The following is a 64268-nucleotide window of genomic DNA, read 5'->3' on the forward strand; positions in this document are numbered from 1 at the left end:
CGAGTTGGCCATGCCATCCCTCAGCCTTACCCACTTCTCCCACAGTAAGAGGGGCCTTTAGGCCCTGAATGTTTGGGGTGCCTTGGGGCGGCATACCCACACAGCTTGTTGTCCCATCCACAATGCCCTGGTCTCCACTCATCTATGTGCCACCATTAAAAGGTGAAATACCAGTCCTGGTGCCCCTCAGGATAGGGAGCAGCATCACAGCTCTGAGCCCTGCAGCTCAGGGAAGGGGCTCAAACCAGGGCCGTGGCACTAAGGCTGCTTTTAGCCCTCCTCTACCAGCTGCCACAAACCTGCCCTGCCAAACTGGGTATATGGAGCTCCGCAGTCCCTCTGCCAAGGCTCTGGCTGGCAGAGAACACAGGCTATTCTAGGTCACCTGGAGTTTGCTCAACTCGGACAAGCTTTGCAAACAAAGCAAGGGCAAGCCAACCACCCAAAGCCCCAAAGCAACCCCCCTCCTCGGCCCTCCTGCTCTCCAAAGCACCGTGCCTGTTTTTAAGGAGGCACAACACTAACCTTCCCAGCCACATCCACCACATGCGGTGCACATGGGCTGGATGCTCGCCACAGGAGGAGGCCTCCCAGCAGACCTGGGAAGCTGGGTGCTCGTGCAGGCAGGAGTCCCTGATGGCCGGGCAGAGCCACATGCCAGCCCCAGGTCACCCATCCCTGCCTCAGCAAGGGGTGTTGGGACATAGCAATGCCTTGCAGGAGTCCAGTGACCCAAGGCTACCACAAGCAAAGCCCCTCTCTGTCCCTGGCAGCCTCAGCACCTGCTGTCTATCTTGGCCACCAGCATTTGACTGCCTCCATGCAGTGAGGAGAAAGGGCCCGGGCCACCTGGGGACCTGCTGCACATCACAAACATCGCTGCCCCCTCCACAGAGCCTCCCCTTCACACCGGGGCTCTGCCCAAATCTCCTCTCTCCTCACTCAAGACTGGGCCCTGAGCCATCACAGATCTTCCTCTCCTCTCTCTCTCCAGAGGGCACGAGGCCAGGCCTTGGCTCCACGCCTGCCTCCCTCCACGTACATCCTGGAGCGGCCGCATGCTCAGCATTCCTGCTCAGCATCGGAGCAGCACAGCAAGTGCAGCCCGCGGACTGGCCCGCTGGGCTGCTGGCCCCAAGCCGTGCGCCAGGACTACGCGTTGCCACACGTGCTGAGCGCTCTCGCCGATCAGTCCCAGCCATCCACACAAGTGCCCAGAGCACCTCGTCTCAGCAAGGGCTGCTGATGTCCCTGGCAGAGCCTGCCACTCGGCAAGCCTGGCGCAGGGCTCCCTGACCCCTCTCGGTGTGCGCTGCCGGAAGGAGTTAACCGAGCTGAGACAGCACTGGTGCAGAGTGAGCAATGAGACCCGCAGCTCAAGCTGACTCACCGAGGCCCAGGCTGCTCTCCGAGCTGGCCTGAAGCAGCAGAAGGCTGTGCCAGCAGGTCCTCCAAGCCATGCTGGACACCCTTCCCCAGGGTGCCCAGGCCCAGCTCGCATGAGCAGAGGTCTGGGGCGCAGCCCCAGCAGCTCCTTCCTCCTTGGCCATCCGCAGTCCTCTCCGTAGGATGCTCAGGGCTGCCTGCCCCTGTGGCATGCCCGATAAGCCAGAAGAATGGAGGCAACGAGACCTCTCGTCCCTGCCTGCTCTCCATCACAGGTTGCTTGCTCTCCTTTTTCCTCTTCAAGCCAGTACAATCCCCTAGCAAAGACCAGAGATGCGAGCTCTTCTCCTCCCGGCCTTCATAGGGCCTCCCGGCCTCTCCCCGTCACTGCAGCTGCCAACTCTGCTTGCAGACAGGCAGACAGCTGCCCAAGAGCACTTGCAAGGCCCCACATACCCCTATCTCCTCACAAACACAAGATCTTTTTCTGCTCCTGACACCACGCTCTGCAAGCGCACAGGCCCCGGTGGCCCAGCCAGGCCACCACTGCTCTTGCCCCTGCTTTGCAGCTAAAGCCACAAAGCCCAGAGCTGCCAGATTGCAACAGCAACAGAGTCATCCCCCAGAGTGGGCCAAGGGGGGCAAGGAGCTGCAGAGGGACACTGTGTACTAGCCTGGGCCCCCCCGCTGCAGGCAGCTATGCGGATCTCCCTACGTTCCCCTCTCATACCTATCTCTTCCACCCTGGGAACTCAGCCTTCTGCACCGCTGCCCCAGCAGCTCCCAGGAGGACAAGCACGGAACTGACCATATCTTAGGACTACGTTGCCTCCTGCAACCAGGCACCCTCCTCCAGCACAGTAGGAAACATCTCATGCACGCCCTGGAGTAATCACTCCAAAAGTATTCATGATTCACAGGATTCCTGCAGCCCCTCCGGGGCTGTCTGACACACTAAGCAGGGAAGCTGAGGTCATGAACAAGCCCGGCAATTAGTTCAGAGCTCCAAAACACAACCAGCACCAGTGATGGGCAAGCTAGTGGAGACGGGCACCAGGGTAGGCTCGCTCTCCTAGGTTTGTAGTGCACAGGCCGCACTGCAAGGTGTGGGACTCAGCATTGTGCTGGGTAAGACTCAACCCACTGCATCAGCTGCTGCAGGAACACCTTGTCCCAAGGCTGGCCAAGGACAGACGCGCCAGTGCCACGGGAAATGGAGGAGGAACAGCCAGTTCAGAGCACAGAGCGCTTTGGAAGGATGGAGGTTTTTGCCCTGAAGAGGAAAGCCACAGGGGCAAACGTGGTGAGGGGGCAGCGAGATGGCTTCCCCAGCCTCCCTGGGAGCAGACCTGTTCCACCAAAAGCCACAGAGCTTTTCTGTGCCGTGGCAGCCAGCGGGCACCTAAACTGCTCTCCCAGAGCCCACAGCTATGCATGAAAATGCTCTTTGCAGCAATCCTCAGTCTTCAGCAACCAAGCCCTCCCCTCTAAATAAAATAACAAAGAAAATGCTGGGATGCAGATTAAGGAAACGAAAACGGACAAGCGGGTTCAGCAAGCTGCAGAGTAATAGGAAGCGGCTGTAATCATCTCCTGGCCCTGCTGGACCCCAGCTCTCCCAGTCTGGAGTCCGCAACAAGGCACGAGAAAACCGAGGGGGGAATCGCATGCTCAGGAATGTGCACAAGACAAAGAGGTTCCCAAGCGATCCCAAGTGCCTGGGGCAGTGGGTGCACAGACCTGATCACATCCAAGCTCACCCCAACTCTCTGGAAAGCCAAGAAGTGGGAAGGCCCCTCTTGATCCCACAAGCTGCCCCATAGCAAGCTGTCCCTTTCTCCCTGAACCTGGAGCCACTGGAATCATCTGGTAGCTCAGGAGCTCTGCCTTTTCTGTGTGAAGGAGACAGACACGACGGCTGCTACAGCACAGACTGGCATCCCAGTGACCAGGGGTTTTCCACGCCCCCCACTCCAGCACACGGCAGCTGCTCCAAGTCTTTGGTTACACACTGCCCTGCCTGCTCCTCGTTGCAGGGAGCTTTCCTCATCAGCGCAGCGTGGACAAGGGGCTACCAGCTCGGAGCGAGGCCCTGCTGCGTGCTCGTGTCTGCACCGGCCTGCCGCCATTCCAGCTGCGCAGGTTCTCTCCCCTTTGACCCTGCCCACCAGAGCTCCCACCCGTGAACAGGTTCCTGACCACAGCAGAGGGACAGAGAAGTGCATGGAGAAGAGGTCACAGCATCGCCCGTGCCTAGGGCTGCTGGAGGGAGCATCCCAGCACTCTCTTGTCCACTGGGACATGACAGGGACAGGGACCAGAGCGAATGGAGGGTGATGGTTTCACACCATCATCCCTCACGGTGCAGTGGTTGGTGCCCTGGCCGGGTGCTGGAGCAGAGCCAATGCAGGCGGCTTCACTGGGCTCACTGGCTACTGCCGGGACTGTCCAGAAACACAGCCCCAGGCACCAAATTCCCCAGGTGCTTCTCTCGCAGGCTATTTATACACCCAGGAGGAAGGAGGGTGACCGCCGCCTGGCTCCACACGGGCTCCAGCCCCCTGGGCAGACTAGCCCCCTTCAGGAGGGGCGAGCAGAGCCCGGGGCCGGGTCCCGGCTGCTGCCGCCCGCTCCGAGGCCCGTGCGGCCGAGAGCCCGGCACCCCGGCGCGCCTGGCTGCGGGCCCAGCGCCACACGCGGCGTGGAGCCACGCGGGGGCCCAGGGACCCCCCTCCGCCGCGCTGCCCACCCCGCGGGCCCGCAGCCGGGCGGGTCGCCTCGACGCCGGGCTCGGCGGGGCGAGCGGGTGGCCTGGGCAAACGCCGGGGCTCGCCCGGCCTCCGCTGCTCGCCCGCCCGCTCCAAGGGGAGCTCCAAGGGAACCCCCCTCCCCGCCGCCGCCCGCACTCACATGGTCCCACCGCAGCGTCCCGCCGCCGCCGCCCGCACCGGCCGCGCTCGCGCAGCCGGCGCGGAGCTCAGGGGGAGGCGGCAGCCGCCGCCCGCCCCGGGGAGGGGCCCTGCCCGCCTCGCCCGGCCCCCGGCCCGGCCCCCGGCCCAGCGACAGGCCAGGGCCCCGCGGCCTCTGCCCGGCTGCGGGCGCGAGGGGGGAGATTCAGGGGCGCGGGTAGAGGCATCTCCGGCTCGCGCGCTCGCGCTGTAACGAGTAGCTCATCCCCATCCTGGCTCCTGAGCCTCCGCTGCGCTAGATGTGCGCACAAGCGCACACTTAGGTGCGCACAGGAGCTGTCGTGATTCCCACCGGCCTACGAGCGCAGAAACAACCCTGACCACTCACAGCACCCTGTAGGGCTGGAGCCGGCCCGTGTCGCCCACGCCAATGGCCTGCAACCCCATCTAGCCAGAACATGTCACTGCTCAGTTCTCCCTGCTGTCCACTATCACCATCCTTCTCCCCTATTTACTTCCTTCACTGCATCTTTTTGCCTCCAGATGAACCTCCCAGCTCCTCTCAGCCCTAATCCTTGAAGTGTTTTTAGGACAATTCAGTTTGGAAGGGACTTCCTGCTCAACAAACGGTCTGCTCTGAGATCAGCCTGGATTCCTCCAGGCTATATCCAGTCTGTTCTTGAAAACATCCAAACAACAAAACAGCCCAGCCTCCCTGGGCAACCTGTCTTGTTGCTTGACCATCCTACTGACACAGCAAACTGTCCCGCTCCGTGGCACGTGGCCCAAGGCCTCAGGGCCCAGAGAGTTGCCCCGTGACTCTCCCCTGAGCTGATATGACACGGAAGCACCTGGTGATGTGCCCTGCTGGGCTCCGGTGGTTCCCACTGGGAAGGGCTTCCCTGGAGGAAAGCGGCATCAGCCACGTACACACAGACCAGAGTTAGAAACAACTGGTAGAACAGGGGGTAGTACAGGGGACAGGTGCCTACAGCACAGATCCGATCCCCATATTCTCCCCTCAGCCTGCTGCTCCCCTGCTCCCTAGAGTGGGCTGGGAACAGGCTCATTCTCTCTCTCCACAGTTCTAGGAGGTTCTGTCCCCTCTTACATTCCTGTGACACATGTGTCAGTGCTACCAGGCCAGGGCTGCGGCTCCAGCTGGTCCCCTCTATCTGTCACATGCTCTGGTGTGCTGGAGTCAGCTCTCTGTTTACATGTGTAATTATAATATTCAGATGCCAGGGATGACTCATGCTTCCCCGTCACCCCGCTGGGGTTTAAGCATCAGGGGACCGGTGCTCTGTAGCCAGCTGGCATTTTCCTTCCAGAGCTGCCAGGTGGCCTAGGCCAGCACATGACGGGTGGACGTGGGCTGAGGGAATTCGCATCGTGGCAGCTGTAAAGGGCTTGCACGGGCCTCTCTTTTCCATCCTGCTTGGAGACATCTGCCGCAGCACAAAAGGCCCTGGAGCTCAGAGCTCCCTGACAGGAAGCTTTCCCTGGCTGGGCTCCACTGGGCCGGCTTCCTTCCCCTCCACCCTGTGGACACGTCATTCCCGAGCAGAGAGGTGTCAAGCCCTGAGCGAGCGCTGCAAACCCTCATCCCTTTTTGGAGGCTCCCGAGCCGCCAGGGTTGCCTGGGCGCTGCTGAGGAATTCCTGTGTCTGCTCAGCCCAAGGAGGGCAAAGCGTTTCCCTGCGGCATCGAGCAGGTCAGGGATCACTGACACCAGCGGAGCTCTGAGCCAGCACGGAGCATTCCTGCTAACCACATGTAAAGCGATCTTGCTGGCGGGCCGGCGGGGTGCCCGGAGCCGGCTGCTGCCAGCACGCCAACCCGTGGAAAAGCTTCCGCTTTCCGGAGAGCAGGGAGGCTGAGACCCTGTCAGGTCACTGTGAAAGGAGGTCGCCTGGAGCTGGGGCCGCCAAGGATGGGGACTCCAGCTCTAAAGGGGAGTCCCTCTTTTTGGCCTCACATTGAAAGGAGATGCTCTGGCTGTGTGTCCCAAAGCTAGAGGAGCTCTTCTCCAAATGGGGGTTTTCTGCGTCTGGTTCCAGCTTTTCCAGGACAGGGAGAAAGCCTCTAAGCACCATTTTGGATCCCCCCCACCCCAATCAGTGTCCCCCTTGCTCTGCCAAGGACGGGGAGTGCAAGAGCATTGAGGAAGCACAGTAACAAGGAGCGTGTTGGAGCTGTTGGGAACAAGCGATGTTCCCGGATGGTATGCAGTCCTGACAGCACTGGCTCCACTTTAAAGGGTAACTTTATCCTGTAATAACAAACAGGCGAAGCCAAATTCTTCCCCAGCGTCACTTCACTGGCTCCAAGCAGGGTGACACTGGAGAGAAAGCCGATCTCAGCTCGTGCAATGCTGTGCTGCTAGTGGGAATGAAAACCCGGCCAAGAAAACCCTTCCTAAACTCGAGGAAGGGCCAGGACACCCCTGCTGCGGGGCAGAGGGGTCAGCTCAGGGCCTCAAGCAGCCTTGTGCCGAGAGGGCTGAACCCCATGAGGACAAGGCAGAGAGGATGTCCTTGTGCCAGCACCCCCAATCTGCGGGGGATGGGAGATGCTGACCTGGGTGAAGTGACAGCAGGACATCCTGGATTGCTCACGCTGACCCTTGCATACCTCTCCTTGCCACCATCGGGTCTTTTCCTGGATGCCATCAAGCCAAGAAGGTGGGCACAAACACTCTTGGGGAGCAGGGCCAAACACAGAGTGGGGCACAAGGGGAATGCACAGCGGGGGGACAACCACCCTGACATGATGGGCCACGTCCTGCTGTGGGATGCAAGACAACTGGAGGACACCCCAGCCTGTCTCATGCTCTGGACAGTGTAACCCCGGCCCCTGTCCATGCAGCCCCCCTGCACACACAGGGCTCAGGACAGGCGCCCTGGCACAGCACCTGCTCAGGGAGCAGCTGCCTGGAAACTTGCTCTGCAGCAGCAGGAATTTCAGGCCTGGCTGGTGCTGGGGGGATAAGCAGCACTGGGGATCACAGGGGAGGGCTGCACCACTGTGCCTTGCATGGGCCTCTGCCCCCGAGCTGCCCCAGCCCCAGGCTTTCCTTGCATCCCAGCTCAGCTAAGGGCTCCTCACCGCAGGATCTGGGCTGGCTCAGCCGTGTGGACCCGCAAGGGGCATGAGGCCTGAGCTGGCAGGTCTCAGTCCTGGAGCCTGGCGATTTCTCCGCCTTGGCAGAGAGCAGTGCTGGGAGCAGCAGCCCGTGGCGGTGCCAGCAGTGACTCAGCCAGCCTGTCTGCCTGCGCTTCCCGTGGTGCCGCCAGGGCGACAAGGGGCTGCCAAGGACCCGCTCTAGCAGCATCATCCCCTCTGCGGCACTGCGGGCTGTGCTAGCTGCTGGCAAAGACACAATCTTCCCAGCCCTGAAAGGGGGCTGAGGGAGGACAAACACCCTGCTGCAACTCACATAAGCTAGCTACACAGTTCAGCTGCAGTGATGCTGCCTCCGTCATAACTAGGCTTCAGAGTTAACGCCCACATTGAGCTGTGTGTGGAGGCTGGCCATTCTCATGGCTTGCAATTCAGCTGCATGTGGACTCAGACAAGCTGCCCCACATGGGCTTCCCATACTCCCTGAAAGCCTTGGCCTTTAGAGCACAAGAACTAGGGGAAAAAAAGGATATACCCACAGTGAGGCCATCTGGAGGAGTCAAAACCAGGGGACTCCTGCTCATGGTACCTCTGCCTGGAGCTGCCAGCCCCTGTCAACACAGTGCAGTCTCCATCGCTCTCGCTACCTGGTTGCCATCTCCTTGTGCCTTTCCAGCACTGCCCAGGGCATGTGCATCCGCCCTGCATCCCTGGACCCATGAAGTCCAAGAATCCTATGTATGCTGGGGTGCCAGCACCCCTCTGAGATGCTCATGACCTGGTGACCAAAGCTGGGCTCTGTAGACCTTTTGCTTCAGTTTGAAATCATCTCAACGCAATATCATCTGGGGAACATCTCCCAGCACTAACTGGGCTGTGGAGAAAAGGGACAGGGTCAAGTGTGGCTGGACGATCCAGGCACATCCATGGGGTGCAGTGGGACAGCTCCATGACAATCCTCACGGTCCCAGTGGCTGGGTGACCTACCTCTGTTCCTGCCTGGCCTCTGCCACACGGACACTGAAGCTTAAGAAACGCAGCTCCGCAGTAGCCACCATGCAGAGAGAAAAGCTGTGCTGATGTGGGGGTTGAGTCCTTATCCCCACCTGACGAGAAAGGGGAACAAATCTGGCACTGTTCAGTCGCAGGAGGATGAGGTGGCTCAGAGAAAGTTCCTCAAATGGTATCTGATCTTTGTTTATCCAAGAAGCGGAAGGTAGCAAAGCTGCCTCTGGAGACTGGAATCCTGGCTCTGTGAGTGAAGCAGGTGAAATGTTGCAGTTTTATTCTTTCAAAGAGCTTTTATCCAGACGGTATAGGAAGCATTTGAATTAATTCAGTGCAAAGCTAGGAGTGCACAAGGTAAAGGTGTCGCTTGTGTGGTGCCTGCCACCAGGCAGGATTGAACTGGCTGCAATGGGGGAAAGAGCAAGAAAGGAAACACGCACAAGTAAATTCTTGAGGAACCCCTCTCCCCATGGAAAGACAACAGTGCAAACACCCTTCTTGTCAAGGGTACCTGGGGTTAGGGAGTGGCAAATCCCCCCTTGGTAGACTTGGGGAAGACCTGTCAGGGAGGTAAGGTCCAAAATGAGCTTCTGCTGCTGACCCAGCAGCAGCCTTTGCAGCGTCCTGCCAGGGAGCCTTCCCAGCTCCAGGCAGATGGAGCAGAGAGCAGCATGTTGGGCAACAGCGGGTTAAACTCGAGGGGGATTTGGCGAGCTGCTTCCTCCCAGCTAACAATAATAACACCGTGAGGGGGAGAGGGGATGCACAAGGGCCCTGCAGGGCTTGATAGAGGCTGAGCAACCCTGGCCCGGCAGCTGCAGCAGCGCAAGAGGAAGCCTCGGCGTGTTATCTGCTGGCCCCACTCAGCCTCTTTGGCAGCCCTTTCACCGCGGGGACCGAGAGGTGCTTCCTCCTGTGCCGCACGCAGCGTGCGCTGGGGCAGGTCCTAGCGTGCAGCCCTGTGCACCAGCACCCTCCTCTGTTTCTCCCAGCATCACCACCACGTCGGGAACCCTCAGACAGCACCGGACCCCTGGACAATCCTCCTTTCCAGCAATGGAAAACCTGCTATCCCAACCCCAAGGGCATTTGTGACCCCAGGATTGTGGTTCTGGGCATAATCTCCTGGGGCTCTGAGCCACAGGGGCACAGAGATGTCCGCAAGATGCCCATCCTGCTAGCCCGTGCTATGGAGAGTGCCCACACCTTGGCGGAATGAAGAGCCGTCCCAGCTGGAAGCCGGCGCAGCCTCATGCAAGAGGGAATCCAGGTCCTGGCTGAGGTTCCTGCAGCTCTGTCTGCCTGTGCTTCTTGTCCTTCACCTGCTGGCTGAGGTCTGCTGAATCCAGAGCTTCCAAGACCAAATGTCCTGGCTACACTGGCTGTTGCTCCTCTTGCTGCTGGGCTGCATCTCCCAGCGCTTCCTCATGTGCTGGCTGTTTCTGACCTTCCTCCCATGTGCTGCTCCACCTCCCACAGATTCGTGGCAGTCAGATCCATGTCACAGGAGCAGCCCTTTTCCCTTTCCAGTCTCTTCTTTCACCTGTTCCTTCCTGTAGCTGGTTTTGCTTTTACAAGGTTCTTAACAGCCATGTGCTGTTGTCCCCTTTAATGCATGGGCGGCCACCTCTCTAAGACAGTCTTGCCCTGGTTAAGAGCCCTGGATGGTTCCTCTGGGGCTCCCTGTTTCATTCTCACATTAGTCCCAAGCCCCATGGACATTTCTGACTCCAGCTCCTGTGGCAACAAGTCTTTGCCAGTGGCTCTTGGGCTGAAGCTGGTGGATGACCAGGAAAACGGGTTTTTCTCAATGATCCTGATGTTCCCTGAAGTCAGTCCCCGGGCCTTGGATCAGCTCACCAGAGCACAGACACATGACTTCTCCTGGATATTCCTGTTGCCCTCAGGGCCTGTCAGGGCAGCCAGAGCTGCTCTTCCTTGTGGGGGGTGATAGAGGGGCTGGCTCAGTTCAGGATATCCATGGGGCTTGGGGAGGCAGGTCCCCTACAACCTCCATATGAAGGACTCCCTCTTTGTAGCATCTTGCCTTTCTTTCTTATTTCTGCACTGCAGGTGCAACTACCAGCTGGCAGGGCAAATTCTTTGATTACTTTGGAGCTGGGTCCTCTGTGCAGATGTGCATGTTAGAGGATGGGCAAAATTCTGGCCCAACCTGTGCCCATCCCACAGCTTCAAGTAGACCCTGTTTTTAGGTGCTAAAAACAGATGGATCTTGAATCATTCTTGCTCTCTCCCAGCTTGTCCTTGAGTCTAGTGGCCTGATAGAGCTAGTCTTCATGTACCTATTCTGAGTCCTGTGAAAGGATGATGCATGGGGCTGCACATGGCAGCAAGCTCTACAAGGATGCTCAGCCACAGCCCTTGCTGTGTCTCACTGCCACTAAAATACTGTCATTGCCCGTCATCTTTCCACAACACAACAGGGTCCGGAAAGAGCAGACATGGGTATAGGAGGAAACTGTGGGCATGCTGAGCAAGAAATCTGTTGCTATCCTGGAAAGGGAGCACAGCTGACTGGAGAGGCCATGACCAGTATGTGACCAGTTTCAGTGTCCCTTGCCCATCACTGCCAGGGGAGCACTGATATCTGACACTGCCCAGAGCTGGGAGATAACCCAACACAAAGGGAAAAGCCAACAAAAGGGAGAAAAGGGAGTGAGCAAGGCAGGAAACATCAGTCAGAAGAGGAAATGGGGAGATAATCAGCTGCATAAAACACAAACATCCGGAACATGAGCAAAGGAAAAGCCAACATCACTTGGCAAGTGTTCGAGTGAGAAGATCGGCCCATCCTGGCCTCTTTCTGAGCCTTCTTGGGGAACATGCATCCCAGAGCAAGGTCTTTGGCCACCCCCGGCCTCTGAGATACCCTGGCTGGCATAGCCTCTGGAAACTCAGTTCTGCATGAGATCATATTCCTTGGGAAGAACCTAACATAGGGCTTGGGGAACGGCTAGCTTAGTTTGGGATGATAAAGCACCCAGTGGTGACTCTCAGTTGGCAGAAAAGCTTTCTTCCCTAGAAGACATGATGAGAGGCAGTCTGGGTAGTGCTGCCCCAGTCCGGTGTTTGCTTGAAAACTGGGACCAACACTGCTGGATCTGCTGCCCCCGCATGGCAGATAACCTGCTGCACGTGGGATGTCCAAGTGCTGGAATGGAAAACTCTGCTGGGCTTCTTCTGCGCCACTGCTCATGGTGCTTCAACACCGCCCCCCCCCCCGCCCTTGAGGCTTGTTTTCATTTCCAGTGGGGCACACAGATTTGCCAGCACCTGGCCCGAGCTCAGCCAAAACCCACTGCCAGGGCACAGGGGCAGCCACGTTGTGCCCCAGCACTGATCATCAGCACTGCAGTCCTGGCAGTGCACTCATGGAGCCTGTCCCACCTTGCAACAACCCCGTTTTTCTGAATATTTGCAGGAGAGCAGCTGCATCTGTCTCCTGGGGCTAGCAATGATGCTGAGGAGCAGAGAAGGGGTCGCAGGTGATAAACTGCCTTTAAGCAGTGGCGGGATCCCTGCCATGACACATGGCACGAGGCAGAAGGGAGAAAACTCAGGGCGAGATAAACATGGGAAAGATGATCATGGAGCTGGCCCACAGGGCATGGCTGGGCCCCAGCTAGGACAGGAGAGCAAGAGGGGCACTTGTTGGAGGCTTAGCCACATCTCTCAGCCAGTGCTGGGCAAGGGCTGAGGGCAACCGTATCTCTAATCTTTAGCGTGGGATAAGCAAGCATCTGTTTGAGGAGCCAGGAGGCTGTGAAGCACCCATCAATCTGTGCCTTGTGCTTTGTGTGCTTGTGAGGGCAAAGTCTGGGTGAGGGGAACCTGCAGCATCCACACTCATGGTTGGGAAATGGGGGACTCCTGTGTAGAGAAGCACAAGGCCTCAAACCTGTGACATCAGCCAGTGCTTCCCAGCAAGTCTCATCCCTCCTGTAGAGAGGTATGGCCCCAGAGGAGCCCAGGACCAGAGAGAGGGCAATGCATCAGCCAGCCCTCAAGATTAGCACCCTTCAAGAGATTAGCCAGGAGATGTGGTAGACTGTAAGAAGCAGCAGTGGAGAACTCTGGCCTTTCTTCTCCTGTAAACCAGGTGTACCTGAGACTTGGCCTGGTTTTGAAGGAGCCCCCACTTCCTTCTCCCAGGATCTCCCCACAACAAGCAAAAGCTCTTCCCAGAAGATGGAGGCAGGAGCAGAGACCTCTAGCTTTCTGAAGCTGGGAAAATTAAGTACTGCCCCCAAATTCTTCTCTTTGGAGATGCTACCACCTCCTGGGCAAATTCATGTAGTCCAGGGCTGCGCAACTCATACAGAAGCCCTATCTACTACAGGTGGTCAGTTGTTAAGGTATCTTACCTTACTAGCTTCCCCATTGGCAGAAGAACCATTCGCTTTGGGTGGAGACATGGAGAAACTAGGCTGAGCCATGTGCACTCAGGGGAAGATAACAGGCCTTTGTGCTAGTTAAATAGCCTGTGGGGCCTTCCTTGCACTCAGAGCTGCCCCAGGTAAGGCAGGCAGACTGCTATAATGCCAGGTTATTTTTTGCAGAGGCCAGCTCCAGGCCAGGGCAGAGAGAGCCTTGCAGAGACACTGCAGCTGGGAGAAGGCACAGGTACTATTGGTTGCTTTATGTTTATTAGTAACTCTGACCTAGGGATCACAGACTGTCCCACATGGACTGGGGCCATCCCAGGCAGCTCTCCTGAAGGCCATAGAGGGATGAGCAGATGATTCAGTACACCTGGAGCCCCCTGTCACGACGTGGTCTCCTACAGGGGTGGGCAGTACGTGCTGTGCTGTCTCTCACCACGGAATAGCTTTGCCTTCCCAGTTGAGCAGGCTCCCGCTGTGCTTCTCCGACAGAATCGGCAGTACGGAGAGCAGCCCCCGCACACTCGTGTCCACTGTCAGGTCAGCCTGCAAGGATCCAACAAAGGGCGTGGGTGAGGAGCAGGACCGAGACGACACAGCCATTGCTGACCATCTACCTGCATGCACCCAGCGGGTGCACATCCACAGCAAGTTTCCTTCTGCCCAGATTCTGAGTGAGAGCCACAGGAGGAGGGACAGGTTCGTTTTGTGAGTGGGTAGCAGGTACCACATGGAGGTACCTGCCTCAGATGGAGGCAGCTTGGGCCAGGAGGCCAGCTGAGCAGGGACAGTAAACAGACACATTGACTTTGCCAAGCAGGCCATGCAAAATATCCTGCTGCAAGTGTGATGCTACATGCAGGCTTCTCAAACCTCCAGGGCTGCAGGGATAGCACTCCTCAGAACAGGGATCCTGCTGTGTGAACAGGAAACCTGTAGACTTCCTTGACCTGCAGCTCTCTTGAGGAAGAGAGTGCAGGGTAGAAGGAAAGGGCTGCTCTGTTCACCCCTGTTCCATTGAATCCAAGTTCTCTGCCCCTCTCTGGGCCTGTCCAAAGTCTTTGCCCTTCTGAAGAGGCCTCCTACTACTCCTGGGTGCGCTGCTCTGGTACAGGATATGTGCTGATGCGCTTTCACAGAATGCCCTTGCATTGAAGTATTTATCAGCACACACAGGCTCCGCAGGGGCCCAGCACAGACCCAGACAACTCATGCCCTAGCAGGCAGCTCCTTCCCACACACCTCCCTCCTTTGGAGGGCAGTCTTGGCTACCTGAGGCACCTCATGCATGGGTGTGAGTTTGCTGGGTGGACTCTCTATGTGAGACCCCCTCATTCCTGCCCAGAACTCACCTCCTGGGTGCCCATGTCGGTTTTCACCCAGCCAGGGTGAAGCGCCACGCAGAGGATTCCAGTCTCTCCATAGGTCAGAGCCTGGCACTTGGTGAGCATGTTCAGGGCAGCCTGGAAAAGGAAGGGAGCATAAGCAGCAGGCAGCACTTAGCAGCAGAAAGTACCACACAACAGACTACCCTCCAATGTCTCCATGTATCCCCTCCAATGCTGTTGAAGGCAAAGGAGAAAAAAACACCACCAAGTCTCCAGGAGCCTACACAGAGCATGTGTCTTTCTTCAGTGAGCAGGGGCATGGAGATGCCCAGAGAGATCAGGCTGCGATTGCTATAGTTAAGTGCCTCTACTTGGCAAGCTCAGGTGCTACCCTGAGACCAGGCCTGCCAAGGCCCTTGCTCCTGCTGAGCTTGCAAGGGAAGGCAGGACCCTGGTCTCCATACCTTGCTGCAGCGATAGGAGATGACAGGCTTGAAGAAGGACTCAGAAGTTTTCCCAATGGACCCCAGAACGGTGGAGATGTTGATGATGGCAGCCTTGCTGCAACTCAGTCCCTTGTCTGTGCTCTCCTGGGCAGCCTTCTTCAGCAGTGGAAGGAACGCCTGCAGAGAAGTAGCATCATGTGTTGTCTGTGCCTTGGGCAAGATCCATTTCTGGCAAGTGCAGCTTAGCCTCTCTGGGCAGGGAGGATGAAGAAGAACAGTGGGAATCTGGGTGTTTTGCTGCAGTAGCCTTGTCCCGTCCCCCCCAGGGCTCTTTGCAAAGTAATCCCGGATCTCTGTTGGCCATCAACAACAAAGAGGTGTGTGGCCAAAGATATAGAAAACTCCCTGCCAAATGGATCCAATACAAAGGGGAAGCTGCTATGCCAAGGAAGCTGCTATCAGGGTAAAGCACAGACCAGCTAGGCCAAATTCCCCCTCTGTGGTGACTTCTGTCCCCAGGGTTACCTGGGCCATCAGCAGTGGCCCCACTGCGTTGGTCTTGTATGCCCTTATCATCTCTTCAGAGTCCACTGTGTCCAGCGTCACAGGGGCATAAATGCCAGCGTTGTTTATCAGCAGATTCAGGCCTGTGCCACTCAGCTTCCCCTCCACAATCTTCACAGCATCAGTAATGTCTGCAGGATTTGCAACATCTGCAGAGATGGAAGACAAGTTTTGAGCCGTCTCTGACCCAACAACCCCCTGGCAGAGGTGGCTCCATTTCCTTGTAGAGTCTGAACAGCCTTGAGGCTGCTTGGAGACTGACCATGCTCATGATGGATGCTCCTATGGAAATCTCAGACTGGAGTCTGTTTTGCACAGAGGAAGTACCATGGCCCTGGCCGAAGTCGAGACGTATGGCCGGACTATGGCACACTCAGAGTGCCCTGGGTCTCTGTACAAGATGCAATCAGAAAGCAGTGTCAATTCTACAACAGCACTTGCTCTTCTGGGAGAGCCATTCACATAGGCTACAGATGCCTGCTGGCCTGTCCAGTGCTGGCTGGATCCTTCATTATAGAGGAGGGCTCTAAACTGGACCCCTGATGCATAAAAATGAACCCCAGGACAGCCCATTCTCCCACTGGCACCACTTGCAGTTGGCCATCAACAAGTCTGTCTTGATGGGACTTAACAGGAGTGCTTGAGAAAAATGCCTGACCTTGGTTAGCAGCACCCCTGCCAGGGGAATGTTTGATATTTGAACGCTAAGCATTTTTGGAACCTCTGCATCCAGAGCCCACACTCATGGGGCCTAGGTGGAGATGACGCAGAACATCATCTCTGTCTGCCATCCGTGGACAGCAGATGGAGCTGTGCAGCCACCTCAGAGCTGAAACCCATGGACTCTTAAGGCTGTCTCCTCACAGAAAAGAGTTCAGGGTGTCCCACTACCATCAGTCCAAGTGTTTCCCCCAGGGGAACCCTGGAATCACCCCGGCAGTGACACAGTGTTGTAGTGCCTTCCCTGCTGTGTCAGTATGGTCAGCAGCAGTCCTGGCCTCCCCTCAATGGGCAAAGTTCCCTCCTTAAGCAATTCTGAAGAGCCATGAGGCAAAATGAAGTGTGGAAGAAGTCTCTACATGGGCTGTGCTGGGTCCTACTCTACCAGCAAGAGTTGGAGATGCCCAGGATTGTCTCAAGTGCCTCCCAGTCCTGTGGCCACACGACATGGGGGCTGCAATGAGCAGGGTACTAGGGACAAGGGGACACAGGGGTTGAGGTAAGTCCAGAGAAACTGGTACTTAAAACCTAAGTGTTGGGCAGCCCTTAAGAACTGAAGCCCAATACAGAGGCTGTACATGGGGAGGGAGAAATGGAGACCCTGTTGGTAGCAGGGTCCATTCAGAGGCAGAGTACACCTACCCAGTTTCACAAGAACCAGGTTTGGGTGCCTGGATGCCAGATCTCTCAGCTCCTACAAAAAGAAACACAGAAATAATCAAGGCACTAGCCATGGCCCACCCTAAGGGAAACATCTTCCAGAGGGCCTTGCCTTCACCCCAGGCCAGAGAGACAAGACTAGTCAACACTTAAGAGTGGCTGCACATGGGGCCTCCTTAGATGCTCAGGTATTCCTGGGCTCCATGAGGCAACAGCCACATAAACAGCGCAAAATGCAGTCACGAATGCAAGATGTTACTCTTTCAAAACTGCTTGAGCTTCATGCACAACACAGCCAGGTCCTCATCAATGGATGGAGACAAATAAGTAAGGATCAGCTTATCTGGGAAATGATGCAAACTACCGGGGAATAAGGCCAGAAGATTCTCTCAAAGGTAGCTGGGAATGACTAGGAGTTAATTCCTGCCAATCCTGATACTGTGCATCATTCTTGCTGCCGCAGGTGACTAGCCCCTGTACAGCTCTGTACTTGACTTTCGTATTTGTTCAACATTTCTCACCACAAGGATCATAGTCACCTCTAGCAACTCACTGGCCCTGCATTTTCATCCAGGTATCTTTAACTAAAGAGCAGGGCACTGTGCGGATCCAGGCCTGTTCCAGTTTCCACAGGGTCCTGCTGAACAGCCAGGCCAGGGTCCTGCTGAACAGCCAGGCAAAACACATTTTTGGGGCCTGCATCTAAGGCATCTTCATACACATGCCAGACACAGCCCTGCATGAAAATAGAGAAATGAAAATAGAGCCCTGCATGAAAATAGAATACAAAAACTACACAGACAGCAGCATTACTTCCCCCCACAAGATCCTGGAGATTTGCCCCTTCTTTTTCTTGTAATTGCCTTAAAATGACTAAGTGATTTAACATTTGGTAGACAAGTTTGGGAAAATCTTGTGAAAACCTGTGAAAACCCTGATAAAATAGAATAAATAATGAGCTTCAGGACTCGGCAAGATCTCACACACCTTTCCCTGGACCAAGAGTGGTTTATGTGCTCATCAGCCCCTGAATTTTGCTGTGTTTGACAGCACTGACCAAAGAGGGTTGGAGCACTGTCCTATGTGCAGTCTTGAAGGCTGGGGAAGTCTTAACTGGAACCAAATAGCACAATCTCAGGTCTCACCCTGCTCTGTACACTACATATCAGCCAATCGAATGAAATGAAGCACCTTGCCGATTTTTTATGGATTACTTTTGCCCAAAGATAAAGGGTTCAGAAAACTTTTTTATAAAGGATAAAATCCAAAATGAAACTTTCAGCTTTGCAGTTTTTAACTTTGTTTTCTTCTACTGCAGCAAGTTTGAAATATCTCAAAACAAACCACCACATTCGATCTGGCCAAATGTTTATCTTTTACAGCTAATTAACATTTCTAACAGGAAATGAACATCAGTGAGGTCTCGTGGGCTGCTGCAATCCCTTGGGCTCATCCTATCAGCGCAGAGTGGGAGAGTCACGGGTCTGGTTCCAAGCTCAGTTGTCCTCTGGGGCTCTGTGCTTTATCATCAGATTCTGCATTCCCACATTCCCTCTAGACTCAAGAAGTCATGGAAAATACTTCTAAAGGGTTTTGCAGTGATCAGAATTCATTTTTCCTCTCATGACGTGTTTTGTCCAGCTGCTGGCCTTGAGAACATCACATCTCCCTCGAGTAAATCCAGTCCAGCTCACCCCCGAATACCTGACCCAGCCATGAAGGGGCAGGAGGAGTGAGGATGGCTCTGCCCTGGCTGAGGGTCACCTCACACTCTGTCCCTCATGGTCCCTGACTTTAGCAGCACCTTGAAAATGCTGCCCTCACCCTGCCTCAGCTGAACAAGGCTTATAGAAGTATCCTGTGCCTGACAGCAGTGACCCGCTTGGAGAACTTGGCTCCAGTCCCGCCCTGCAAACAAGCCCTTTGATCCCATCAGTAAACACCCAAGCCCAGCACCTATGGGCGGAGAACAGGGCAAAAAATTAGGGACCTCTCCAGGACTCTTTAAGCTGTGCTTCCCACATTGCCCTTGCACATGGGCAAGCTGCAAGAAGATGCATCACTGACTCTGCATGCCCAACTTTGTGCAAGCTGAAGCAACAGTCACGAGACGTGTGGAGAAGGAGAGGGTGGGTTGCAGCACTGCCTGCGTAATCTCAATTAGCTCATTGGGGGAGTTCAGTAACAGGGATTTAGTAACACTTCTTTCTCCTCTGCCAGCTTCATAAGAGATTTTCGGAATAACTTTCATACCAAACATGCACTACAAAAAGCACTTGGTGCAAGCATGAGAGACATGAAGCTCAAAACATGATTTTTCTTTTTGCCCAAGTTATCTGAACACATTACTAATTACAGCTACCTGTGCCCAGAGGCAGGGCCAGTGCTAGCAGCAGTCACTGCAAGGGGGAAGCAGTGGTTGAGCTCAAAGCGCAGTGCAGCTCCAAGCTGCTGAACGGAGAGGCTTCCGGGAGCCTGGGAGAGGCAGCACCCAGCGTAGCCCCAGGGGCAATGCAGCACCTTACACCTGCCCCACGCAGACCCAGGACGCCAAGTCCTGCAGCTGCTCCCGTGCACGAGCGACCTGCAGCTGGGGAATAGCCTGTGCCTGTGTCTGGCCACAGGCAGGGGCTGAATGCCACCAGTGTGGCCTGCAGCTGGGGTCTGACCCGCAGCAGAGCTGCCCCCTAGCCAGGGCCACAGCACACAGAGCTGCCCCCGGGCCCGGGGCAGCCACGCACCGCCTGCCCCTGGGCATGTGGCCTGTCCCAGACCGGGCCGCAGGGGCAGCCGCACACTGACCTGGGCCCGCGGCCCCTCGGGGTCCCGGCACGTCGCGAAGATCCAGGCTGGGGGCCGAGGCCCACCCAGCAGCTGCTTCACCAGCTCCAGCCCGAGGCCGCGGTTGGAGCCGGTGAGCAGCACCGTGCGAGCCCGCAGAGCCGCCATGGCCGCCCTTGGCCGGGCACTGCGGGGCGGTGCGGCCTCCCTGGGGCCGGCCAGGGACAGGGACGGGCCGGCCTGGTACAGCCCTCCGGGGCCGCCCTGCGCCGCCGCCGGGCCTGGGGCCCGGCGCCGCAAGCCCCGCTCCTTTGCTGCCAGGCAGACGTAAAAAGACACGCAGGAAAAGAGGAGGGCAGCATAGGGAGAAAATCTCTCTGCGAACAGCCACAAGAAGTTTTCTTTTTTTTTTTTTTTTTTTTTAGCGGCTTGAGTGTTGTGGCCACAGCCCTTTAGCCAGCTCTCTGTAGGCAGGAAATAGGGGATTATAAACGTTTTGCAAGCCTCATTAGTTACATGTTGTGAGCCTGCGTGAAGATGACAGAAAAATGCACACCAAAAAAAAAACAAAAAACAAAAAACAAAAAACCCACTGCCAACAAAAAGTATAAATTCACACACATATATTAGCTTACCTGAGTGCTTTATTTTCTCAGCAACATAGAGACCTTGGTGACCTCCTCCTCGTACTGTATATGACATGGGACCTGTCTCGTACTGCATAGTGAGACCTGTTTCTGATCTTGCCTAGCTTTGCAGTCCTACAGTGTTTTACTGTAAACATTTTTTCAAGCATTTTTCTCCATAACTTCTACCCACTTTGCAGTCTGTAGCTTGCGTATTTTATGCAGATGGTCGTAATGCACTTGACTGAAGCTTTTTGTACACTGAAGCTATGGGAAAAAAATAGATAAGAAATTTAAAGAAAGGTTGCTGTAAACAAGATGGTGTGAAGTGTATTAGAAGGATTCTTAAAGTCCAGAGAGTTCCTTGCTTTTAAGTGGCAATTAGTATGGGATAGCAGTAATGCTGTTGGTGTTACAACTTAGGTGACTGTCCTTATTATATATTTACTTATATGAAGACACATTTCTTGGTTCTTTTTTGGCAAGTTTGATTAAAAACACTGCAGGGGTACCCTTCCCCCAAATGCCAAGTCTCCCAAAGCCAAAGCAAATATGGGATTATCACGTGCACCTTTGTATGACCCACTTGAGTAAAGGAATTTTGCAAAATAGTTACCAGGAGCACAAGTGTTTTGTACTAATTAAACATTTGCATTCTGCCAGAATTGTTGATTACTTGCTGTGTGTACGTTTTGCAGTAGTTCAGAGAGATCCTGGTTCCTCTTTGTAACATATTCCTGTTTCCTCATGTTGCCCATGTGACCTATAGATTTCATATCCAGCCTATTGCTAGCAGTATGACCTCAGAAACAGAATATAAAGCTGAGCCATTCCTTACAAAGAAAAACATATTACTACAAGCTTAAGATTTTTTTTTCCGTGTCTTTCTTTGGTGTGTTTCTTAGTGTTTCAGACAGACGTCCTACTGTCTGAGAGGCTGAGCTCTCCCCATACCACTGAGCAGTCCACGGGAGCTGGTAAAAAAATTTCAGGGGGAAAGTCATACATTTTGCCTTTAGCAAAGAAGGGCTGGAGTTTATTATTGTTATTGTTTTGTTTTCCCAGCATTCTCACCATCTATCAGGCCAACTGCCCTTGCAGGCCTTACCTTGTTCTCTCATTACACCCCATTGGTGTCCATCCAAGAAACTCATAAGCTGATCATTAAACCATAAATGTTTGTAAGTCAGGGGTATATATTTTTGTCACAAACAAGAGACCATTCTCAGATATCCCTATTAGCAAATATAATATCAGGGAAAAAAAAAAAAAAAAAACAAAAAAAAACATCCTGCCTGGTTGTCCATAGGTTCTCCTCAGGGCATCTTCCGATTTCTTCCTGACGGTGGTAGGAAAGAGGTTGGTGGTGGTCTGCTGTGTTCCCTTAGGCCCCATTCGTGTGGGTCTGTCACCCTGGTTAGTTCTTGATGCTGCCAGCACTGATGAGCCACCATCTTCAGGTGATTGAGGTCTCTTGATCGCTCTTACAGGATGGATTTACCCCAGAAAAATTCTTCTGAAGCCAGGATGAGGCTTCTAGTTGACATTGGATCTAAATCCCATGGCCCAAGTCAGGTCACATGGAGAGTCTGAACACTGTAAATCCTTTTCAGGGAAACATTTACTTCAGAAATTCACTTTACATTTGCAGGGAAGGACCTATCTCCATGCTTTCTCTCTGCACCTTTCCTGATAGCTTGGGCAGTGAGCCACATCACAAAATCTCCCTGTCACTGGGCTTGTGTCTACATTGGGCAACTGAATTGAGCTTACACTGTCTGAAAATAATTCCCAATCTGTTGTGCTCTGTCTATACTTGAGATATGAAAAGCAGCAGTTACAAGATGCTGATCCATTGTTTTTAAATGGTCAAGCGAGAAGGGGCAGCAAAGTTTCCCACATATTTATGTCTTTTCCTTGAATGATCTAATGAACTTGTTATCTAAGTAGGTGTAAAGCCTGGTCAAAATACACTTTTTTTTTTTTTTTTTTAAGCTGAGGCTCTAGGAGTCCAATTGTCTGGTTGTCTCTTTTCACTAAATGTTAGGGCTTAAGATGTCTTTGGACCTTCATCATATGTCAAACTCAGCTCAAAAGTTCAACGGAGTCAAAAGCTATCAAGTTAGGATTCACAGATGGAGAAGAGACCATTTCTGCATCCATGTTATTGTTACCTAACCCTCCTTTCTATGGGTGATCAGGTTAAGAAATGCCTATTATCTTGTCTTAATACCCTTCTAACCAAATATAAGAAGGTCATCAGGGTTAAACATCAGCCCAAATCAGGCTAGAAGCATTGGTGACTGTCATGTCACAGAGGAAAAATGTGCCCCATTCAGTAAAGTCAGAAACAATTTAGGCAAAACCACAAGAAGAGGAGTCAGGGAAGGAAAAAAAAATGTCAGGGGAATGCAAAAGTGACAGGAGAACATGAAAATCACATGCTGAACTGAAGAGAAGGGCTCACTGATAAGGGATGGGAAGGGAATAAGATGGGATCAAGCTTTTGGGTGCGAAGACGACAAAAAGATCACCATGGTGGTGTCCTAGCCAAAAGCAGCTTCTGCAGAGAATGGTACAGTATTGGAACTGTAAGGCAAGACTGAACAGGACCTGCACGTGTGGCTACATGGACCCTGTTGCCCTTAATAAGGGTGGTCCCTGATTGCAGCCATACTTTGGAAAACATACTTTCGCATTCCTGTCCACCAGCCAGAATGACTCAGCCCCATGGAGCTGTGGGCAACCCTCCTGCGATTGGGAGTCAGAGAAGCAGGCCACCATTTCCACCACTTCTGTTGAGGAAATTCTCAATACGCTGGGTTAGGTCACAACAGATCTATGTAACGTATAAAATTTATATGTTATATAGATCTGCTAGGACCCATTTTATATAGCTGTATTTTACTACAGCTAGCTATAGGAGAGAGCACATGGAGGCAAAGGTATCAGTAAGCCTCACCTACATAGTCTCCGCCTACCAAGCAGGAACAAAGTCTTTTATGTACATAAAAGACTTTCTTATTTGAGAAGCCTCTTGAACAATCAAAGGCCATAACTAAAAAAAAAATTCCTTTTATGGCATGTTATACATGTCTTCTGCCTTGAGGCTGGTTAGAGCCTGTTTTAAATGAATAATTCAGTGCTAGAATAGTGAAAACAATTGCCTCAAATCCCTATATAGTATATAAACCTTAAAACCTTATGGGTTGGGCCTTATGGGGTTGTTAAAAAAACACTTAAAAATAAACCTTACAAAATCTGTATGTATACACAAACTGCTGCAACTCTTCCACTTGGAGAGTACCAGTCTTGCATCTAAAGTGTGGTAGAAGAGCTGCAGATGTCTAGATGCCTAAGGCTCCTAGACAGGACCTCTCATTTGCTTAGGCCACTATGTCTTTTCATTTTCTTTTGACTCTGTGGTCCCTCATTCAATTTATATGAATATAAACATATCTATGTTATGACAACACTTAAGTGTTTTCTTAAGTGTTATGACAACACTTAAGAAAAAAGTATAAAAACTACTATAGCACAGAATTATAAGAAATCTGTATACAATTTTAAGTCCTAGATTCCCAAACTCCGCAGCCCAAGTTCCACAAACTCCATCTGTCTTCCTGATGCAGTTGTGCAGCTGCTTTATGAATTCTTGACAGAATATCATTTATATTTTCCTTAATCTCAGAGATATAAATGCAACATATTGGATTAATTTATTTAAAAAATATTAGCACAACATGTAGCCAAATAAGTAACACCTATTATTAACGGAAAGATTTCAATCTATCAACAACTATCTAGACCTAGATTGTAAACGCTCTAAGTTGACTGATATACATATAATGACCTATCCACTGGATGATCTGTGTTCCTCAAAAAAAAAAAAAAAAAGATGTCTTTTCTTTTGGTGAAATTCTCTTGCACTGCAATGTGAATTCAGGCAAGTCCTTGCACTTCAGCGCAAAGTGATTAGCAGTACTTGGCAGGGTCCTTTCCACCCCGACTTTAAGGTATTCTTCCACTGAAACATTTTAATATACACAGTCTCCTGGCTCTAGGGAATGACAAAGTTCAGCAGTTGGTTCTATAAAGCCAGAAGTACCTGTGTATGGAGAGATCTTACACATTTTGTTAAGCTTTATAGTATTTCAACACTACCTCCTCATTAGTTAGTTAGAAATAGTTTGAGACAAACTGAAAAGTCTCAAAGTCATTTGAGTCTATGAAAAGTTTTATTTTTGTGTCTTCCCTATTGTTCACCATAGAGTCTAAGACTTGCGCTACAGAAATACAGTTTTCACTTCAGTGCTAAGTGGAGGATTAGATAAACAAATGAACTGTTACTCAATGCTCAGTAATGTGCTTTTTATTAGTTATATACAAGGCTGCTTTTTATCAAAAGGCTGTTATTTATTAATATTTGTTTGAGAGAGGAAGGGCAAAGATCTGTTTTAGTGTTTATGGCCTAAAAGTTTTTAATCGCTGGAGAACTGACTGATATGAGAAATTATCCCTTGGTATCAGGGTAGGGGACCATTTTCTTTGCTTTGACAAGTTCCAAAGCTAAGCAAAAGTTTGTTTTGGTTTTGGTCTGCTTTGTTCCCTTCCCAGACATTATATAAATTTCTAAGATAGCAGTATTCCTGTTTCAAAAGCTTCAGCACTCACTGTTACAGTCCTACCTTTCCATTACCACTGCCATCACATTGTCAGAATTATCCATTTCATTTTTGAGAATATTTACAGGGTATCTTAGTAAACTGCACCTAGCATTTTTCCATTACTCATTATCTCTTAACCCTCAGAGTCCCAGTGCAGTAGGAAAAATGTCTTTTACATATGCAATTCCAGATTTGGTGTTGAGAAAAGTTCCCAGTTCTTTAAAAGGCTTTGTTTGGTTCTCTCAAAAGTCATAAACGTCACATATAAATCATTAACAAGTTAGGCCAGTAGTCTGAAGTCCTGTGTACTAAGTGAATGAAGCGCACCACTGAATTAAATCTCAACCTTTAGCATCTAAGTTAAGTAAGGTTTCGGTAGAAATGTCCTTTGTGAAATATAAATTTCTGAAGAGGTTGAGTTTCTAAAGAACACAGAGTTAGCTTACTGACAAGATAGCCCAACCCATGATTTTATACAAATCTTTACTACTTTATGTATTTTAATTTCAAGTGTCTCTTGAAAAAGCTACTTGTACTTTTATCTTCATTCTAGTTTTCTCCTCCACCAGTCTGTAGCCAGGAAATATAGAAGCCCAAAGAAATGTAACCTCATATAGGGATGTTCATAAGTATTAACATTACAACTTGACCTTTAAGCTAACACAAACTTTTCTGTTGTTAGTGATTTCCTTGGTGGCAACACAGGGTGCTATAGAGGAAAATAAAATCCCAAGTATTTCAGGTCAAAAAGTTGAGAAGACAGGCAACACAAGTCCATCTTTCATCAATGACATTGTGAGAAAGAAAACTTTGAAGCCTGATTTTTTCATAAGCATAAAGAAGTAACATGCAACCCACAAAATCTAAATTGAAGACAACTGTAGCACATCAGATCTTTGGATTGAAACCCAACAGCTTTAACCACTTCTCTAATTTTACAGTTTTATTTCAAAGGCCTAGATCATTATAATGTCCTGAATACAGTTTAACCAACTTGCATGAAATGATCATGCACTGCTTACAAGAAAGCCCTGGCTCAGGAACTTTGGGACTCAGACCTCAGGAGTCTGGACCAGAGAACCTTCCACAGGCTTGGAAGGAAAGAAGCAGCTTCATACATTGTATGACATAGCCAAAAATGCTCATCGTTCCGCATAAGATCCACCAAGAGGTCTAAAGACATTGTAGTCACCCCACTATCCTAAAATCTGACCTGAAAAAGCACATGCAACTTCTGGCTCATTGCAGATACTTAGGGAAGAGTCACCTGCCAGCTCTTTTTATACCTCTTGCAACTAATGTAAACAAACCATTAATCCTCACCAGGTGCTCACCTGCACCTGGACTGCAGTGAGACTGAGCACACACTCCTGAGCCAACCAAAAGTCTCTCTTTCTCTGGTCACCTTCATGTCTGATCAGGTGATTATTAGATGATGTTTGGGGCAAACAGCAGCACAATGCATAGGGCAGAGCCCCTCAGAATCCTGCCTCCGCCTTGGTTTCTTCCCTTGTTAAGACATCGTTTGCTATCTCAGAGTCCTGAGCACTCTTTCTTTCCTGCCAAGGGTTTGGGTGCCAGGGCTCAAGACTAGCTCTGATACAGTCCATCTGTAAACTGGGGTCAGGCAGTTTATGAAAACTTTCATAAATAGTAAGTTTATGAAAGAGGGTCATGAGAAGCCTCAGTAGGACCTCCCCACTTCGCGTGAGAGCTGCATTTAAACTCAACTCTCACCTTGCTTGTTGCTTAAGCTATGTTGCCGTCATGCCCAGGCATGGCCCTGCACTTCTCTACCCTTGATGACTGCACTTCTGAACTCAGATGAGCCTCAGCACTTTGGACTCAGCTGGCAACTCCATGGCTGTGCCTGGCTGCCATTCCTGCCACTCGCTCCGCTCTGTCCTCCTTGCTTGGATGCTGTGGGCTTGTGCCCTGTAGGGTAGGCCCCTGCATCTGCAGCCTTGCTGTGTCCCTCAGGTCCCATTTGTCTGACTTTGTGGCGCAGGGTGCTCTAACAGTACCTTTCAAAGGCTTTCTTTTCTCATGTTTCTGAAGCAGGGAAAGCTCAGGTAGGAAGATGACAAGTAGAGCAAACAAGTGGATGAAAATAAGAGAAACCTCATACTCAGTATTTTTTCACTGACAAATCCCCTCACAATGGGTTGTCATTAGTCTTCTTCACGGATGAGAAAATGAATCACAGAGGGTGGACTTGACTTGCCCAGCTTCCTGATACAGGTAGTGACAGGGCTGGGTATGTCCCACCACCTGATTAGCTCTTCAATCGTTTCCATCTATGAATGCTTCAGCAAGTTAATGTTTTGTGCTGGCGTGGCCTCAAAATGACCCGAATACTTAATGGAGCGAATAAACAGCATAAATGCCAACACATTTGTTATTACACAGTAGATTAAATTTACTAAAGATAGTTCTGTCATGCACCCATTCAACAGGAAAAAAAAGAGAAATATAATTGGGTGCGCAACACTGTAATGGTCCTTTGTCAAGATGGGTGTGAACACAAACAGACCATTCAGCAACTGATAATGTAGGAGGTGTGGTTGAATACGGCTAGAAAACAGATATGGACTGCACTTTTCCTAGCAGGAAAAAAAAAAAAAAACCCAGAGCATCTGAGTCTTCTTGCAGCCCTGGCAGAAGGAATGCTTCACTCAGGAAGCTTCTGCAGCATGATCTCGCATGGAGAAGCTGCTCTACACTCCAGCATGGCACAGAAGCATGTGCACAATGGGAATGTGTGCCACAGTTCCCATGGGAAAGGTCAAGGGAGGAGGCAGCATTCAACAAGATGGAGAGTCTGAGCAGCAGAGTGGTGATGTGCGGACTCTGCAGGTCCACTTCCTTCTGCAAGCAGGCAAAGCTGGTGGTTTGCTCGGCAGGTCTTTGATGGGATGATGAGGGATGGCAAATTTACTTGGAAGATGAGGGAGAGCAGAGTAGCCTTGTGCAGCTCCATTGGAGAGTCTCTGGAAGGCAGATGAAGGGGAATGGGTTCAGCCTGCCACTAGTGTTATATGGGAACATGCAGAAAACCCGTGAAAGTGTCAAGCCCAGCAGGGCCAGGAGGCACCCTGCGTCCCTCCCACAGCCCGCCCACTGCTCCTTCCCTCAGCACAGCTTCTCCTGGGCAGATTGGCTGATCGGCTCCTGCTTCACGGGGCCACTCTAGAGGCAACTCAAGCCAAGTGACTTTTGCCCTTTGCAGTGACGAGGGGTGGCTCCCAGCGAGGGCCTGGGTCCTAGAGAGACTGCACCTCCATGTGAGACTTTGTACAAGCACTAAGTGGGTGGGGTGACTGCTGAACAGGGTATAAGTAGCATCGGGAACTGAGTGGAGTATGCAAGGAAGAGCAGAGGCAGGAGGAGCAGCATGGCAGAGCTTCATGTCCGCTCCGTTCTGGTGACCGGGGCCAATCGAGGGATTGGCCTGGGACTGGTCAAACATTTCCTGCAGTTTCGAAACCCTCCCGAGAGGATCTTTGCAGCCTGCCGGGACCCCAAGGGAGAGAAAGCACAGGTGAGGCTCCTCAGAGCTGTCTTTGCAGGGGGTGGAAGTGCAGGGCAGCAGGCGCTGCCAGGGCATCGTCTTGGCACCGTCAGGGCACTGTCGCAGGGCAGCCGGGCTAGCACGGCCATGGGACGAGCTGTGCATGGGGTGTGCGGAGTGTCCAGGGCTCCTCGAGGACAGCAAGGGAGCTCCTGGCACAGAACCCGTCTCCTCAAGGGCTACAGGGAAGGGCTGCTCTCTGCAGGAGGGAGGCAGCGGATGAAGCAGTGGCACATGGTGCGTGCGGGAGACGCAGAGCCCTGCCCGACTGGAGCAGGACATGCAGGGAGGGCGCCGGGCAGGGGGAGTGCAGGGGCAGAGCGGCAGTGCCAGGGGCTGTGCATGGGGCAGGCTGAGAGAGCCCTCTGCACATGTGTCCCTGCCTCTCTGTTGCCCCTCTCTTGTAGGAGTTGCAGCATTTGGCCTCTAAGCACCCCAGCCTGGTCATCATCCAACTTGGTAGGTGCTCCTGGCTGTGCACCAAGGTTGAGGCAGACGGGGCTCTTGTCCCATTATTGATGGTGGTGGGAGTTACAGAGGGAAATGGGGCACTAACCTCCCCCTGTGTTGGCTCTGTAGAAGTCACCGACCCCGCCAGCATCCAGGCGGCTGCAGCCAGCGTCACAGAGCACCTGAAGGGCTCTGGGCTCAACCTCCTCATCAACAACGCTGGAATTGCAAAATTGACATTTTTAGATACGGAGACATCACAGTACATGTCCGAAGTGTATGCCACCAACACGATTGGGCCCCTGCTGGTGAGCCAGGTGAGGACCCTGAGCTGTGGCTTGACAACTCAGCCCTAGGGGATCATCCCTTCTTCTCAGCACCAGCTCCCCAGCTGGGACATTGCAGCCAGATGGGAAACTCTGAAGGGAAGGGCCTGCTCTCTGGCCTGCTGCCCAAGGGGCTCTTGTCGTGGCATTCTCCAGCTCAGCTGGGCATTGCAAGGAACCATGGGTCAGTGCCCAGGAGGACAAATCTCGTCTTCTGCTTCTGTGAGAGCAGCAATCTGCTCACCGACTTGGTGCTTGTGTCTTGTGTCATGCAAGGTGGAAGCACCAGGTCCTCTTCTGACCCACACGCACACAGGCCCTTCTTCCGTCTCCTTGCAGGCGTTTCTGCCCTTGCTGAAGAAGGCTGCCCAGGGAAGCCCAACTTCTGAACTGAGCTGCAGCAGGGCAGCCATCATCAACATGTCCAGCTCTGCCGGCTCCGTTGAGGAAGTGTATTTATGGGATTTGGGGCAATGTATTGCATACCGCTGCAGCAAGGTACTGCCACGCTATGCTAGACGTGAACCTCCACATATTTTCTCTCCAAAACACCTCCAAGCCCTCTTGTGACTCTCCTCCTTCCCTCCCTCCACTTCTCTCCACTTGCACCAGTTCTTGGCGGCCTCTTTCTCTCCCACTATGACGCTCGGCCCTTTCCTGTCCCTGCCCGCAGATGCTCTAGGCCAGGTCCCAGACTCATTCTCTGAGACCTGTGCAGGGACCAGCCTCCAGCTGCGCTGGGTGTCTGTGCTTGGAGACTGTGAGAGCCCTGTGTGTCCCGGGAGCTCTCCTCGCCTGCCCTGCTCTGCCCCCGCCTTGGCGTCTGCGCATCTTCCCTTTGGGAGGGGGCTGTTTTTCCTCCTCACTATGATCCTAAGGGTATCTCCCTGCAGGCTGCTCTGAACATGCTCACCAAGTGCCAGTCCTTGGGCTACCGGGAACACGGCATCCTCTGTGCTGCCCTCCACCCTGGCTGGGTGCAAACGGACATGGGGACCAGTTCGGGACTTAAGGTAGGGTTTATTTTTTTTGATGGGGCGGGTCCAGAGGATGCTATTTGTTCAGGAATGCAGAGACTCCTGCGCCCCAAAAATCCTGAGACCTGGTGGGCTCTGATGGAGCTGTCTGGACAATTTCCTGAGCCTGAGGCACAGGAGGGAAGGAGGTGACAGACAGGGAGTCTTCCTGAGAAGTGTTGGTGTCTCCTCCCTTCACTCATCCTAGAGACCCCAAGCTCCCGGTCCAAGGAGACAGTGGCCTGAGAGGGAGCCAGGTGAGAGCTCCAGGAGGTCTTGGACTCATGACTGTGTTTCTGCTCTGTCCCTGCAGCCCCCAGTGACAATGGACGTGAGCATACAAGGGATGCTGAAGGTGCTCTGCTCGCTGTCTGAGAAGGACACCGGGACTTTCCTGAACTGGGAAGGGAAAGTAGTGCCCTGGTGAAACACCAGCCCTGTGTTGTGCCAGGATCCTGGCAGCAGGTCCCTCTGTTGCTGCACTGAGTTGTGCCAGTGTTTTCAATAAATCCATGCTGCTGTGTCCATCTGTGACTGCATCGGGATGTGTGTGAGGTGTGAACTGGTGAAGTGCAGCCCTTTTCCCGGATGGACTGCAGATCATTGTGTTGAGCAGTGCCAACAGGTCATCTCTCCTAACTCACCTCTCTGCTTGGGCATCCCCATAAGTGATGGCCTGTGGGTCCTGAGGGAGCATAACTGGCTCTTTAGGAAGTAAATTAGCCAGGGGCAGGTGCCCGAAGCTGCTGCCTGTGTCTGAGCAGCTGGGTCACCTCAGGGCTTTGGGGCCAGATAGGTGCTCAGGGAAGGCAGCACATCCCTGGTGAACACCCTGAGCTGCCATAGGGTGGGGTTTCCCCCAGGTAGCTGTGCTCAGCGGTCACGTAGACACCACTGTGTCCTCAGTGGATGTAAGGGTCATGGGAACTCACAGGCCCTCTCCCCACACAAGACTGCCAAAGGGCTACAGCAACCTGTTTCCCCCATCTTGCACACTTTGCCTTGGGGCTAGAGCCCACAGGGAACTCCTGGTCTTAGGTGGGATGTGAGGTCCTCATGCAGCCAAGGGGCAATGTGTGGGAAGTTGTGCTCCAGGCTCAGCTAGATGCTACCATCCTGTGAGGGAGCTCCCAAATGCAAGGCCTGAAGCACTGCTAGCTGTAGCAGGGAAGGGTGGTCATGGGAGCCTTTCTCTATTTTTCCATCCCTTACCGCTCTGCTGAGTGGGACAGGGGCTGAATATCTGTGCCCCTGGCTCACCACAGCTTGCTGTCTGGTTGCTGCCGGCTCTGGCCCAGGAGAATAAACTGGCAGCTGGTGGCATCACACAACAGCCTCTGTGGGGCTACTCCCTCATGGTGATATCACATCTGCTGCCGAGGCACAGCCAGTGGCCCATAGTCACAGCTGCAACTCTTCTGTCAAGGACAGCACATCAGTCATGGTGTCATGTGTGTCCTGAAACCCATCTGCAAGGGTAGGATATAGCGTGCAGTAGCAGATAAGGCATGGTGTCTCATCTATCATGTGGATTTCTACAGTGGTGACATACCCGTTACAGAGGCACACCTGTGACAATTCCCCATGTTCCACAGCAGAGGCCTGCTGGGAGCTGCTCACCTCTTGCAATAGCACATCTATCCCAGAGTCTCATCTTCATGGTTCTTGTCCCTTAGGCCAGCACACCTACTTTCCCGACACATCCTCAGGCTATCATGATGCTCTTCTGACACATATCAGAAATCAGGTGTGCTCTGCAACTACCTGTCTGTCACAGCCTGCTGGCAGGAGGACACTTACTGCAGCCTTGGCCACAGCTAGAGGCCTTTGTGCTGGATGCCCCTGAGATGATCCAGCTAATGTTGGGTCTCTGGGTGCCCTTTGTCATTTTCCCCACTTCCCTCCCATCTATTCCTTCCTAGATCCCATGTCAGCAGGACTGCCACAGCCTGTGGTCCCCTCCTTGCCCCATCTGAGCTGCTCCAGACCCTCCACCTCTGCATGCGTAGAGATGCAAATCTCAGATCTGTCCTTAGGGCTTAAGGATGTAAGTGCCACTGCAAGGTGGGCTTAGAGCAAGGAGCAGGACCCATTCCTGCTGCCCCGTCCCTGCACAGCATGGTACCTCCTCTGTTCCCATGTCAGTCTTCACCCAGCCAGGATGGATGGCCGTGCACAAGATCCCCTTGCCTTGGAGCTCCGCAGCCATGCACCTTGTCACCATGTTCTGTGCAGCCTGGAAGAGGCATCCCTGACCAGCACCACTCAGGGCAGGGGATGGATGCTGGGGTGCACGGAGGTGGGAGCGGAGGGATTTGCAAGCTGGGAGCTGCGTGTGGGGCTGGGAAGTGGCACTTTATCCTGGGGGAAAGCACTGGCCCAAAGGGCTCCCTCCCAGATGCTGCCAATGCCAGGCTGGCAGCCTTGGTGCTTGCACTGGGAGGACCAGGCAGAGGCTGGATGTCCTGGGGCAGGGGTGCGTGGAGGTCCCACGGGCTCTGCTCCATGGGCGCTGTGCCTGGGACAGCAGAGCAGCCCTGCACATCTTTTGGCACCTCCTCTGGTTGCTGACATGATGTGGTACAATGGGGGGAATCAAGCAACCGAAGGTACAACCTGATGGAGCTCATTTTGGTGAACACACTGAAGATCACAGCCCTGCTGCATTTTGGCCCCTCCTTCCCTAGTCATTTGCCACCTTCGCCAAGAGAGGCAGGAATTCCTGGCACAAAAACACCAGTGCTCTGTTAATAATGACAAACCCTGAGTTTCAGAATGGTCCTGAACATCCCTGACCCAGACCACTGATAGGGAGATGGTCAGACATCGTAGGCAGAAGGGCAGTGGATGGGGAAGATCCACCATGGACAGGCCAGGTTCCCTTGGTTCCAGTGTTTCCCAGGGAAAGAGAGTGCCAGCACAGCCAGCTTGCAGCAGGCAGGGCCTCCAGCTGGGGAGGAGTGAAACACGGGTAGAGCTGGGCTGAGCTGCCTCTGTGGTCCTTACGGTGAGCAAAGAAGAGGGCAGCCCATGGCATTGCTCCCTATCACTCTGACTCATTCCAGAGTCTGAGGAGCCATTCTGTGGAGGGAACAAAGAGGTACTGAATTCACAGGCAGCAGCCTGCTATGAGAATTGATTCGTTGACCATGACCATATTTAGGTCTCGGGCATGAGAATGAGACGAAACAGCCTCCAGTGCCAGTTGTGTCAGACCAAGCTAATTCTGTTAGGCAAAAGGTCCAGTTTTATCCTGCTCCCAACAAGCATGACAACAGTCACACATAAAAGAGTAAGGAATCACAATAAAATAATTGAGTAGGTTAAAAGGAAAGGAGGGAGTTGAGCTCATGACAACAGTGATGACCCCAGCATGATTCTTGTGGACGTAAGTTCTTGGAGTAGTTGCTTAGCTTAGTGCATGGTGAGGCAGCATCCAACTGGATGCAGTGTCTGAACAGCAAAGGGTTGATGTGCAGACTCTGCCCACCACAGCCCAGCAGAGCCATGAAGCATCCTGTGTCCCTTCCACAGCCGGCTCACTGCCTCCCCCTTCAGCACAGCTTCTTCTGGGCAGACTGGCTGATGGCTCCTGCTTCACAGGGTACTCTAGAAGCAGCTCAAGTCAAGTAATTTTTACCCTTTGCAGTGACTAGGAGTGGCTCCCAGCCAGGACCTGTGACATAGAAAGTTTGAAGAGCTGGAAAGACTGTGCCTACACCCAAAGGCTTGTGCAACCACTAAGTGGGTGGGGTGGCAGCTGAACAGGGTATAAGTAGCATCGGGAACTGAGTGGAGTATGCAAGGAAGAGCAGAGGCAGGAGGAGCAGCATGGCAGAGCTTCATGTCCGCTCCGTTCTGGTGACTGGGGCCAATCGAGGGATTGGCCTGGGACTGGTCAAACATTTCCTGCAATTTCAAAACCCTCCCGAGAGGGTATTTGCAGCCTGCCGGGACCCCAAGGGAGAGAAAGCACAGGTGAGGCTCCTCAGAGCTGTCTTTGCAGGGGGTGGAAGTGCAGGGCAGCAGGCGCTGCCAGGGCATCGTCTTGGCACCGTCGCAGGGCACCGTCGCAGGGCAGCCGGGCTAGCACGGCCATGGGACGAGCTGTGCATGGGGTGTGCGGAGTGTCCAGGGCTCCTCAAGGACAGCAAGGGAGCTCCTGGCACAGCACCCATCTGCTCAAGGCTACAGGGAAGGGCTGCTCTCTGCAGGAGGGGGGCAGCGGGTGAAGCAGTGGCACATGGTGCGTGCGGGAGATGCAGAGCCCTGCCCAACTGGAGCAGGACATGCAGGGAGGGCGCCGGGCAGGGGGAGTGCAGGGGCAGAGCGGCAGTGCCAGGGGCTGTGCATGGGGCAGGCTGAGAGAGCCCTCTGCACATGTGTCCCTGCCTCTCTGTTGCCCCTCTCTTGCAGGAGTTGCAGCATTTGGCCTCCAAGCACCCCAGCCTGGTCATCATCCAACTTGGTAGGTGCTCCTGGCTGTGCACCAAGGTTGGGGGCAGGCAGGGCTCCTCTCCCCAGTCATTGGTAGTGACGGGAGTTACAGAGGGAAATGGGGCACTAACCTCCCCCTGTGTTGGCTCTGTAGAAGTCACTGACCCCACCAGCATCCAGGCGGCTGCAGCCAGCGTCACAGAGCACCTGAAGGGCTCTGGGCTCAACCTCCTCATCAACAATGCTGGAATTGTGAAGTGGAATTCACTTGATACCGAGACGCGGGAAGAAATGTCTGCAGTGTATGACAGCAACACGATTGGGCCCCTGCTGGTGAGCCAGGTGAGGACCCTGAGCTGTGGCTTGACAACTCAGCCCTAGGGGATCATCCCTTCTTCTCAGCACCAGCTCCCCAGCTGGGACATTGCAGCCAGATGGGAAACTCTGAAGGGAAGGGCCTGCTCTCTGGCCTGCTGCCCAAGGGGCTCTTGTCGTGGCATTCTCCAGCTCAGCTGGGCATTGCAAGGAACCATGGGTCAGTGCCCAGGAGGACAAATCTCGTCTTCTGCTTCTGTGAGAGCAGCAATCTGCTCACCAACTTGGTGCTCGTGTCATGCAAGGTGGAAGCACCAGGTCCTCTTCTGACCCACACGCACACAGGCCCTTCTTCCGTCTCCTTGCAGGCGTTCCTGCCCTTGCTGAAGAAGGCTGCCCAGGGAAGCCCAACTTCTGAACTGAGCTGCAGCAGGGCAGCCATCATCAACATGTCCAGCTCTGCCGGCTCCATTGAGGAAGTGTATTTATGGGATTTGGGGCAAATTATCTCCTATCGCTGCAGCAAGGTACTGCCACGCTATGCTAGACATGAACCTCCACATATTTTCTCTCCAAAACACCTCCAAGCCCTCTTGTGACTCTCCTCCTTCCCTCCCTCCACTTCTCTCCACTTGCACCAGTTCTTGGCGGCCTCTTTCTCTCCCACTATGACGCTCGGCCCTTTCCTGTCCCTGCCCGCAGATGCTCTAGGCCAGGTCCCAGACTCATTCTCTGAGACCTGTGCAGGGACCAGCCTCCAGCTGCGCTGGGTGTCTGTGCTTGGAGACTGTGGGAGCCCTGTGTGTCCCGGGAGCTCTCCTCGCCTGCCCTGCTCTGCCCCCGCCTTGGCGTCTGTGCATCTTCCCTTTGGGAGGGGGCTGTTTTTCCTCCTCACTATGATCCTAAGGGTATCTCCCTGCAGGCTGCTCTGAACATGCTCACCAAGTGCCAGTCCTTGGGCTACCGGGAACACGGCATCCTCTGTGCTGCCCTCCACCCTGGCTGGGTGCAAACGGACATGGGGACCAGTTCGGGACTTAAGGTAGGGTTTATTTTTTTTGATGGGGCGGGTCCAGAGGATGCTATTTGTTCAGGAATGCAGAGACTCCTGCGTCCCAAAAATCCTGAGACCTGGTGGGCTCTGATGGAGCTGTCTGGACAATTCCCTGAGCTTGAGGCACAGGAGGGAAGGAGGTGACAGACAGGGAGTCTTCCTGAGAAGTGTTGGTGTCTCCTCCCTTCACTCATCCTAGAGACCCCAAGCTCCCGGTCCAAGGAGACAGTGGCCTGAGAGGGAGCCAGGTGAGAGCTTCAGGAGGTCTTGGACTCATGACTGTGTTTCTGCTCTGTCCCTGCAGCCCCCATTGACAATGGACGTGAGCGTACAAGGGATGCTGAAGGTGCTCTGCTCGCTGTCTGAGAAGGACACCGGGACTTTCCTGAACTGGGAAGGGAAAGTAGTGCCCTGGTGAAACACCAGCCCTGTGTTGTGCCAGGATCCAGGCAGCAGGTCCCTCTGTTGCTGCACTGAGCTGCGCCAATGTCCTCAGTAAACCCCAGTCTCTAAGCAACAAGTAGCACAGTCTGTGCTGCTTCTTTTATTAACTTTTAAAGTTAGTTTTAGATTCTTTCCAATCGTTTGATACAATTCCTCAAAGTTTATTTCTACAGCCTGTGGAGATGATTTGGTCTGCATTTCCTATCTGCTCTGCTGTCAGGAACCTGGCTATCTTCCTGCTAAGGTGGTGCCCCTGGTTTTATCCTTGAGTGCAGAGTGTCTAACCCCCAAAATCTCCATTTTCCCTTATCTCTCATGAATCTTCTAGAAATAAGAGCAGTGTTACAGGAGAGGAATTTTCTCTCTTCTCTCAGCAACCACCTATGCTCATGCGTTCATACACACACACACACACTTTAAAGCATTATGCCTGTTTGGGGTCTAAGCCCTGCAGATTTCTGTTACAATGTAGACAGTACACAAATAAACATGAGGATGTAGTTGGAACTGGAAAAACTGGAGAACCATCTGAAGGTTCATTAATGAGGAAACAATTTTGTTCATTAATTCCAAGGTTGGTACCACCTCCTCGGGGACATGTAGTTCTCCGGCTGTCTGTCATGCGGTCAGACTGCAGAAAGATACATTGTGATGCATGAAAGATTTCAAGAGATCTTGAAGGGAAGGGCTCTGGAATGGATACTCATGCCGGGGGACTTTGCCTGGGAAGCAAAACCGCAGCCATGGTCGCAAAGCGGGAAAGCGCAGGGAGCGCGAGGCAGCCCCAGTGCCACCGAATGGGCAGCGTGACTCCCTCACGAGAGGCGCCTCTGAGGCAGCACGGGTGGCGCCAGTAGGGAATGCAGCCCTAGCCCTGTGCGTACAAGAGCGGCCCCCAAGGAGTGCGAGCGGCCAGAGGTGGGGCGAGCAGGGAGGGCAAGCATGGCATGGCGCTGCCCTTAGTTAGCACAGCCACTAATTAGTTAGTGTGGCAGTTGGCGCATGTAGGGAGACAGGAGTGCTGCTCCCAGCTCAGGAGAGCTCTCCCCTCTGTCAGTCACCTCAGTGAGGAATCAGCCAAAGCCATGGTGTCTACTCGGCAGACCAAGTCAGCACCAGGAAGATCGTGGGGAAGCAGACTGAGATGTGCCCCCCATATGCAGCGATCCAGGGCTCTGGCTGTGTGGAGTGTCTCAGCCTCTCAGTGTCAGCAGTGGGTAGCAGAGACAACAGCTGCATTAGGTCTGAACAAGCAGTTGAACTTCTTGGCTTGGGGGCATCACTGAAGGAGGTAGAAAGACTATGACCCATCAGAGAGTATGAGAAAGTGATAGATTGGTGGAGCCACACCCTGCAGTCAGCTCAAGATTGCACTGGGGGAATACTCCAAATCCACCTGAGGATCCCCTACCTTCTTGCTGTAGGGCAGACAGGGTAGAATTAAGGAATGAGGAATGGAAACACGTCCCTGCTTGGTGTGGCAGAAGAATTCCATCCCAGCCCATCTCACCTCCCCAGGTGTCCATACACAATAGGTATGAGGCCCTGGAGCTCAAAGGACAGCCAAATGAGGGTACAGACCAAGGTCCATCTAGGGGGTTTTCTAGGGCAAGGCAGTCAAGCCCATGCTTGTGGGACTACTGGGGAACTACTGGAGAGAGTCCAGTGCAGGGTTACGAGGATGATCAGGGAGCCTGGAACATCTGCCCTATGAGGAGAGACTGAGAGAGCTGGGCCTGTTCAGCCTGAAGAAGAGAAGGCTGAGAGGGGATCTAATCAGTGTATATAAATACCTTAAGTGAGGGAGTGAGGAGGATGAGGCCAGCCTCTTTTGAGTGGTGGCCAGCGATAGGACAAAAGGAAATGGCCACAAACAGAAGCACCAAACGTTACACAGGAACATAAGGAAAAATTTCCTAACAGTGAGAGTGACAGAGCACTGGAACAGGCTGCCAAGAGAGGTTATGGAATTTCCTTCTCTGGATATCTTCCAAACCCGCTTGGACACAATCCTGCACATGCCACGTGCTCTAGGTGACCCTGCGTGTACAGCGGGGTTGGACTAGATGATCTCTAAAGGTCCTTTCCAACATTAATGATTCTATGATTCTTGCCTTGGGATGCAAGATTGCCTCCACAAAAAGAAAGGTAGTTGCTGAGGGCAACTCCCTTCCGAGGGAGAACAGAGACTGGAGAGTAGGAAAGCTTTTCAGAGGGATATGGACAGGCTGGATTGATAGGCTGAAACCAACTGTATGAGGTTCAACAAGGCCAAGTGTTGGGTCCTGCGCTTTGGTCACAACAACTCCATGCAGGGCTACAGACTTTGGGCAGAGTGGCTGGAGAGCTGTGTGACAGAAAAGGATCTGGGGCTGTTGGTCGACAGCTGTCTGAACATGAGGCAACAGTGTGTCCAGCTGGCCAAGAAGGCCAACACCATCCTGGCCTGTATCAGGAATAGTGTAGCCAGTAGGACTAGGGAAGTGATTGGCCCCCTGTACTCGGAGCTTGTGAAGTTGCACCTCAAATACTGTGTTCAGTTTTGGGCCCCTCACCACAAGACGGACATTGAGGTGCTACAGTGTGTCCAAGGAAGAGGAATGAAGCTGGTGGAATGAAGGTGCTGGAGCACAGACGTTATGAAGAGTGGATGAGGGAGGTGGGGTTACTTAGTCTGGAGGAGGCTAGCGGAGACTTTATTGCTCTCTACAACTACCTGAAAGGAGGTTGTAGTGAGGAAGGGCTTGATCTCTTCTCCAGAATAACTACCAACAGGATAAGAAGAAATGGCCTCTGGTTGTGCCAGGGAAGGTTCAGGTTAGATGACAGGAAAAATGTCTACATGGAAAGAATAGTCAAGCACTGGAACAGGCCGCCCAGGGAAGTGATGGAGTCACTATCCCTGGCAGTGTTCAAGAAATGTGTAGATGAGGCGCTTAGGGACATGGTTTAACATTTATGGTGTTGAGGAGCTTACGGTTGCACTTGAAGATCTCAAAGATCTTCTCCAACCATTATGATTCTATGATTCTAAGCAGAGGTATTTTCTGAACATTGGGGAGATTGAGGAAGAAGGGCTTTCTCTCATTTTTATCCAGTCTTTTTCTTTTCTATCTATGGCCATGTAGTTTTGGTCTGCGTGAAGGTTAGTTGCTTCTGGGTTGCTGTGACTTATTTGCCTGAACTCTTTCCCAGGATATACACACACAACAGCATTCTGAGAAGAGGGCTCAGTGTTTCCTACCTCTCCTTCCTATAAGTGGCATAATTTGGCAAAAATGATATGAATGTCCACTTCTCTACCTTTTTCCCAAGAAGAGGAGATATAGATCATCACTTTCCTTTCCAGAGGTCATTCTGTATATCTGCTAATCAAAGACCCATTCTACCCCTTTCACGAGTACCTCTCTCATTCTGCTCTGTCCTTTTGAGAGCAGGAAGCCAGTGCAACATGCAGTATTCCAGGTGTGGGTGCAGAATGGGAGAGATTGTGATGACTGCTGTCCTCTGTCATGCTTCTTCCCACTTTCTAGCACTGTTTTTGGGCTGCTGAGCAGTCTGCTGGGGAGAAACGGTTGCAGAGATCCAGCAAATACCCGTGCACGGTTTTCTAAGTCATAACCAAACCTCTAGTGCCCCCCTCAGGACCTTGTGTCATGGCACCCAGCTCTGCTCTTACTGCTGGGATAGTTATCAGGGCATCAAAATGGGCACCTTCGGGAGGCAGCAGCTCTGGGAGGCTTCTGTGCAGAATCCATTGCTGCCACATGTGACAAATGGAAAATGTGGAGCCCACATGGAATTTGGGCATGGCTTGGTCTTCTGGTAGGAGTGGGAGCTGTGTTCAAATTCTGAGAGATAACCTCAAAGTGAGACCAGTCCCATCTGTGAATTATAAATCCAGGCAAGCCAAGCATCTCCTGGAGCACCTTACACAGCTAAATTACCCCTTACATCCTGTCACCAGGTATTTGAAAGTCTGCAGAGTTCTGGAAAAGCAGATATGTTCCCAGACACTCTGGATGTCTCCATTTCCCTATGACTGTGAGCTGTGTTTTGATGCTTTATGGTCTAAATCTAGCCAACAGTGCAATGATCCCACTACTACACTGCAAAGAAAGCAGGTGAAAGAAAGCACACTTGAGCAGTGACTTGCACGGGTCTTCCTTTCATCTATCCACACCAGTCCAGGTTTGGAGACAGTCTTGGCATCACAAGACAATTATACCAGATGAGAAAAGTCCACAACATCTGTGACTGACCTAAATGTATTTCTTCCCCAGCTTGGAGACAGGAGAACACAGGGAGGTTTGCAGACTCAGACAGGGTCAGAGACAGGCCGCTGTCTCTGTCAACTCAGAAACTATTCAGAGAGGCAAAGGTAACTGAATTGCTCTTAAGTTTTTGCCACGGATAATCATAATTCATCTGAATCAGGTAAACTACAAAAGGAGAGGCACTGTTACATGTTATGCTCAGTGTAATAGGAGCTCTGATGCAATATGTAAATAGAATCAACAAGTTAGACAGCAAATCAAGATTAGAGATACAGCTTGATTTTGTTAACAGCTTTGATTTTTAATGTCTTCACAGGGGCTTGTCATGTCCATGCACACCTTTCAAACACCAGGAGTTCCTTACCCGTTTCACTACTCTTTCTGTTGGCTTTTCTGTCCTTTCCTTTGACCCACTAAAGCTCACAGTCCTTCAGCTTGACTTTTCCTATATCAACTCTGTTTCTATTGAACAATAACTTAACCGGGCAGGCGGCTCTGTGCAGACGGTCATCTGCTTTCTCATGTCAAATGGCAGTTCTGCCCTTTGTCCTTGCAGCAACCACAGCTGTCCTGGCTGGCCCATGATACTGACCTCCAAGCTTCTCTGCCAAGACATTTATTGTGGTAAACTGCACACATATGAATGAAATGAAAGTGAATATCAAGATCAGAAATAAGAAACCTTGAAAGAAATCAGTGCGTGTGTTTCTATGGGTATGATAATGAAAATGTCAAAGCACAAAGTGCTGAAGGGGAGTAGGATTATATTCCTCCTTGATGCCTTGCTGGATATAAGCTATTTCCTGGCAGACATCTCTCAGGTCAATCATTGACAGGTTTTGTTCATCAGGTTATAACAGGGAGGCAATCAGTTTTGCAGAAATGTGTGGAAATCTCAAGGGAGGCAAGGAGCAAAATGTTCCTACTCCCAGCTCACTACATTTGAAAGCCACAGTACCTCTGAGCTATTGGAGAGCACAGTCAGCCTGGTAGTGGTACCGTCTTCCCTGGTGCTGAGGTAATGGCACCAGGCTCATATTGGTGATGTGCAGAACAGGGCTTGGACCAAGGCACTTATTCTTGCAGGAAGACAACCCAGGGCATCAGAGCCTTCCTGCAGCCCTGGCAGACGGAATGTTCAACTCAGGAAGCTTCTGCAGCATGATCTCGCATGAGGTAGCTGCTCTTCACTCCAGCATGGCACAGATGCACACTTGCACTGGGATTGTGCACAATTCCCCAAGGGAAGCACAAGGCGGGAGACAGCATTCAACAAGATGGATGAGCATCAGAGGATCCTCTGTGCAGCCCTCCACCCTGGCTGGGTGCAAACGGACATGGGGTACGCAATTGGAGAACAGGTAGGATTCTTCTTCTGGGACATGTCAAGTAAGACCACTTTATTCAGGAATGCAGAGAGCCCTGTGTTCTGAATATCCTAAGATCTGTTGGGCTCTGATAGAGCTGTCTGGACAATTCTCTGAGCTTGAGGCACAGGAAGGAAGGAGGTGACACGGAGTCTCCCTAACAAGTGTTGGTGTCTCTTCCCTTCACTCACCCTAGACACACCAAGCCCTGGGCTCAGGGAGACAGTGGCCTGAGAGGGAGCCAGGTGAGAGCTCCAGGAGGTCTTGGACTCATGACTGTGTTTCTGCTCTGTTCCTTCAGCCCCCACTGACAATGGACGTGAGTGTATAAGGGATGATGAAGGTGCTCTGCTTGCTGTCTGAGAAGGAGACAGCGGGCTGGGAAGGGAAAGCAGTGCCCTGGCGAAACACCACCCTTGTGTTGTGGCAGGATCTGGGCAGCAGGTCCCTTTGCTGCTGCACTGAGCTGTGCCAAAGCTCTCAATAAATCCATGCTGCTGTGTCTGTCTGTGACTGCATCAGGATGTGTGTGAGGTGTGAACTTGCAGAGCGCAATTGGCTTTGCGACCAATTGGTGCCCAGATCTGAGCACAGGGCAGCTTTCCCCCAGATAGTTGTGCTTGGGAGCCACGTGGTTAGGTGTGAAATTGACAGCTCAGCTGGGTCCTGGCACTCACTCCGTGTCCATGTCCTCCATGACAGTGCTGGATCTGTTATCATACAACTGCTCATTCCTGGCATCATACAATTTGTCAGCATATTTGTAACCAGTAAGTCTTGCCATTCTGAGTGACTGCTCCAAAAGGATCAGCTCACACTTAGGTCAGCTGAAAACAATTTTTAAATCATGCCCTTGGGAGACTTAAGGTCTCTTCTGAACTCCTGTGGTTCCAGTAAAATACTTATTAACTGTTCAAGAACTCATCATGACTAATTACTCTATTGTAGAAAGAGGTTATTAATACTTAAATCAATTTCTTAGTCAAGTGTGAGTTGACCAAGCAGGTGGCTGTTAGTTTGCACACCATACTCATGGACTGGGACACAAAACTGAGGCAGGGAGCGTATACACAACCCTCCTGCAGCCATGCCTGCTCTTCTCATTGTACAGTTTCTATATTGTCAGAGCTCATAATGAACAATTTGATCCTCTAACACGGCTGGAAGACCATAGAGCCTCCCTCGCTTTAGGCCAGTGGAGTCAGAGGCCAGCATAGAGCATGTAGGCTGGAGCCTGCTCTCTGTATCTCAGTGTTGATGGCAACCTTTAATACTCCAAAATGTCCTGATGACCAGATGCAATTGTGGAATCAGCCTACGGATGGTGAAGTGATTGCTGGAGGTACTAACCCCTCCAGAGTTGATTTTTGGCACTTACAGGAAGCCAGACGGGTCACATGGAGAGATGAGCATGTGGATAGGGATTTGTTGTTGTAAGAGAGAACATCCTGAGGAAGCCTGTATGGGTTGGTCAGTGGACTCTCCCATAGTGCAGGTTGTGAGCTTGGAGCTGTAAACTGGGAGGAAGTAGGACCTCCTGCAACATATTAATGAGGCTGAAAAACACCTGGCTACAGGACTGATTGCAGAGTCCAGTGTAAAGGATAACCCAGCCACTGGGTCACCCGTGAGCTCAGACAGAGGACTGGAAACTGGCCTTGACCCTGTTGGGACAGCAGATAAACGGCTGGTGGGGAGGTGGTGTAAGAGACAGGGTTGGAGAGAGGAAACTCTGGAAAAAAGAGAGGAAAGGAGAGAGATTGTGGGAGTGCAGATAAGGTTTAGCGGGGCCAGCTGAAGGAATACAGCAAACTATTCCCCCCCCCCGCTGTCTGCAGGGACACAAGGGGTTTGGGATGCAATTGCAGGAGTGAAGGACTGCGTCGGAAGAGGCACAGCACCAAGAGAGGGTGAGACTGCGAGGAAAGATGGCTTCATCTGCTAGCATGCTACAGTGCTGCGCGTATGGCTGGGGTCCATCGGTTCATCCGTGTCAGGGCTGAGAAGCCAAAGTTCAGACAACGTGCCTGTGAGATGGGAAAAAGAGCAAAACGGTAAGCAAGGACAGGGTGAACCTGAAAGGCCAGGCCAGGGAATCTTGGAGTCAGGATGGCCTCCTGGACTCAGAGAAAAGGTGAACAACTGTCTGAACTTAGGGCAGCATTTAAATCTTTTGCCACATAAGGGTAGCCGGAGGGAGAGGAGCAAATGCCCGGGCCTTGAGTAGCCCCTGGCAAAGCAGCAGTGCTGTGTACACGGCCCCTGTCCTGTCTCAAGTGGCAGGAGCCGAGCAGGGCTGCTTGGAAAAGGCCCTCGAAGCACAGCTGCACCCATTGGCTCTCTGTGGACACAGGAGCATGCGGGAACAGGAGGGTGGAAGAGACTGAATAAAGGCACGTGTGCAAGCCAGGTCCAGCACATGGTGCATGTCCGTGCCCACAGCTGCACTGCTCTGTGTGCATGCAGGAGCATGGGAAGCGTGCTGCAGCTTTGGCTCGGCCTTTCCCTGCCTCTTGGGGTAGGGCCACACATCACAGGCACTGCCTGTCCCTCAGCTCCCGGGGCTGGGATGGCCTCGCAGGCAGCACTGCTGGGGTCTCTGTGGCGCAATGGAGGAGCGCGCTCGGCCGTTAACCGGGAGGCTGGTGGTTCGAGCCCACCCAGGGACGACCTGCTTTTGGTAGCCACAGCGGGGACCCGCTGCGGAGGAAAGGCCCTGAGCACCAACACGTGCTCCCGGGAGCTGCCACACAGCCAGGCCAGCTCATGACACTCCACTCCTGAGGGCAACGGGCTACTGGCTTCTCCCGCAGCAGTTCTCCCTAGCAAACTACCCCTCTGCATAATGAGTGGCTCTGGATGTCTGCACTTCTGCTGCTGCACTTGTTAGCAGCACTGACCTGCCACCACTTGTGTGCCAAGGGGTAGAGCCCTGAGCCATAGGGTGGAGGCCTCTTGGCAGCTTGAGCAGCGCTTCTGTCTTGGACGCTGTAGATGCCTCATGCAGGCCACAGAGGAGGGCAGTGCTGAGCCTTTTGCCTCACTTGGGCCTGACAGCAGGAACCGGAAGCAGATTCTCTTCAGAGGAATCAGGATTTACCATGTTCCCTCCCCTAAAGCTGCTTCCACGGCCAGGCAGAGAAAGCAATAGCACATCAGCAACCAATGAATATTTTTAAGAGCTGGTGCTCCTGGGTCTCTGGGGGGTGGGATGGCAGTTGCTGTTGGGCTGGGCTCGCAGGGTGGTTTGAGGTGGCTGAGGCTGAGAGTCCCCTTTTTGCAAAATGGGGAGCAGGGAGAGAGGGGATCTAAAAAAAGAGAAAGGGGATCTAAAAAGCTCCCTGCTTTGCAGGCGGATTCCTCAGTATTCAAGCTTTGTCTTGAATGCTTTCCCAGAGCCTGGCACAGCAGCCCCCCAGGAGAAGCCCCTGCACAATGATGAGACACCAGGAAATCATTTCAGGCATGAGCCCCTTGAATGGTAGGAGCAGACAGCGCAGAAGAGCTTGTACCTCCTTCCCAGGCCACAGCATCTTTGGAAACAGACACCCTGGCCCATCTCTGCACATGCCTCCCTTGTCTTTTGAAACTCTCCTCTCCTCCCAGCGGCTTCTGCAAAACCTTTGCCATGACTCGGATTTGAACCGAGGTTGCTGCGGCCACAACGCAGAGTACTAACCACTATACGATCATGGCCAACAGCACCGTGCTGTGCTCTGGCTGCCTGAACCCCACTAGAGCTCTGGATAGCCATTCCCTGCCCTCGTTCACCTTGTCACCAGCAACATCAGCAAGAGAGAGTGGGGCAGTAGGGAGCAGTGCAGCAGCCCGGCCGGATGATACCTGCGGGCTGCCTGCCTGGCGCAGTGCTTCTCATGGACCCTGCTGAGCCTGCACCATACCAAGTGTGCTGGAGGACGCACAGGCCCTGCACTGAGGGTTGACAGCAACTGAGGGTGGTTCATAGCGGCCTCCAATATGTCGTCTGGTGCCAATGCAGGTGTGGCAGCATCTTAGCTCCCTGCCCGAGCAACACAGGCCACATCTGCCAGTGCCCTCGCCTGGGGAAGAAGGGAGGACGGCTGCCCGCCTGCGCAGAGCGGAGGAGATCCTCAGCAAGCCGCAGAGCAGGCCGCGGCTGCACAAAGAGTAAGTGAGCACCAGCCCTGGCCCCGGCCTGGAAATCTTGACCCAGCAGCGGTGTGAGCTGTGAGGAGCTCCAGACTGAGCTCTGGGGCTGGGTATGGCCAATGGTATCCCCCCCATTTACATGGCATGGGAATGACCTGGGCGACAGCCTGATGCCAGGCAGCCCCAAGGTGCATGGCAAGTCCCGGGCTCTGGGTACCACTGGGAGTGTGTGCGCAGCAGCTTTTCCCTGCTCTTGCAGGCAGCTCTCCGTACAAGCTACCCACACCCTGCAGCTCCTAGAAACTTACCAGCTGCATTGGGACAAGTGGAAACGCAGAGTAGAGTTGAATAGGTCGCTGAATTCTGAAGAGAAGCACTTCCTCTGGTAAATTGCTTCCCCTTCCCCTCTGCCAGGCTTCCCTCCACACCCAGCAGCACCCAAGGGAAGGGGGCTTTGCATGGCAGCCCTTGCGGCAGTGCAACGGCCTGTGGAGGCTGTGGCCTGTGGCCTGGCACGTTCCAGCGCAGGGCCAGTTCTTGGGCACCCAGGGGTTGAGTTTCCACCTGTCCCCAGACCTGTGTGGCTACCAGAGATGACAGGACACCGCAGGCTTTTGGCTCTCCCTTTTTCTGCCAGACACCCCAGCCTTGTCTAACCCAGCCTGCTCACCCATCCCTCTTGCCCTGTGAATCTATGTGAGTTGGGGCCACAGCCTGCAGCCTTTCTGTGCCCTTCCCCTATGCCTACAGCCAAGCGGTTCCTTTTTCATGTCCTAGCCATGGGCAGCAGATGACCCTGCGGGATCAAAGGGAGAAGTACCAGGACTTGCTGGCTGCGCAGAAGAAACGTGAGCTCCATGGCGCAGTCAGGAACGATGACGCTGAGCTGCCTCCCTTGAAGCCACAAACATCTTAAAGCATTTATTAAAATCTCCTCAAATGGTTAAATAGTAGTGATGTGTGCTCACAGCCTGAGTAACCATCGTGTGTCTCATGAATGATGGTGCTGCAGGAAAGAAGAAGGGTAGAGCTGTTAAGCCCCCTTGCGCCACTACAGGGAAAAGGGCAAAGCAGCAAAAGGTTCCAATTGGCAAAAAACAAAAACCACCTGGAGCCGGCTCAAACCAGATGCAGCCTCTTGACTAGACACAAGAACAAGTTAAAGCTGACCTTTTCTGTGATTGGATATTTGAAGTTAGGCAAGGCTCAGGCGAGGTTGGATTGGTTATCGCAGCGCGTGTAAGACACATATACCATGTGGTTTGCTTATAAATATGAGGTTGTAACCAAATAAAATTGCAATTGGCCTTGAGCTTTTAGCTGCTGTTCTTTTATGGTGGAGCGACACTCCAAAGTAGATATTCCCAAACCCAGGAGAAAATAATGGCAAAGTATGGACCACAGAAGAGGAACATGTGTCCCAGCAAGTCGGGGTTTGTCTCCTTCCTAGCCAGCATTGCCTCCTCCATGCAGCCCCTCACAAAGAGCTCACCACAGCCGCGCACGGTGGGGCAGCTGCTGGCAAAACCTGCTGCTTCGCAGCTCCTCTCACTCTGCAGGCAAGGTAGAAAGGCAGCTTCCCCCTGCCATGGAGCGTGTCCTCCCACTATGAGCCTACAGCCTGGACAGAAGAGGAATAAAGAGGTCAAGCCTGGGGCCGCAGGGAAGTGATGTGCTCCCTGTGAAGCAAAGGACATCCTCTTTCTCCCTGCGAAGAGCTGGTGCTCCTGGGTCCCTAAGGAGTGGGATGGCAGTTCCGCAAAACCTTTGCTGTGACTCGGATTCGAACCGAGGTTGCTGCGGCCACAACGCAGAGTACTAACCACTATACGATCACAGCCGCCCATGTGCTTGCCTTTCCTCCTTGGGTGCCATTTCCCTCCTGACCTTGCAGAAACACCAGTTTGTTCCCTTGGCACCACCCTCAAAGCAGCAAAAGGTTCCAATTGGCAAAAACAAGAACCAACTGAACCCGGCTCAAACCAGATGCAGCCTCTTGACTAGACACAAGAACAAGTTAAAGCCGACGTTTTCTGTGATTGGAAAAGTATGGACCACAGAACAGGAACATGTGTCCCAGCAAGTCGGGGTTTGTCTCCGTCCTAGCCAGCATTGCCTCCTCCGTGCAGCCCCGCACAAAGCGCTCACCACAGCCGCGCACGGTGGGACAGCTGCTGGCAAAACCTGCTGCTTCGCAGCTCCTCTCACTCTGCAGGCAAGGTAGAAAGGCAGCTTCCCCCTGCCATGGAGCGTGTCCTTCCCACTATGAGCCTACAGCTTGGCCACAAGCTACAAACATCTTAAACATCTTACAAACATCTTAAACATCTACAAACATTGGCTACAGCCACAAACATCTTAAAGCGTTTATTAAAATCAATTCAAATCGTTAAATAGTAGTGATGTGTGCTCACAGCCCGAGTAACCATTGTGTGTCTCACGAAAGATAGTGCTGCAAGGGTAGAGCTCTTAAGCCGCATGTGCTCCACTGCAGATATTCCTAGAGCCAGGAGAGGAAAATGGCCAGGCACAGACTACGGCACAGGAACATGTGTGCCACAGAGTGGGTGTGCATGCACAGCACCTCCTGACCTGCTGTCAGGCCAGTGCCACTCACACATACCCATGCACGTGTCCTGTTGGTCATTCCCCTCCATAGGGGGCACTCACAGAAAGGTGACACACGCTGGCTGCTCTTTTTTGCACAAGGCAAGAGGAAAGCGCTTGAGGGGCCAGGCTCCTGCTGATGAGCCCTGGTGGTCATAGGCCAAGAGGTTTGCTTGTGGGCTCCATTCCACCTTTCCAAGAGGGCTCCAGTGGTGCAGTGGACCTGGGCAGACTACATAGAGAGCAGTGCGAAGTTGAGTTGAAGGCTCAGCTGCAGCATAGGCTCAGGGACAAGCAGGGATTCCCCTACCCTTGGGCTGGGCATCTTTCTAGCAGTGAGATCTGTTGCAATACAGCCCAGCTGGGAACTGTCAAGCCACATGCCATAGAGTGGAAGCAGCAGCACTCAAGGCTGTGCCAGTCTTGAGCTGAGCTCTGCTGCCATAGCACTCAGTTCAGGACCCCAAAGACATAGCTGGACTCTTCTCCCCTCTCTGCAGCAGACACACTGATTCCCCAGAAGGTCTACAGCTCACTGTGTGCTCAGAAACTCTCATTTTCCCAATCGCCTTTGGCTTTTCCATGTTTTTCCATCAGACAGAGTCTGCCCGAGCACCAGCGGCCCACCCTTCCTGGGGCAGATACTTCCTAGACAGCCTTGTGTCCTCCAGGCAGCCCCGCAAACAGTGTTCACCACAGTCGTGCACGGTGGAGCAGCTGCTGGCAAAACCTGCTACCTTGCAGCTCCTCTCACTTTACAGGCAAGGTAGAAAGGCAGCTTCCCCCTGCCATGGAGCGTGTCCTTCCCACTATGAGCCTACGGCTTGGCCAGAAGAGCAATAAAGAGGTCAAGCATGGAGTCTCAGGGAAGTGACGTGCTCCCTGTGAAGCAAAGGACATCCTCTTTCTCCCTGCAAAGAGCTGGTGCTCCTGGAGCCCTAGGGAGTGGGATGGCAGTTGCCGTTGGGCTGGGCTCGCAGGGTGGTTTGAGGTGGAGCTGAGAGTCCTCTTCTTGCAACATGGGGAGCAGGGACAAGAGAAAGGGGCTCTGAAAAGCTGGCTGCTTTGCAGGCAGACTCATCAGTATCCAAGCTCTGTCTTGAATGCTTTCCCAGATCCCAGCACAGCTCCCACAGCAGCCCCCCAACATAAGCCCCTGCACAATCACGAGACACCAGGAAATCGTTGAGGCACGAGCCCCTTGAATGGTAGGAGCAGACAGCGCAGAAGAGCTTGTACCTCCTTCCCAGGCCACAGCATCTTTGGAAACAGACACCCTGGCCCCTCTCTGCACATGCCTCCCTTATCTTTTGAAATTCTCCTCTCCTCCCAGTGGCTTCCGCAAAACCTTTGCCGTGACTCGGATTCGAACCGAGGTTGCTGCGGCCACAACGCAGAGTACTAACCACTATACGATCACAGCTGCCCATGTGCTTGCCTTTCCTCCTTGGGTGCCATTTCCCTCCTGACCTTGCAGAAACACCAGCTCCATCCTGTTCCCTTGGCACCACCCTCAACTGCCAGGACAGCAGCACATGCCAGGAGAAGGAGCACAACAGGAGTCCTGTCTCTTGGAGGATGCCTCTTACCTAAGGGAGGCTCAAAGCCTTCTCGCAAGGGACAAAGATGACACAAGAGAAGTGCTTCCTTCCCTGGGAAACTCCTCCTCCCTCTCCTCCACAGCCTGCTCTCAGCATCCTCAGCATCTTGTGGCCCCCACAAGTCCTCGGCAGCAGAGTATCATGTCTCTTGTGGGCAAGTCTAGTCCACACAGACAACATCATTTCTCGGGACCTTTTTCTCTCTTCATTTCAGCACGTGCACAAACTGTGGGCATTGACATGGACAAGAAAATCACGTTGGGATTAACTGACTAGGGAAATGTTCCAGAAGCAGAGTGGGGCTGTATGGGAGGGGTCCAGTTTCAGGTCCTTTGGCACGCAGAGGCGGGCTCACTGCAAAGAGCCCCAAGAGCAGCAGCCCTTTTGTGGCAGAAAGAGAAGGGTCCACGAAAAGCAGGTCGTCCCTGGGTGGGCTCGAACCACCAGCCTCCCGGTTAACAGCCGAGCGCGCTCTCCCATTGCGCCACAGAGACCCCAGCAGTGCTGCCTGCGAGGCCATCCCAGCCCCGGGAGCTGAGGGACAGGCAGTGCCCGTGATGTGGGGCCCTACCCCGAGAGGCAGGGAAAGGCCGAGCCAGAGCCGCACTCTCACTGCTGCGCCCCGGGGATGAAATCCCAGCCTTTTCCAGGGCCGAGGGCCCACCCTGGGAAGGATGAGACCATGTCAGTCCTCGGTACACTGCTGGCCACAGCTGCCTTGCACAGCTGCTTGGGTCACAGTGGCACATGCCACCTCACAGCCACAGATGCCACCTCACAAATGTCATCACCCTGGCCCTTTCATGGGGAGTGCAGCTACGAAGGGCAGGCCAAAGGAATGCTAGCACTATATTCACATCGATTCTAGGACATTTCTGCCAATGTGGCGCTTTCACTGCCCGCTCCCTGCAGGAGGTACCAACGATCACGGCAAAGGCCACAGGCAGTCAAGCTGCTGGAGGCTGGGTGAAGAGGCAGGGCACAGGATCGGCCTCCAGCAGGGGCAGCCAGCTAGCGGCCTGCACGTCCCCTCGCTTGCAGCCCAGCCCGGTAGCCAGAGGTGCAGAGAACATCTGCTCAGGCACTTCAGCAAGGACATCCACAGGGACCCATTGGGGGGCCATCTTCTCTCCAAGCTCCCTGCTCTCCACAGAGCTGCAGCCATCCTCACCACAAGGTCCCTAGAGGGGATGCAGCCAACCTCCTGTGCTTAGCAAACCCCTGAGCCCTGGGCCCACACTAACCACAAGGCCCAGCCACACAGCTGAGGACAATCAAAGCTCCCAGCTGCTGAGCAGGCTCTCCTACTTAAAGCCCCTTCAAGCTCAGGCATCCCCATGATTTGTTTCTGAATCCCTACGTCTGCCCCTTTGCTCAGATCTACCACCCTCCTTCCTGGCTTGCTTTAGAGCTGCTGGAGACCAGTCCCTCCCTGGTTCTCCTGACAAAAGGCCCCTTGGGCCCCTCACTGGAGAGCCGTGTGCGGCCCCGGCCTTCGGAGGGGAAATGCTGCCTGTGCCCTGCACAGCTGCCCAGGATGGCAGCCCCCACAGCCCTCTGCCTCCATTGGCTGTCCCAGCACTGGTGCAGTGGAGCGGAGCAGAGCAGATTTTGCAGAGCAGGGGCTGGAGTAGGTGCCTCTTCCAGGAGCACTGAGGCTACTGAGCCCCTTTGTGAGGTTCTGCGCTGTCTCCGGTCGCTCCTCGCTCTGCTATGCAGGGGAGTGAAACATGCCTGGATTTGAACATCATGAGGAAGGCTCATACTCGGGGAGTTTGCTTTGCAGCTGTAGCAAAAGGGGGCTGAGGAAGAGCCGGGGAGGCCTGTGTGATCCGTGCTGCTGCCTGGCTCCCCTGCCCCTTGCTCTGTGCCATCACCGTGCAGGTGAGCAGTTCTGTGGCACAGGTCTTCAAATGTCCCAAAGAAAAGGGTCCTGGATTAAACTACAGCTTCTTCCAGCTGAGGGGGAAAATGTTAATGTGTTTGTTTCTTATGTCCATACCAACTATTTAAGGTCTTCTTATCCTTGGTGAGGGCTTTGGGAGGCGGAAGCTCCCTCCTTGGGAAGTCCAATCTGTGTTCTGGTGCTTTGAAAAAAGCTTAAGGTTTTAAAGGGAGAGGAAGCACTGGAACAGAGTCCTTTTGGCCTCCTTGTCCTTTGTAGCGAGCTAGTGTCAAGGCTCCTTTGCTGAGGTGCCTCCCTGCCATCAGTATGGGACCTTGTAATGTGTGGCACTAAATGCTGAGGTGCAGCTGCCTAGTGGCCCTTCAAGCTACCACTCCTTAACTCCCCAGGGGAAGGCTGTTGTGTGTGTGTTTGTGTGTAGGACTCAAAGGGCATGTCCTGCCTGCCTGGTCCTTGAAGGGGTTAGCATTTGTCCTTGATGAACTGCCTTGTCTTCTCCTGCTTTTCCTGATTGGTGCCTGCGGCCTGCTCCTCGCAAGGGTCCTTCAGTCTGCTCCTGGGCAACACTTTGTTGCCGGGGGCAGGAGGGAGCCTGGGTGGTTGGCTCTCAGCTTCCTGTTAGGCCTGGGAGGGACAAGGGGTGAGGGGAAGCACAGGAAGTGTGGGATAGGTGGGTAGACTGTGAGGTGGTTGGAGGACTGGCTGGATGGCAGAGCTCTGAGGGTTGTGATAAATGGGGCTGAGTGTAGTTGGAGGCCTGTAGCCAGTGGTGTCCCCCAAGGGTCAGTACTGGGCCCGGTGCTGTTCAAAGTATTTATCAATGACTTGGATGAGGGGACAGAGGGGGACCCTCAGCAAGTCTGCAGATGACACCAAACTGGGCAGAGTGGCTGACACTGTAGAGGCCTGTGCTGCCCTTCTGAGGGACCTAGACAGGTTGGAGAGTTGGGCAGTGAGGAACCTCATGGGGTTCAACAAAGGCAAGTGCAGCGGGGGAGGCATGACTCCAGGTACCAGGAAGGATTAGGGGTTGAGCTGCTGGAAAGCAGCCTTGTGCAAAGGGATTTGAGATTCCTGGTTGGCAACAAGTTGACCGGGAGGCAGCAATGTGCCCTTGTGACCAAGAAGGCCAATGGGATCGTGGCCTACAGGAGGAGGAGTGTTGGCAGCAGGTTGAGGGAGGTGATCCTGGTCCAGGCCCTCTCCTCAGCTCTGATGAGGCGGCACCTGGAATATCATGTGCAGGTCTGGGCTCCCCAGTACAGAGGGATGTGGAACTTGTAGTTGGCAAAGTGCCAACAACGTATCGTGATGGCCTAGCAGTTCCAGGGTGTCCTTGGATAAGGAATGCTTCCTGTTTTAATGGCCCGCCCAGGTCAGTGAAGTGACCTGTCCCAGCCAGGGCAGCTCGGCGACATAGCGCTCGCCGCAGCATAGCATGACGTGGTAGCAGGACCCCCAAACAGCCTCTGCACGTGGCCTTGGCCGAGGATGGCAGAGTCTGGCAGAGTGGGTGGCAGGGGTGGCGGGATGCCTGGCAGCCCCTTGGTGACACGGGCTGGGGTCACAGTGGCACATGCTGCATCACAGCCACAGCTGCCACCCTATAAATGCAGCTACCTCGGCCCCTCCGCGCACTTCCCTGTGAGGCCAGGGCTAGCCCAGCTACTGGGACTGCTCTTGCCACTGCTCATCTCCAGAGGAGCTGCTTTGCAGTGCAGAGGAGAGGGCGAAGGGAGGCTGCGCGACAGCGCTACCGCCTGCCTGGGGGAGTGCGAGGAGGAGGAGGCCACTGGGAGCACCACTTGGCTGCTCACCCTCCTGCTCCAGGGCCTCACTGAGTGTGAGGGGCCACCAGCATGGACTTCCTGTGGCCAAGCATGTTTCCGACGCTCCGCAATCTCACCCGACATGGTAAGGCGTGCAGGAGGCACACCTTGGCCAGGCACACCTCAACCAGGGGGGATAGGAGCCCTGCTTAGAAAGGGCACAAGGGGTCATGTGGTGTCCGTGCAGCCCAGTCCTGTGGATCCTGTGTCGTGGAGCACTTGGCCTGTTGTGAATTGGGGGAATGGAATGGTTCATCTCACCTCCTTAGTGAGCAGGGTGTGAACCGCTTGTGTGCCTGCCCACCTGGGGCGTGACACCTCTTTGCCTTGCTTTCCAGAGATTGTCACCATTTGGAGTAGCGTATGCGACTTCATTCAAGAGTACTTGGTACCCAACAAGGTGGGTCTTGTGTCCTCTTCGTCCCCTGAGGAATCCCTCAAGCTTTGCCTTGTCCACACATCTGTGGCTGTGGAGTGGCCGTCCTTGATTCCCTGCCCTGAGAAGAGCAACTGTCCCCTTGCAGGGCACTGCCCTTGACAAGTGTTCCACAGAGCAACTTTTCTGGTACAAGAGCTAACCAGGGAAGTCTCCATAGGGAGAAAAGTGTGTTCTGCCCTTTCTGGGTTCTCTCTAACCTCCAGGCCCAGCATGCAAGGACTAAGGTCTGGACCCTTGGCCTTTGCATGCGAGGGGTGGGCACGGCACCCCATGATGTGTTCTGGCACGTCATGGGTCAGTTTTCTCTTCTCTGGGGTGCTGATGCTTGTTTCTTTTCTTCTGCTGCTCTTCCCAGGGTGTCAGGCTGCTAGGGGTGGGGACATTCTATGTTCTTGAAGGCTGCCAATGCACTGTGAACGGTGAGGTTTTCACTGTACACCGGCCCATGTTTCGGTTCTCCGACGTTTTGGCCAAGGAATGCTATCTCAGTGGTGCTCAGGAAGATATTCCGGGTAAGAAGACAGACTAAAACCTTTGCCTGCCCTTGCGCCAAGCCTGAGGGGCATGCACTTCCCCAAAACTTGCACCCGTTGGCCCCTCTCATCCTGCCCTCTTCGTAAAAAGATCGTTTCAGATGCTTCGTGTCCTCTTTTTATTCCTACCCCGGCAATATCACGGATGCCCTGTGAGCACCTCCATTTGCTGAGTGCTCTGAGCCTTCCAAGAAGGGACTCCATAACACGCTCCTAGGAGCAGTTTAGCAGATCACTCAACACTGCTGCTCCAAAGCAGGCTCTTTTGAGAGGAAGTGCCCTGACCATGTTAGGGGAGCCCTCTGCCACGCTGCGAAGCTGACCTTGTTGCTCTTTTGCTGCTCCCTAGGTGACGTGAGGATAGTATCTCTGAGAAATGACGATCTAGCTGCGTGCATCCGCATGCCTTTTGCAGTGGTGCAAGGGTGCTTGCAGGAGACGGCAATAGCCTTCTTCCAGGCCATTTGCAAAGGAAAGCCCGTGGACTTTGTCTTTAACACGATTGGCATTCTGTCCATCCGAAACATGGAGGTGATAATGAGATTTTATGATGACTTCCTGCTCAGTGTGGACCGCACTGGAAAGCTGCTGCAAGCTCTTTGTGCAGTAAGTCGCTCACTTCCCGGTGCTACACCATGGTTTCTTGCCCCCTGTCAAAAGATGACTGGGGTGATCTCTGTGGACCTGCCAGGACCTTCCTGGCCAGTGGGACAGTCCTGCTCTCCAGCCAGGCCAGCTGTCTCTGGCATCCTTCTCTCCTACACAGTGGTACAGGAGACGTAGGGGAGCATAGGCAGAGCTGCCCTGGGTTAGGAAAAGGCTCTGCTAGACCAGCAGCTGGTCTTGTTTCTGGGGAAAGAGTCTATGATGCAGGGAGGTGGAGGTGCCATTACCCAAATGTTTGCCCCGAGCAGCCCTTTGCAGAGTCCCTGCAGGTGTGGCAGCAGGAATGGGGCTTTTCAGTCCCTTGCCTGCATCCACGCACTGCTTGGCATGGTCACCTTGTCCCGGCCAGCCTCCTCCTGCCAGCCCAGTCTCCTGCCCCAGCTTTCCCATGGGGCTGTGCCTGAGCGCAGCGTGCAGAAACCCTGGCTGGCTGATGCCTTTCCTCTCCCGAGCCCGACTTCTGCAGTAACAAAGAAGGGGCTGCCTCATGGGCTGCCCTGCCCTTGCAAAACACCTGGCAATGCTGCTCCTGGTTCTCAAGTCTGAGCTTTGCAGCTTCTGCTTGCCCCGCTGAGGGCTCAGCTACCTCTGTGTCTGTTTCAGAGCCCAGAGACAAGACACCTGGTGGTGCCAGCAAGCGGAGGTGCAGCTTTTCGCCTGGGTACCGACAGTGTCTTCGTGTTGCCACAGTACGTTTGCTTCTTGGCTCCTACTGCCTCTTGCGAGATGGTCTCCGGGGGAGGAGAGGAGGAGGCCAGCAGGAGGCCTCCATGGAGGCCAGGAGGACACTTCCTCCCCATTACGATGGGGACCCCTTGGCAGCCACTGCTGGGGCCTCTTGTGTGCTCGCAGGCTGTGCACGTCTGCACCATGTCTCTCTGGTTCCTCACAAGGTTCTCCAGGATGTTGCGTACTGTGCTTTGGAAAGCCATGGCCTTGGCAGGCCTCCCCAAATCTCTCTGTGCGCAGACTGGGACTGCAAGTGGCAAAGGGCAAGTGGTGCCTTTTCTCCAGCCCATTTTCTTTCCTTTCCAGACTGGACTTGAAGCTCCCCTCAGATTATCCAGACATGGACTCTCCCTCCAAGAGATCCCTGGAAGTCCCTGAAGAAGAAGAGAGGGACAGAAAAGGTAATGTCACAGCTGACTTGTGAGAGAGAGCGGGGGTGCACATGGGAGCAGGTGTTTGTGCGGGAGATCCCTTTGTCCTCGGCAGGAAGTGGCTGGTGCCCTGGTCACAATGTGGTGCCTGGTGGAGTAGATGGCCTCTTGGTGCTTCAACGTACCCCTCGCTGCACATCTCAAGTGACTCTTGATCAAATGCTCACAAAGACACTTGCTGAAGACTCTTCCCTTCTCGCTTCCAGACAGTGCGGATGTCCCTGCTCCAGAAAAGCCTTCACCACCCGCTGGCCGGAAAAAGAAGAAGGGGAAGAAAAGCAAGCGCAGCAAGTCTTTGGGCAGGTGCGCCTCTTGGAGAAAAGGCTGAGGTGCCTGGAGTTCTTGGGAGGAGCGCTTTCTTCTGTTCACTCTCAGAATGAAATCTGAAGGGTGGCCAACACGTCTTTGCGTGACTTCATCTCTGCATGCTGGCTGCAAGCACGTGGCTGGCTTTCGCCAGGCTCTTGTGTCAACTTCTCTCTGGTGTCTTTCTTGTTTCCTGGACTGAGAGGCCAGCCTCTTGGCAGGTCTTGATGATCTTGAAGCTTGGACTTGATGACCTTGGAGGTCTCTTGCAAGCATACTGATTCTATGAGTCTATGGTTCTCTTCCTCCAGAGGCTTTCGGAAGGCCCCCAAATTCCAGGAGGTGAAGGACAGAGGAAAGCAAATTGAGGGAAAAGGTAATGCCACAGCTCAGCGGTGAGACGGGGGTTTTGCTCTTCCTTTGGGCCTTCACAGTAGCTGACTGGAGCCAAGCTTAAAATGCAGTTGTAGCCTGCAGCACTTGTGCCTCTGCATGGGCATGAGAGGAGATCTCAGGGCACTGTTCCTGGAAGCTGCCTCAGGGCAGTCCAGCAGCACCAAGTGCAACTGCCCCTTCTGAGGAGAACTTTGCCTGGGATGTCTGTGCCAGGCTCTAGCTTGCAAGCTGCTGCTTAGTCAACAGGAGTGTGTGTGCTGTGCAGGGGCAGTACGAATTGAGGGAGATGCCTCAGCATGCTGCATGGGGTCCAAAGGTGCCTCGATCGGCCAGCAGCAGCAGGTTCTACCTTTTCCTGGGAACCAGCCGGACAGGATCATGTGTGAGCAAGGCCCTAAGACTTCCTTGGAGCAGAGCTCTAAGGCCATGGGGACCCTTGAGCCAGCACTGGAACACAGCAACCCTTCGTCCTTGTTCATACGCACACAAGGACGCTTGCTGAAGGGTCTTCTGCCTTCCTACTTGCAGGGAATGCTCCTGCTGGGCGCCTGCTCTCTCGGCAAAGGGTTCCTTTGCCCATGCTACCTGGGGCCTGCTCGAAGGCAGGTAAAGAAGGGAAAGTGTGGGGAAGCAAGACCCCTTCCAGGTGAGGCTCTAGGAGAAAATGACAGGGTGACCTTGTGCTCTTGGGATTCTGTGAGGATGTTGTTTCCATCCTACACGCTGTTGGTATGAGCTCCCAAAGGTGGTCAGCCTGTGTCCCAAAGACTGAGGTGTATGCCAGAGGGATTCCAGAAGTGGAGGGCATTCTTCTGCTCCCCTCCGGAGCTCTGGCAGCAGTGTACATGAGACCAGTTTCCAGAATCATGTGAAAGCCAGGAGATCATCCTCATCAAGTGGAAGGCTTTTTTTTCCCCTATTTTTTTAGGTTGCACTTAATTAAGCAGAAGCCTCTCCTTTCCTCCTAATCTTGATGGTGGAGGGAAGAGCAGTTGCTGTCCAGTACAGGAGGAGGGGCAGAGAGAGCTAAAAGCTGGGATTGCTTTTCTGCCTCATACCCTTCCTCTTCTCCAACACTGTGTCCCCTACTATTAGTCCAGATTCTCCCAAGAAACAGATGCTCTCGCACCACCTCATGGCCTTTAGCTCCTGTGGCAGGAGATGGCCAATGGACTCTGCAGGCTTGGGCAGTTGTAAAGGTGGCCCTGGGTTTCTTGTGGTGCCATCCAGAGCAGGTTCACACCTGGGCACCCAGAGCCTTCCTTTGGGCCTCTTGGGCCTCACGTGAGTGCTACAGCTCCAGGGCTTCTTCCCGCACTGTTCACGTCAACACAGGGACTCAACTTTGCCAATGCTCCCACTGAGATCCCCTCTGTGGAATAGGCCTTCACCCAGCTGCCAAGGAGCAGCACATGGAGAAGAGTCTTCTCCAGAACTCACATCACCTCACCCGGCTTGTGTGTTTTAGCTTGCTCAGAACAACTGCAGAGAGGTCTGCCAAGGCGGAAGAGGCTGGCGAGCAGGAGGCCCCTCTTCAAACCACCTATCGAGCTGCTCGTCGTGTGTGCAGACACATGACAAGGGCAGACCAGGTAAGCAGGGGAGCTGAGTTGTGCAGGCTCCCTGCCTGGTGCAGTGCTTCTCATGACACTTGTTGAGCCCACACCATACCAAGTGTGCTGGAGGACGCACAGGCCCTGCACTTGATGGCTTCTCCAGTGCTGAGGGTTGACAGCAAGTGAGGGTGGTTCATAGCGGCCTCCAATATGTCCTCTGGTGCCAATGCAGGTGTGGCAGCATCTTAGCTCCCTGCCCGAGCAACACAGGCCACATCCTCCGGTGCCCTCGCCTGGGGAAGAAGGGAGGATGGCTGCCCGCCTGCGCAGAGCAGAGGAGATCCTCAGCAAGCCGCAGAGCAGGCCGCGGCTGCACAAAGAGTAAGTGAGCACCAGCCCTGGCCCCTGCCTGGAAATATTGACCCCCAGCAGCGGTGTGAGCTGTGAGGAAGCCCAGACTGAGCTCTGGGGCTGGCTATGGCCAATGGTATCCCCCCCATTTACATGGCATGGCAATGACCTGTATGCCAGGCAGCCCCAAGGTGCATGGCAAGTCCGGGGCTCTGGGTACCATTAGGAGCGTGTGCGCAGTGGCTTTTCCCTGCTCTTGCAGGCAGCTCTCCGTACAAGCCACCCACACCCTGCAGCTCCTAGAAACTTACCAGCTGCATCGGGACAAGTGGAAACGCAGGGTAGAGTTGAATCGGTGGCTGAATTCTGAAGAGAAGCACTTCCTCTGGTAAATTGCTTCCCCTTCCCCTCTGCCAGGCTTCCCTCCACACCCAGCAGCACCCAAGGGAAGGGGCCTTTGCATGGCAGCCCTTGTGGCAGTGCAACGGCCTGTGGAGGCTGTGGCCTGTGGCCTGGCACGTTCCAGCGCAGGGCCAGTTCTTGGGCACCCTGGGGTTGAGTTTCCACCTGTCCCCAGACCCGTGTGGCTGCCAGAGATGAAAGGACACCGCAGGCTTTTGGCTCTCCCTTTTTCTGCCAGACACCCCAGCCTTGTCTAACCCAGCCTGCTCACCCATCCCTCATGCCCTGTGACTCTGTGTCAGTTGGGGCCACAGCCTGCAGCCTTTCTGTGCCCTTCCCCCTATGCCTACAGCCAAGCGGTTCCTTTTTCATGTCCTAGCCATGGGCAGCAGATGACCCTGCGGGATCAAAGGGAGAAATACGAGGACTTGCTGGCTGCGCAGAAGAAATGTGAGCTCCGCGGGGCAGTCAGGAACAATGACGCTGAGCTGCCTCCCTTGAAGCCACAAACATCTTAAAGCGTTTATTAAAATCTCCTCAAATGGTTAAATAGTAGTGATGTGTGCTCACAGCGCGAGTAACCATCGTGTGTCTCATGAAAGATGGTGCTGCAGGAAAGAAGAAGGGTAGAGCTGTTAAGCCCCCTGTGCGCCACTACAGGGAAAAGGGCAAAGCAGCAAAAGGTTCCAACTGGCAAAACCAAGAATCAGCTGAACCCGGCTCAAGCCAGATGCAGCCTCTTGACTAGACACAAGAACCGACGTTTTCTGTGATTGGATATTTGAAGTTAGGCAAGGCTCAGGCGAGGTTGGATTGGTTATCGCAGCGCGTGTAAGACACATGTACCATGTTGTTTGCTTATAAATATGAGGTTGTAACCAAATAAAATTGCAATTGGCCTTGAGCTTTTAGCTGCTGTTGTTTTATGGTGGAGCAACACTCCAAAGCAGATATTCCCAGACCCAGGAGAGAATAATTGCAAAGTATGGACCACAGAAGAGGAACATGTGTCCCAGCAAGTCGGGGTTTGTCTCTGTCCTAGCCAGCATTGCCTCCTCCATGCAGCCCCGCACAAAGCGCTCACCACAGCCGCGCACGGTGGGACAGCTGCTGGCAAAACCTGCTGCTTCGCAGCTCCTCTCACTCTGCAGGCAAGGTAGAAAGGCAGCTTCCCCCTGCCATGGAGCCTGTCCTTCCCACTATGAGCCTACAGCTTGGCCACAAGCTACAAACATCTTAAACATCTTACAAACATCTTAAACATCTACAAACATTGGCTACAGCCACAAACATCTTAAAGCGTTTATTAAAATCAATTCAAATCGTTAAATAGTAGTGATGTGTGCTCACAGCCCGAGTAACCATTGTGTGCCTCACGAAAGATGGTGCTGCAAGGGTAGAGCTCTTAAGCCGCATGTGCTCCACTGCAGATATTCCTAGAGCCAGGAGAGGAAAATGGCCAGGCACAGACTACAGCACAGGAACATGTGTGCCACAGAGTGGGTGTGCATGCACAGCACCTCCTGACCTGCTGTCAGGCCAGTGCCACTCACACATACCCATGCACGTGTCCTGTTGATCATTCCCCTCCATAGGGGGCACTCACAGAAAGGTGACACACGCTGGCTGCTCTTTTTTGCACAAGGCAAGAGGAAAGCGCTTGAGGGGCCAGGCTCCTGCTGATGAGCCCTGGTGGTCATAGGCCAAGAGGTTTGCTTGTGGGCTCCATTCCACCTTTCCAAGAGTGCTCCAGTGGTGCAGTAGACCTGGGCAGACTACATAGAGAGCAGTGCGAAGTTGAGTTGAAGGCTCAGCTGCAGCATAGGCTCAGGGACAAGCAGGGATTCCCCTACCCTTGGGCTGGGCATCTTTCTAGCAGTGAGATCTGTTGCAATACAGCCCAGCTGGGAACTGTCAAGCCACATGCCATAGAGTGGAAGCAGCAGCACTCAAGGCTGTGCCAGTCTTGAGCTGAGCTCTGCTGCCATAGCACTCAGTTCAGGACCCCAAAGACATAGCTGGACTCTTCTCCCCTCTCTGCAGCAGACACACTGATTCCCCAGAAGGTCTACAGCTCACTGTGTGCTCAGAAGCTCTCATTTTCCCAATCGCCTTTGGCTTTTCCATGTTTTTCCATCAGGCAGATGCTGCCCGAGCACCAGCGGCCCACCCTTCCTGGGGCAGATACTTCCTAGACAGCCTTGTGTCCTCCAGGCAGCCCCGCAAACAGTGTTCACCACAGTCGTGCACGGTGGAGCAGCTGCTGGCAAAACCTGCTACCTTGCAGCTCCTCTCACTTTACAGGCAAGGTAGAAAGGCAGCTTCCCCCTGCCATGGAGCGTGTCCTTCCCACTATGAGCCTACGGCTTAGCCAGAAGAGCAATAAAGAGGTCAAGCATGGAGTCTCAGGGAAGTGACGTGCTCCCTGTGAAGCAAAGGACATCCTCTTTCTCCCTGCAAAGAGCTGGTGCTCCTGGAGCCCTAGGGAGTGGGATGGCAGTTGCCGTTGGGCTGGGCTCGCAGGGTGGTTTGAGGTGGAGCTGAGAGTCCTCTTCTTGCAACATGGGGAGCAGGGACAAGAGAAAGGGGCTCTGAAAAGCTGGCTGCTTTGCAGGCAGACTCATCAGTATCCAAGCTCTGTCTTGAATGCTTTCCCAGATCCCAGCACAGCTCCCACAGCAGCCCCCCAACATAAGCCCCTGCACAATCACGAGACACCAGGAAATCGTTGAGGCACGAGCCCCTTGAATGGTAGGAGCAGACAGCGCAGAAGAGCTTGTACCTCCTTCCCAGGCCACAGCATCTTTGGAAACAGACACCCTGGCCCCTCTCTGCACATGCCTCCCTTATCTTTTGAAATTCTCCTCTCCTCCCAGTGGCTTCCGCAAAACCTTTGCCGTGACTCGGATTCGAACCGAGGTTGCTGCGGCCACAACGCAGAGTACTAACCACTATACGATCACAGCTGCCCATGTGCTTGCCTTTCCTCCTTGGGCGCCATTTCCCTCCTGACCTTGCAGAAACACCAGCTCCATCCTGTTCCCTTGGCACCACCCTCAACTGCCAGGACAGCAGCACATGCCAGGAGAAGGAGCACAACAGGAGTCCTGTCTCTTGGAGGATGCCTCTTACCTAAGGGAGGCTCAAAGCCTTCTCGCAAGGGACAAAGATGACACAAGAGAAGTGCTTCCTTCCCTGGGAAACTCCTCCTCCCTCTCCTCCACAGCCTGCGCTCAGCATCCTCAGCATCTTGTGGCCCCCACAAGTCCTTGGCAGCAGAGTATCATGTCTCTTGTGGGCAAGTCTAGTCCACACAGACAACATCATTTCTCGGGACCTTTTTCTCTCTTCATTTCAGCACGTGCACAAACTGTGGGCATTGACATGGACAAGAAAATCACGTTGGGATTAACTGACTAGGGAAATGTTCCAGAAGCAGAGTGGGGCTGTATGGGAGGGGTCCAGTTTCAGGTCCTTTGGCACGCAGAGGCGGGCTCACTGCAAAGAGCCCCAAGAGCAGCAGCCCTTTTGTGGCAGAAAGAGAAGGGTCCACGAAAAGCAGGTCGTCCCTGGGTGGGCTCGAACCACCAGCCTCCCGGTTAACAGCCGAGCGCGCTCTCCCATTGCGCCACAGAGACCCCAGCAGTGCTGCCTGCGAGGCCATCCCAGCCCCGGGAGCTGAGGGACAGGCAGTGCCCGTGATGTGGGGCCCTACCCCGAGAGGCAGGGAAAGGCCGAGCCAGAGCCGCACTCTCACTGCTGCGCCCCGGGGATGAAATCCCAGCCTTTTCCAGGGCCGAGGGCCCACCCTGGGAAGGATGAGACCATGTCAGTCCTCGGTACACTGCTGGCCACAGCTGCCTTGCACAGCTGCTTGGGTCACAGTGGCACATGCCACCTCACAGCCACAGATGCCACCTCACAAATGTCATCACCCTGGCCCTTTCATGGGGAGTGCAGCTACGAAGGGCAGGCCAAAGGAATGCTAGCACTATATTCACATCGATTCTAGGACATTTCTGCCAATGTGGCGCTTTCACTGCCCGCTCCCTGCAGAAGTTACCAACGATCACGGCAAAGGCCACAGGCAGTCAAGCTGCTGGAGGCTGGGTGAAGAGGCAGGGCACAGGATCGGCCTCCAGCAGGGGCAGCCAGCTAGCGGCCTGCACGTCCCATCGCTTGCAGCCCAGCCCGGTAGCCAGAGGTGCAGAGAACATCTGCTCAGGCACTTCAGCAAGGACATCCACAGGGACCCATTGGGGGGCCATCTTCTCTCCAAGCTCCCTGCTCTCCACAGAGCTGCAGCCATCCTCACCACAAGGTCCCTAGAGGGGATGCAGCCAACCTCCTGTGCTTAGCAAACCCCTGAGCCCTGGGCCCACACTAATCACAAGGCCCAGCCACACAGCTGAGGACAATCAAAGCTCCCAGCTGCTGAGCAGGCTCTCCTACTTAAAGCCCCTTCAAGCTCAGGCATCCCCATGATTTGTTTCTGAATCCCTACGTC

General features: G+C 53.6%; 3 protein-coding genes and 7 non-coding genes across 10 annotated transcripts; 3 read left to right on the forward strand and 7 right to left on the reverse strand.

Moving 5' to 3' along the window:
• Positions 1-13073: 13073 nt before the first annotated feature.
• On the reverse strand, positions 13074-19502 carry LOC104568840 (uncharacterized). The gene is made up of 6 exons (XM_010215750.2): positions 19350-19502; positions 16530-16581; positions 15129-15316; positions 14622-14780; positions 14182-14292; positions 13074-13375 (listed from the first exon to the last, which is right to left on the reverse strand). Exons 1-6 carry the CDS (start codon positions 19494-19496, stop codon positions 13262-13264), a joined length of 771 nt encoding a protein of 256 aa, XP_010214052.2. The 5' UTR covers positions 19497-19502; the 3' UTR covers positions 13074-13261.
• An 8484-nt stretch (positions 19503-27986) lies between these two features.
• On the forward strand, positions 27987-30509 carry LOC104568834 (uncharacterized). The gene is made up of 6 exons (XM_010215746.2): positions 27987-28162; positions 28600-28651; positions 28772-28959; positions 29308-29466; positions 29862-29981; positions 30298-30509. The coding sequence occupies exons 1-6, from the start codon at positions 28016-28018 to the stop codon at positions 30409-30411; spliced, it is 780 nt and encodes a 259-aa protein (XP_010214048.2). The 5' UTR covers positions 27987-28015; the 3' UTR covers positions 30412-30509.
• Positions 30510-33782: 3273 nt separating this feature from the next.
• Positions 33783-36220, forward strand: LOC104568835 (uncharacterized). Its single transcript, XM_088534598.1, has 6 exons — positions 33783-33962; positions 34401-34452; positions 34576-34763; positions 35105-35263; positions 35659-35778; positions 36095-36220. Exons 1-6 carry the CDS (start codon positions 33816-33818, stop codon positions 36206-36208), a joined length of 780 nt encoding a protein of 259 aa, XP_088390724.1. The 5' UTR covers positions 33783-33815; the 3' UTR covers positions 36209-36220.
• Positions 36221-44473: 8253 nt separating this feature from the next.
• Positions 44474-44547, forward strand: TRNAN-GUU (transfer RNA asparagine (anticodon GUU)). The gene has a single exon. It is a non-coding gene; the product is annotated as a tRNA-Asn (tRNA).
• Positions 44548-45502: 955 nt separating this feature from the next.
• TRNAH-GUG (transfer RNA histidin (anticodon GUG)) lies at positions 45503-45574 on the reverse strand. The gene has a single exon. It is a non-coding gene; the product is annotated as a tRNA-His (tRNA).
• A 2203-nt stretch (positions 45575-47777) lies between these two features.
• TRNAH-GUG (transfer RNA histidin (anticodon GUG)) lies at positions 47778-47849 on the reverse strand. Its single transcript has one exon. It is a non-coding gene; the product is annotated as a tRNA-His (tRNA).
• Positions 47850-49967: 2118 nt separating this feature from the next.
• Positions 49968-50039, reverse strand: TRNAH-GUG (transfer RNA histidin (anticodon GUG)). The gene has a single exon. It is a non-coding gene; the product is annotated as a tRNA-His (tRNA).
• Positions 50040-50637: 598 nt separating this feature from the next.
• Positions 50638-50711, reverse strand: TRNAN-GUU (transfer RNA asparagine (anticodon GUU)). Its single transcript has one exon. It is a non-coding gene; the product is annotated as a tRNA-Asn (tRNA).
• An 11944-nt stretch (positions 50712-62655) lies between these two features.
• Positions 62656-62727, reverse strand: TRNAH-GUG (transfer RNA histidin (anticodon GUG)). Its single transcript has one exon. It is a non-coding gene; the product is annotated as a tRNA-His (tRNA).
• A 598-nt stretch (positions 62728-63325) lies between these two features.
• TRNAN-GUU (transfer RNA asparagine (anticodon GUU)) lies at positions 63326-63399 on the reverse strand. Its single transcript has one exon. It is a non-coding gene; the product is annotated as a tRNA-Asn (tRNA).
• Positions 63400-64268: the final 869 nt, after the last annotated feature.

This window comes from Tinamus guttatus, unplaced genomic scaffold (assembly GCF_059628265.1).
Source record: "Tinamus guttatus ecotype Peru unplaced genomic scaffold, ASM5962826v1 Tinamus_guttatus_pri_ptg000576l, whole genome shotgun sequence".
Lineage (NCBI taxonomy): Eukaryota > Metazoa > Chordata > Aves > Tinamiformes > Tinamidae > Tinamus > Tinamus guttatus.

Bases quoted from the DNA above. Each gene is read 5' to 3' on its own strand.
- LOC104568840 (XM_010215750.2), bottom strand. From the start codon at position 19,496: ATGGCGGCTCTGCGGGCTCGCACGGTGCTGCTCACCGGCTCCAACCGC. The intron at 16,582-19,349 runs GTCAGTGTGCGG...TTCTTTTTGTAG, and splicing joins CCGAGGGGCCGCGGGCCCAG to GAGCTGAGAGATCTGGCATC. The intron at 13,376-14,181 runs GTGAGTTCTGGG...GGATCCTTGCAG, and splicing joins CCGACATGGGCACCCAGGAG to GCTGACCTGACAGTGGACAC.
- LOC104568834 (XM_010215746.2), top strand. From the start codon at position 28,016: ATGGCAGAGCTTCATGTCCGCTCCGTTCTGGTGACCGGGGCCAATCGA. The intron at 28,652-28,771 runs GTAGGTGCTCCT...TTGGCTCTGTAG, and splicing joins CCTGGTCATCATCCAACTTG to AAGTCACCGACCCCGCCAGC. The intron at 28,960-29,307 runs GTGAGGACCCTG...GTCTCCTTGCAG, and splicing joins GGCCCCTGCTGGTGAGCCAG to GCGTTTCTGCCCTTGCTGAA.
- LOC104568835 (XM_088534598.1), top strand. From the start codon at position 33,816: ATGGCAGAGCTTCATGTCCGCTCCGTTCTGGTGACTGGGGCCAATCGA. The intron at 33,963-34,400 runs GTGAGGCTCCTC...CCTCTCTTGCAG, and splicing joins CCAAGGGAGAGAAAGCACAG to GAGTTGCAGCATTTGGCCTC. The intron at 34,764-35,104 runs GTGAGGACCCTG...GTCTCCTTGCAG, and splicing joins GGCCCCTGCTGGTGAGCCAG to GCGTTCCTGCCCTTGCTGAA.